The 72,089-nt window shown below is 36.5% G+C and overlaps 1 protein-coding gene across 1 annotated transcript; it reads left to right on the forward strand.

Annotated features, from left to right (window-relative positions):
* The first annotated feature begins 2,771 nt into the window (after window positions 1–2,771).
* On the forward strand, window positions 2,772–59,000 carry LOC140157425 (sialidase-4-like). Its single transcript, XM_072180619.1, has 9 exons — window positions 2,772–2,812; window positions 20,085–20,124; window positions 28,192–28,356; window positions 33,648–33,741; window positions 38,430–38,523; window positions 39,227–39,310; window positions 42,888–43,003; window positions 43,775–43,948; window positions 58,575–59,000. Exons 3-9 carry the CDS (start codon window positions 28,271–28,273, stop codon window positions 58,917–58,919), a joined length of 993 nt encoding a protein of 330 aa, XP_072036720.1. The 5' UTR covers window positions 2,772–2,812; window positions 20,085–20,124; window positions 28,192–28,270; the 3' UTR covers window positions 58,920–59,000.
* The last annotated feature ends 13,089 nt before the right edge of the window (window positions 59,001–72,089 follow it).

Consider the following 72,089-nt stretch of genomic DNA (forward strand, 5'->3'; position numbering starts at 1 on the left):
AAATGCATGTAACTATAATTATTGTTTAGAGCGTGATGAAATAAAACATCACGATTTTCATCACAAAACAAATATAATGCATAAGAAATCGTTTGTTTTAGAGCGTGATGATGAAATAAAACATCACGATTTTCATCCCGAAACAAAGTAATACATAAGAAATCAATTTTTCGAAATAAAACATCAACATTGTCATCACGAAACAAAGTAATACATGAGAAATCGTTTGTTTTAAAGCGTGATGAAATAAAACATCACGATTTTCATCACAAAACAAAGTAATAGGCCTACAAAAGAAATATATTTTTCAAGAGTGATTGAATAAAACATCACGATTTTCATCACGGAACAAAGTAATACCAGAGCCCTGACACTGAATAATTTGCATGGCAAAATGACCCGTCTCCTCCGCAGCCAATTTGGTTTCGCTCCATCGAAATCAAGCTGGCCATGGAGGAGACTACCCTCCTTTGTGTTTGTGCATTTGTGTATGGAGAGCCTTTCTTGGAGTTCATAATGACTTAGGCTACGCTCTCAGCTAGAGTACGACGCTGCATTGTACTAGAAATACCTTTTCTATGAAATCGCTATAGAGCCAATCGGGAACACGTATTCAATTTATAAATATAGCATTAAATTAGTATCACCCTTGTGGCCCCCGTGCAGTGGAAAACCTTAATTCTTTCATTAAAAAGAAATTAAAAAAGGATCTACCTGTGCACGTATAAAATGGGCACAGCAAGTTGTCTCAAATATGAATGAATTTTAAGAAACATACGGGATATGATGAACCATTGACCTGACGCCATGATAGTAGGATCTATTAGTCGTTTTATATACAATGTATATACCGTATTGTCATAATACCAATATTTGTCATAATATATAATGAGTAATATTTAGCATCGTATATGTGCAGTCCATATGCACAAACGAATACTGATCTTTATGATATTCAGGTTTTTGTACATATCATATAACATGTCACGCAGGAGGTCATACGTGCTGACCTTCATCTATTGTATTTGTTCATCTGTGTATGGAGAGGATTAGCGCCATTAAACGCCATTAAAACTCCATCAGTATTAGGGCGTAGTTCAGTGAACTCACCGGATTGCTATTCCAAGTACTTTAACAATACAGATAATATGTATTAATGGGTCGAGGCGATTGCATTGAAAAACCTAATAAATTATTCATAACAGTTACGTAATCAATCGATAGTGCGGACACTTTTCACTTGCAAACCACCAAAATTCGTGATCTTTTAGCGTTGGAAAAGAAACTACGTGAATTGAGTGCCCTCTCAAGAATAGGTTCTCTGTGGTAATACATAAGACATCGTTTGTTTGATTGCAATCAACCGCGACAGTTCGTCTCACACACATAACAATGCCCTGCGATCAAATAGGTTGATGACAACATTTGATTGAATGGACTGCACTGCGCCATGATTACGTGCACCGGTTCAAATCCTTTGTTTGGAGCCAATCAATAATTTCACGTACAGCCTCTATGCAAATTAGAGTTTACACACGCTGCAGCTGGGGTAATCGACCGAAGCTTGTTGCCGTTAGTGATCGAATGCATGAGCTTATTTGCTTTACTGAATCGATTTACTGGATTAATTTCCTGTTAACTGGGTTTAATGCCACAAAGGTCGAATCGCCTTTGCCATGGGCCATGACTGCATCATGCATTTTATATCAAAATGCATGGAACTACTATTGTTCCCTACAATCTGTTAACAAATACTCTACAACGCGTCATCCTGGAGCTCCATATACAACCGTGCTAATTTTTGGTATTCTTCAAACTATAACGGAGTCTCAAAACTTTACTTATCAGTGCATCATGTTTTTCAATTCTTCGAACCGTACGCTACATCAACTTATATTTTCACCCTTTTAACTTGAAGGATTACATATTTCTGCCTCTCTAAATATTCTTAGTCAAATATATCTCTTTAGCGCTTCTGAATGGAGGGAACAGATCCTTCTATTTATGTTTCTGTCTCTCCTTTCATTAATCTTCCCCGTAGAGAAACAAACATTCCAGATCTTCTTTTCTCATACAATGGCCTAGGAAATCAAGTTGCAGTTTCCGGACCTTCAATTTATGTTTCTGTCTCTCCATTCATTAATCTTCCCCGTAGAGAAACAAACACTCCAGATCTTCTTTTCTCATACAATGGCCTAGGAAATCAAGTTGCAGTTTCCGGATCTTCTTCAGGAGTATCCGTTGACTGCCAACTCTATACCGATTCATTTGTGGTGTGACTTGTCCAAGGGATCCTCAACATTCGTCTGAGGAACAATATTTCAGTTGCTTGCAATCGATCTTCCATTGCCTTTGAGATTAAACAGCTCTCGCAACCATATTTAAGACTTGGCAGTACATATGATTTTCTTTATAAAGATAGAGAGTATCCACTTCACTCATGCGTGACTTCTAACAAAAGGCGCTGGTTCCCGTAGTATTCCTCATTCAAACCAATTCAATGCACGACCTCGGAGTTACCTGCATGACTTTGGCGGGTTATTTTGAAACATTCATGGTTGCACAGGCATGTACTTCTTTTGAAAGTCCTAAACAAGGTATAGCAGTCGTTGATAGGATATGCAGCTTATATAACATGGATAACCTCTATAAGTTTAGATAAAATGAATCCTTCGGCCCTCTATAACTGTACGTAAAAATGATAGTTACCCTATTAAAATACGAATGTTTTTGTTCCATCTCGTTTCAGTAAGATAGCGGGAATTCAACGCTGAGTTCAAACTTGTTGTGGGTGTAACCGAGAAGTTATGGGGTAAGTATTTTAGAGAACATATTGAGGGTTGAGAACCAGAAAGCTCAATTTGATTCAAACACAGAGATAAGGGTTTCAAGTTTGGCCTGTACAAAAGAGTTGATACAGTTTAGCATGCATGGCACCTGAGGTTAACAATTATGCTGAAGTACTGGACACTTGACACTTATCCATCTTAAAGTACTTTTTTGATATTGAAGTATACAGAACTAAAGTTGTTTTTTTAAAACTTCCGTGGTCGTGCCTGCGCGTATCGCGTACACGAGCGTAAATGCAAAAGCAATAAACAATCACGCTGATTGGCTGATCAACGCACTTGACAACAAGCCGGCTGACCCATTGGTCTTCGGCGCGGCGCGTAGTAGGCGACCTACGCCATCGCAATTCACCAGCGCGTACCCGGACCACGGAAGTTAAAAAAAAACCACTTTATCATAAATAACTGAATGGCTTGTTTGGTGATTATAAAGATAAACATCTCAAAAAAAAAAAAATAAAATAACCCCCCTTAAATAATGGCCATTATTCAAAAGGGGCAAATATGTAAAATGCGTTGGAAGCGGTCAATTTAATGTAGTAAGGTCCAGATTTGAAAGTTGCACTTACATACAAATTTTTACAATACAAACACACTCAGATATCATTACACAGATTTCCTTCCATTACACTGAATACAAAATCAATACAATTTACTGCAACTTTCAAATCTTGGGTTACATTGATTTAAATGTACGCGGTGACGTCAATATTTAGTCAATTGCTGCAAATGAGGTGTCAAAATGTGCAGAAATGAATTCTGCTTCCAACGCATTTTACAGATTTGTAATACAATTACCGTTTTTGAATATTGGTCATTATTTAAGGGGGGTTAGTTACTTTTTTTGAGATGTTTATAATAATGACACATTCCACCCACCATTGACAACATTGAAAGTTAGAAGCCGTAACTCGGAGAATATATATTTCAGCTAGCGCCAGAAAGACGTGACTCAGTATTTAAGGAGTACTAAACACTCTGAACGCTGGTCAACCGATTCTTTTGTTGTGCAAGGCTCACTCAGTCATTTAATGAGGCAATACAAACGATCGAATTTGGTGTTGAAATTAGCAACATTTTGAGTTACACCTTTTCAATGTAAAATTAATTTTCTCGGCCAAATGAAAAGCAATAATTCTCATTTTTTTCAGTAAATGTCAGGAAAAACTGTAATGCTTGATACTGTATTTTTTTTTCAAATCCTAGTGTTAAACTTAGGCGTGAAATTCAGTCATTTAGTGTAAGATTTTTGATTTTGATAGGCTTCAACTCTGCCCGCGAGCCTTTTTTTTTGATCAACCTTTTAGCATTTCAAAGTAATATAGTTCGCTAATGAAGGATTTTTCCCAACTTTCTAACGCACACCCAGCAAACACAAAACGTTTTCGACATCATTCGCAAAAGGTTATAAAAGGTTGTCAGAAAACGTTTAAATGTCGGGTTATATAAAGGGTACATTAATGGTATAAAACATTTTCATAACATTAAATAACATTTGTTGGTAATTTACTGCACAGCAAACACAAATGTTTTACAGAAAACATTTAAATGTCAGGTTATATAAAGGGTATAAAAACGTTTTAATGACATTCCAAAAACATTTTTGAAAACTTGGTACAAATCATTCTAAACAGAATATTATTTTGGGGTTGAAAAAATATTTTGCAGAAAATGTTTGCCCAAAATATTTACAATAATGTTTTTAAAATGTTTTCACGATATAACCCAACATTTAAATGTTATTAAAACGTTTTGTAAAAAACATCTTAAGAACATTTCTGTGTTTGCTGGGTGCAAATATTTAACATAATGTTATTTAAAGGAAGTCTCCGGCAATCACAACATTATTCCTTATATGTTAAAAAAATAATTATCAAGCACGAATCACATGGTTTTATTTAAAACAAACTCATAGTGAACATAAAAACATCCGTTACTCAACACGCGATATTCAAAATTCCCAGGCGCCGAGTGCAATGACGTCCCAGTAATACAACGAAGGATGACGACAATTGAACACAAATAACCATTACGTCATTGCACTTAGACAATTTCGGCGCGGGAATTTTGAATATCGCGTGTTGAGAGCCGACTGTTTTTATTCGTTTTTATGGTCAATATGAGTTTGTTTTAAATAAAACAATGTGATTCGTGCTTGATAATTATTTTTCTAACATATAAGGCATAATGTTATGATTGCCGGAGATTTCCTTTAAGTGTTGTTTAAAAATAGTTTACAATGACATTTCGAAAACATTTTAAAAATATTGTTGTAGTGTGTTTTCATACAAAACGTTTAAAACGATTTCATGACCTTTATATAACCCGACATTTTAATGTTATTAAAACGTTTTTACCTAAACCAAAACCCAATATATTATATATTTAAAACGTTTTAAAAACGTTTTTGTGTTTGCTGGGGCACATCACTGTGAGCGATATATCATAGTTTTGTCAGAATTTTCGTTTTGATTCCACCATTTTTTACTGCCGGCTGCAATTTTTTCAAAATCAACGCGTGAAAACTAGCATTGTGGATCGATATCCCTGGGAGCCGTAGGGAGACCGGCCTGGCTACAGTGTTGCCAGAACTTCAATATAGCAAAGAAATTCCCAGGCCTATAGCGCTCCTATGACACTGATCATGTTAAGCAATACGAGGATCTTTCATCACGTGAGGGATTAATTATTTGAGTTCATCATCACCGTGATCATCGGACCAATGTGTTGAAATTTGCTTCTCCTCAAAACAATTTTGCCCAACATGTGGTAAAAAAATATCAACAATCTTACATGCAATTGGGCAATATTTTAAACAAAACTTTCATTTATAAAACATAAATATTACGCTGTATGTTTTATCTAACCTTTGTAACATCCCCAGACTTTCGTTATTTAAACGCCAGCTTAAACCAATCTTTGTAAATTGATTGTTTTTATGTTTGTTTGTCAATTTCTTTCTTTACGCGCTTTGAGTTCCTCATCGGAAGAGATTGTGCCTTATAAGAACCATTCATTATCATTGTTAACTTAAACAGGTTTTTGTTTTTAAACAAAAACCTGTTCAAGCAATTAATTAAAAGTATATGTCTAAAAACAGAATAACTTGGATGTTAATACTTGACCTACTGTTTCAATTGTCATGAAGGTGACTGGGTATGGTGCCTTTTGTTTGTGTTTGTTTGAAACTGCTTTTGGAAACCCACCGAAAGTCATAATGAAGCAGCCAAAACAATACAAGGTTAAACATGGAAGATTATAAAAACCTATTAAATAACCTAAAGGAAAAAAACATTTGTGGCAAGAATGAGCCTTGCATTGAAAGTATTGGTTAAAATGTGTTTAGTACCACGACAAAGTTTCCCTATATACACCCCACTACCCACCTCACACACATCTGCACCCACCCCACCCCATAGGCCTACATAATATTACATACCGGTACATAATAATATAGCACGACTATAGCTATACATTTAGAAAGTATATAGCGCTAAATTATGACAAATAGGCCTACATGTCAAATTAAAAACAAACCCGAACACAAGTCTGAAGGGTGTAATGAAAATGCAAACCCGCGATGGGGGGGTCATACAAAATTCACCTGGGACAGAAAATTAAAATCCCTATAATAACACGCTCATTTTTCTAGGTTTGGACCGTGGATTTTCCCATGGACCTCAAGCGTGCGTCTCTTAATACGGACTAACCTAGGTAAACAAACAAACAAACAGACAAATGGTCGACATAATCATGGAAGCCATATAATTTGCCATTGCAGGCTATCACCATGATCACGGAAGCATATATCCAAAATTCACGTTAATTTACCAAAGCAATCAAATGGGAGATTTGGGCTACAAAATCGCTGGTCGAGTAATCCTTGCTTTCAATTCAGAAGGAACCTGGATTAGAACAATGTAATTATCGACTATTTCTGCTGCTTGCTTTCGAGATAAAATACTGAGTTTGACATTTTTTTAATAGCCCAGATAACAGTAAAACACCGGTCAATTTAATGTAGTGAGGTCCAGATTCGAAAGTTGCACATACAGCAATACAAAAACACCCGGATATAATTACACAGATTTTCTTCCATTATAACTGAATACAAATCAATAAATTTTACTGCAACTTTCAAATCTTTGGTTACATTGATTTAAATGTACGCCGCGGCGTCAATATTTAGACAATTAAAAAAAAACAAGAAAAAAACCCGCAGTGATTTATAGTGCGCTACGCACAGGCACAACGCCTAGACGTTGAAGCCTCAGCACACTTTACAGGTTGTCGCTGACCACTACGGCTCCACATCATTCCACAAACCATTAAACAACAAATCAGGGACTTTGCTGCTTCAAGAGCGCACACCCTAGACATTCCACAAATAACCATCGCAACCAGGATCAGCTCCCCGAGTTTCGTACGGGTTACAACGAGACAAATTAGCAGTGAGTTCCTTGTCCAGGGAATTTCAAGCTAACTCAATTTTTCCACGTGAGCGTATAGGCACTGCCAGGGTTCGAACCCGCAACCTCTCGTACCACAGTCGAACGCCTTATCGATTGAGCTAACTTAACTGCTCAATCAAAACTTGAATTGCTACAAGCAAATACTTTGCTACAAGTGAGGTGTCAAAATGTGCAGATATAAATTCTGCTTCCAACGCATTTTACATATTGTAATACAATACAAGCCTCCAGAAACACCTCTTCTTTCCCTTCAAAGAGTGTAACCATGGTAACACTAGCCCTAAAAATACCAGGGGTTACAACAGGCTGCATCACAAAGCGACTGCAAGAGCACATATCCCACGCGTGTGATCCGATTATCGGAACACAAAAATATGCACGAACGCTTGCTATCCCCGGTCATGCACATGACAGGTCTGTGATTCTGAAAACCGGACTGGAGAAAACAGTAAACCTTTCACTCCAGCGTATTTCTTCCTTCCTGCCTTTCATCTTTTCAACAAAAATCCTCTAGTAAGTCATGGTTAATTGACTTAAGAATGTCAGTTAAAATGCAAAGCTTTAAAATGCAAATAAAACGCAAAATATTCCACCTTGTATTTTGCGTTATATGCACTTCATACACTCTTAGATAGCGAGAACCAATCAGAGCAAGCGTTAGAAAAATCCAAACCATGCATTGATTGTGTCTAATTGCACTCCGCGTACTACGCGCAGTGTTTCGCGCGCGCTCGCGTCGCGTAAGATTGATTCATTTTTCGGGTGGGTTGATGCATTTATATTTGGTTCTGTTTTCCAACATTTTTAGTGATAATTTGTTATATAAAAAAAGTAAAAATCACGTGTTTTTTTCTTCTCGTGTATGAAATAGATTAATAAACTTGTAATTACTTATTGCTCGAGAAATTAGACAAAATAATGCACTTGCCCTGATGTTGATGCGTCTAATGCACTCCCCTTTCGGGGCTCGTGCATTAGACGCATTAACATCAGCGTAAGTGCATTATTTTGTCTAATTTCTCGAGCAATAAGTAATACGCGTTCATTAAGCTATAAATAATTGTATACTACTACTACTACTACTACTACTACTACTACTACTACTACTACTACTACTACTACTACTACTACTACTACTACTGCTGCTACTGCTACTGCTACTACTACTACTACTACACTAATAGTGATAATAATAATACTAATCAATGATACTAATAATAATTATAATAATAACACTATTACTACAATAATGCTTATTGTTGTTTTTGTTGTTGTTGTTGTTGATGTAGTCGTCGCCGTTGTTGTTATTAATTGAACCTCCATATTACTTACCTTTCAGATCTCAGATGAAAGTAAAAGAAGGATCATCAGTCTGTGTAATTTCTCGTCGGAAATTGTCATTGATTTGTGGTATCATCCTCTCTGTATCAATATATTTGTATCTGGATGTGTTCAGAGCGGAAACAATTAATATATTTCATAAGCCCCCGCGTAAACCAGTAAAACCATCTCCATATAAAAAGTGCACCAATGTCCATCAATTACCGATGGTTGACGGACTTACAAGTTTAAATGAGTCGTGGACAAGTTGGTTTGTAAACGGTCATGCCATTGAACTCGATGAGTCCAAACATCCACACTCTCAATATATTGAAAAGAACAAGAACTTAGTGCCAGCATGTCCAAAGTATTTCGATGCATACGTCAAAGATCCCAAACCAGTTTATTTACTATGCGATACAATAGAGTTGATAATTACGGCAAGAGATTGCGAGAAAAAGAGATTAAACTCTGGTGGTGATTACTTGTGGACGTGGATAAAATCAGATTCTATGAAAGCAAGTCAAACTCAAGAAGGTAACATTACCGATGTGGGTAATGGGACCTACATTGCTCGGTTTACCCTCAGATGGATTGGGGAGGTGACCCCCGTTGTAGCTGTTGTAAGAGCTCGACAAGCAGTGAACTATTTGAGGCAATGGAGACAGAAAGTTCCTGCTAGATTTTGCTATGATGGAATATTTAAACTAAAAAATGTCACTGCAACAGTACCATGTCACATGACGCCTTGGATGAATCTTAATAAAACAAATATCAAAATTAATAAAACGCGCCATTTGTGCAACTTCACAGACCCGTTCACCGGTATACCATGGTATTGCATTAAACCACCAAATATGCCTTGTTCTGCGTATAACTTCAGTCGAGGAAACTTAAAGAGAGAAATACTTTATGATAATTCAAAGTTGTATTTCAAGGCAACAAAAGGGCTTGACTATGTAAAAAACATCCAACCTCGTATTATAACTGTTGTTAACAACATCGACAAAAACCGCTCTCTTTCCGGTTCATTTACAACTTGTGAGTTCACCAAGACACTGCCAATGTGTAACTCTACTGAGCGTGGGGTTATACTCTCGCCAAACAGCGCATCGGGATTTTATTACAAAAATGTATGGGTATCTTTGCAGTGTAAAAAATCAAAATTTGAAAAGAACAACATGATTCAAATTTTGCAAAACAAAACTCTGATCTTCTTCGGTGACTCAACAGTTCGACAATGGCTTGAGTATATAACGGACACTTTCAAGAATGACTTCTGTATCACGAAACTCGGTGCTACTAAGTTTAGATACTCCGCACGATACAACATGACATTAACCCACACATTCCATGGTTTTCCAATTCGAACCGGGCATGCTACAGCAACCATTTGCGAATACGTAGCAAACAGAATTGACGCTCTGAAAACTGGAGGACCTGATGTGGTTATTGTACTAACCATTTGGGCGCATTTTACCGCAACCTCATTAGAATTTTATCAAGATCGTTTGTTAAGCATCAAAAATGCAATCATTCGTTTCCAAAAAAGATATCCTGGGACGAGGATATTCATAAAATCGGCTAATACTAGAGAGAAAGGAACACCCACAATGAGCAATTGGTATGCTTGGGAATGCGACCAGGTAATGAGAATGATGCTAGGACATATTCCAGGGATTACCATAATAGATGTTTGGGGTATGACTACAGGTCACTACACGGGTTTTCGCGTTCATCCTGACCAAAGTGTTGTAAGAAATGAAGTTGATATGCTACTATCACTTATTTAGTTCAAAACCGTGAATAGATCCTAATAATAGGCGAGGAGACTGCTGCTCACTTTCGAAGTTATCCACGGCGTTTCACAGTGGTGGTGTAGCCAGGATTTTGGTGTGAGGGGACAAAGCCAACTTTTTGTCCCCATTGAGGGGCAATGCCAGATTTTCGTCCCTATTTAGGAGGCAAAGCCAGATTTTCGCTCTCTGCCCCTGGCTACGCCACTGGCCTCTCACCACATTATTTTTTAAACATACAACCGAAAGTGGTCTTTTGCTGACACCTGAATGAAGTGAATACATCTAGTGGCGAAGATTTCTTTTTGACATAAAGGGGATGGGGGTTGGAAACAATTTTTCGAAGTATATAGAATCCATCATATTTTGGACACAAAAGAAGTTTATGTTACAAATACGCCGCTTAAAATTGTTTGCCATGTTGAAGCTCAATGTTGAAATATGGTGCAAAAGTGGGAAAAGAATTACTTCAGCGGGGCAAAAAACGGCGATCAAAAATGTGTGAATTTATTTCATATATTGTCTCAATGTACCCAGATAGATATTTTTCAATGTGGTAAAATAGGTATACATATGCCAAGGAGCATTTGAAATTTATATCAAATCACTGTACAATTCATCGGTCGCAACACAATGGCGTACGTGAAAGGACAAACGTGTCACTAATAACGGAGTCGATACTCCTCCATGTTATCTCTCATTGGCTCGATTCTATTTTGAAATTGATGTTTAATGTTCAAACTATTAAACCACATATCTTTAATAGTTTAATAGAAATAACTATAGGATGTAGCTAGCTCTAAACCTGTACGCCACTATGTGAAACGGAAAATGTGGAAAAATCACACTACTCCAGTATGTGTTGCGACCGACGAATTGTTGAGAAACAATTAGGTGGTAAGATACTTTGTGATAAGCAAACGTTATCTGACTACATGTAGGCTACATGATAGTGATGATACTACTTGGATTGGAAGCTGATAAAGTGGTAAACATGACCATTTTGCTAGCTTCATTTTTTACTCGTCATTTCAGTCGAATGTGCAATTATATTCTCTGCAGGGGTAAAGCGCCAAAAACTGTCGTTTTGATACATTATTGGCCTTAACTCAAGAACTGCAAAGACCTATAAAATGTAAATGCAATTATTGGCTTTCTCTACTCATTTCCTGGCCTAGGCAATTTTCCCATAATGCTATAGTTTAATTTATTGTGCACTGGAAGGTGGTACTACACCCACTGATAAATTTTGTGACAAATTTGCATACACACTGCCACTGGTAACAAAAGCTATGTATATTATAGGGACAAGGAATCCAATTACTTCAATGAAATTTCAGTGATTCAAGTGGTTCATTATATATGTTAAGAAATGACCCAGCAAACACAAAAACGTTTTAAAAACGTTTGAAAGAAGTTATATTTAGGCTTTTGGTTTAGGTACAAACGTCTTAATAACATTAAAATGTCGGGTTATATAAAGGTCATGATAACGTTTTAAAACGTTTTGTATGAAAACACACTACAACAATATTTTTAAATGTTATTGTAAACTATTTTTGCAAACATTTTTGCCATATATTGTGTCAATACTTAAATAACATTACATGTATGTTAAAATATTTGAACCCAGCAAACACAGAAATGTTCTTAAAATGTTTTTTTTTCAAAACCTTTTAATAATATTTAAATGTCGGGTTATATAAAGGTCATGAAAACGTTTTTAAAACGTTATTGAAAATATTTTGGGCAAACAATTTTTCGCAAAATATCTTTTCAACCCCAAAATAACATTCTGTTTAGAATGTTTTGTATCAGGGTTTCAAGAATGTTTTGGGAATGTTATTAAAACGTTTTTATACCCTTTATATAACCCGACATTTAAACTTTTTCTGTAAAACATTTTTGTTTGCTGAGCAGTAGATGATTAAAAAATGTTTTTTAAGTTTATGAAAACGTTTTATACTCTTAATATACCCTTTATATAACCCGACATTTAAACGTTTTCTGACAACATTTTATAACCTTTTGCGAATGATGTCGAAAACGTTTTGTGTTTGCTGGGGAGGTACATTCTAGCGGTACCTCTTTTCTTATTAATAAGGTACCGCTTGTCTTGAGTCACTGAAATTCCAGTGGATTCCTTGCCCCTATAATATACATAACTTTTGATACCAGTGTGTTATTAATTTTTTGAAAAAAATGCAAAAATTGTCACAAATTTATCAAGGGTGTAGTACCACCTTAATTAAATTGTATATCTTTAATATTTTAATAGGAATTACTATTAGCTAGCTCTAAACCTTTACGTCATTATGTGAAACGGAAAATGTGGAAAGATCACTCTACGCCAGTATGCGTTGCGACCGACGAATTATTGAGAAACAATAAGGTGGTAAGATACTTTGTGATAAGCACACGTTATCTGACTACACGTAGTCTACATGATGCTACTTGGATTGGAAGGTGATAAAGTGGTAAACATGACCATTTTGCTAGCTTCATTTTTTACTCGTCATTTCAGTCGAATGTGCAATTATATTCTCTGCAGGCTGGGGTAAAGCGCCAAAAACAAACTGTCGTTTTGATACATTATTGGCCTTAAATCAAGAACGGCAAAGACCTATAAAATGTAAATGCAATTATTGGCTTTCTCTACTCATTTCCTGGCCTTGGCAATTTTCCCATAATGATATAGTTTAATTTATTGTGCACTGGAAGGTGGTACTACACCCACTGATAAATTTTGTGACAAATTTGCATTTTTCTCAAAAAATAACTACACACTGCCACTGGTAACAAAAGCTATGTATATTATAGGGACAAGGAATCCAATTACTTCTGAAATGAAATTTCAGTGATTCAAGTGGTTCATTATATATGTTAAGAAATGACCCAGCAAACACAAAAACGTTTTAAAAACGTTTGAAAGAAGTTATATTTTGGCTTTTGGTTTAGGTACAAACGTTTTAATAACATTAAAATGTCGGGTTATATAAAGGTCATGATAACGTTTTAAAACGTTTTGTATGAAAACACACTACAACAATATTTTTAAATACCCGTCAATTTAGATGTTTATTGAAAAGCCTGCCTCTACCAAATACAGCATTGGATACTCATGAAATGTCCAGAATGTATAGTTTATGACCATGTTTTACAATTTATCTACAAATTATTTGGATCTTATGTTGAATTTTGATATGTCAGGCTCATCCATTATCAATGAAAACTGATGGGTACCAATCATTTTGATACAGCTTGTATGTTAAAATATTTGAACCCAGCAAACACAGAAATGTTCTAAAAATGTTTTTTCAAAACCTTTTAATAACATTTAAATGTCGGGTTATATAAAGGTCATGAAAACGTTTTTAAAACGTTATTGAAAATATTTGGGCAAACATTTTTCGCAAAATATCTTTTCAACCCCAAAATAACATTCTGTTTAGAATGTTTTGTATCATGTTTTCAAGAATGTTTTGGGAATGTTATTAAAACGTTTTTATACCCTTTATATAACCCGACATTTAAACGTTTTCTGACAACATTTTATAACCTTTTGCGAATGATGTCGAAAACGTTTTGTGTTTGCTGGGGAGGTACATTCTAGCGATACCTCTTTTATTATTAGTAAGGTACCGCTTGTCTTGAGTCACTAAAATTCAAGTGGATTCCTTGCCCCTATAATATACATAACTTTTGTTACCAGTGTGTTATTATTTTTTTGAAAAAAATGCAAAAATTGTCACAAATTTATCAAGGGTGTAGTACCACCTTAAATTGTATATCTTTAATATTTTAATAGGAATTACTATTAGCTAGCTCTAAACCTTTACGTCATTATGTGAAACGGAAAATGTGGAAAAATCACCCTACGCCAGTATGCGTTGCGACCGACGAATTGTTGAGAAACAATAAGGTGGTAAGATACTTTGCGATAAGCAAACGTTATCTGCCGACATGTAGGCTACATGTTACTACTTGGATTGGAAGGTGTTAAAGTGGTAAACATGAACATTTTGCTAGCTACATTTTTTTACTAAGATATATATAGTAAGAGAGCAGGGAGCTAAATAAGGATAATTTACTGGGTGGGCAATTTAATTTATTTTTGCCCTCAAATTAGGGAAAATAAAATTACTGAGTGGGCAGCGATAATTAATGGCATCCAGGCGTTTGGATTTTCGGAAATGTACTCACAGATTAAAGAAATATATTTAATTATACCTGTTTTGGACGAGTGGCATTTTCTAAAATGTATTGAAATTATTTGGTATGAAAATTTGTATTGTGTGTATTGTGGCAGATGTTAAGAACAGATACATTCAAGATGACTTTCAAAATGCAAGTTGATTTCAAGAGATGCACGTTGGTAGGCCTACTACTTTTATGATAATTATTATATGGTACCCAATTTTTTTTGTGGGCAAAATAATTTACAGGGTGGGCACTTTTGGGCAATGGGCAAGTTGAATTTACTGGGTGGGCAAAATAATTTACTGGGTGGACATTTGCCCACCCAGTTAACATGTTATTTACCTCCCTGTAAGAGAGTACAAAATGATAAACCACACTATGTAACCGTCATTTTAGAATTAAGGAGCTATTTATATACATTAAATTATACGGATGTATGAAAATGGGGAAGTTTGACAAGACACGGGGATGTGTGTACTTTGAGTTTATTCATCAATTTGATTCTAAACTGAAATATTTTTCGGGAAATCTTGTAATTTGCTTTTGTGAGTAGTGTTGTCAATACAATATCCTGTAATTGAGTATGACAATGTAATATTAATAAAGCCTTGCCGGGGAGAAAAAAAAATTGCATTGAGAACATTGAGAAAATCTTATGTTTCATTTTGCTATCCCCCTTTTTTGGATTTCGCACCTCCGAAAGACCCCCTATATTTGACCAAAATATAACCCTAAAATTGCCCATTCCTCATATCTCTTGTTTTTTTCAGGCGATTTCAACCAAAATGCCAAGAAAGACCTTTGAGTTCGACTGTTCGCAGCTTCAAAAGTCCCTATTTTACTCCACCTCAAAATTCCGGGGGAACATACCCACCAAAATGTTTTGATGTACCCCGGGCCCAAATATTAGTGACCAGAGGCAATCTTTTAATGACCTCCTCCCCCTGTTCCAGTTTGATCATTGCTATGATCCCTTTTGCAACCAAAGACCAAAATTTAAATTATTCAAAGAGGTCGGTAAATGTGTTATTATGAGGTCCCTGTTTGGAAATAATGCATGTGTAACGCGCGAAATTTTGATCGGAATTGCAATTTTTGCCAATATTTTAAATGCCATTTAGTCACAAACTCTTTGATAAAATAATGTATGCTATTTTTTGTTAATAAGAGCCATTTTACATACTTGGGACCTCCTCTTCCGACGAAAATTACACCCGTCGTATATAAATAATAAATGAGGGATAACAATGATGTCTCAATATTTGAGTGTAAACACCTTAGCTAGAAATTGAGGGTTGCCCGTCATTTGAATAAAATTGCCTGTCCTAATTTGACCTTTAAAACATTTACCAGACATCTATAGCCCATTGGGGGTTCAAAGAGTTCAAATAATGTGCTGATATATGGCCTTGTTCTTGGCCCTACTATAAAGGTCAATTGGCTTCTCAAAACATACAATTTATAATATAGCATCTGTCAAAGGCATTATTTTGCCAGTCCCAGGAGCAAACTCCCCGTCTAAAATGACGGCCAGACGGGTGGCTAGCTAAGACCTGCGCTGGGGCGTGTTCCCCTCCTACACGCCTTAAAGTGAAATAAGTAAATGCGCCACCCACTATTCATAATATAAATGATGCATTTAAGGGCTGGGGTATGAACGTTTGGACAGTATTTATTGTGGGACATTAGAGCACATCAGACATATCGATTGCATTCTGAATACGAAGAATGTCATTCTGATATCAAATAATTTTGATTTTTGAAATTCGCAATTTAATACATTTTTATGGCAAATCATTAAAAATTGATATTTTTGATATTTAACAGTACTTGAAGTTAACTTTATAAATCTGATGATTTATGCTTAAAGTGTATGTAGGTGGGATGAAAAGCCGACGATCAATTGAAAATTTTGACCTTTCGTATTGAAGATATGGATTTTTTTTCCCAAAACACCAAAAAAAAATTAGGCCTTTTTGGGAAAAAATCCATATCTTCAATATGAAAGGTCAAAATGTTCAATTGACCGTCGGCTTTTCCTCCCTGCTACACACACTTTAAGAATATGTCATTAGATTTATATAATTTACTTCGAGGACTGTTATATATCAAAAATGTGAAAAATATCACATTTTTATAATTTGTCATAAAATTTGTATTATATTGTGATTTTCAAAAATGAAAATTATTTGATATCAGAAAGACATGCTTCGTATTCAGAATGCAATTCGATAGGTCTGAGGTGCTCTCATGTCCCACAAAAATACTGTCGAAACGCAATAAACGCTCATTTTAGATCCCTTAAATGGTAGAAATATTACTAGTATTTAAGCTTCGCCAAGAGGGCGCCATTGCATTTCTATTTTTGTGTGTGTGTGTATGTGTGTCAGCGGGGTGGAGTATGCCAGCCTTGATTACTTCTTAAGAGCTCTTAAGAGGAGTCGAAAAGGACCAAGGAATGGGTGAATTATAATCTCTGGAACAAAATTGAGTGGACTTCCATTTTGAAATATGCACAAAGCAAGATGGAGGAAATTAAGGCACGCAGCTCGATAGTGTAACCCTTCAAATGCGGGAATATAAGTAATCAAGGCCTACAATGCCCAGAAAATCTATGATGAAATGAAGGCACTGTTGCTTTTTGAAAAAGGAATTTCCAGACTGGCCACATGTCCCTCACAGTCACAGATGATCCAAGAAGTGGACGTCCATCACTTGGGGATGACGCGGCCACAGTGAAGAAAGTGGGGGATCTTATCATGAAAAGGTTATGCGCTTACCGCCCATCTAACACCACCTGTTAAGAAAGTAGACATACTTATGAGACCATTTTTGGACCTGTACATAAGGATACCACCTCGTGTACATTTTCTTATTTTTACCCAAATTTGGTCATTTTGTACCCATTTTGCCCCAGCAAAATTGCACCACTTAGAATTCCACATCCACCCGGTTGATGATATACATGTACCTAATTGTAAAATTCGATAGCAATTATAATTGGTAACGGATTTTAGGTACACCCCTATTATAAAGCTTGCAACATTGATAGAAATTAAAACTGGGCGTATATACACAGGTTGTGCTCAAAATTCAACACTACCTTCGATATACCATGGTAACATAATTCAAGTACATGCTTAATTAAACTTACGCGTCATGCACAGTCACTCATATAATAATAGTTGATTTAGCGCATGAAGGATTATGAGTTAGTTTTACCATGCGTTTTATGTAGCAGTGTGCCGAGTACTATCTATGCAACTAACTTGTTTTATTTGTTCCATAAACGGCTCTTTAAGTGTGCATTTGGAGGACATCACCTTGATTGGGAAAGCGTTTTAAGATGCCAAAACAAGGTAAAACGGTTTCAATTTTTAAAATATTTTTATATACAATATACAATGAAAACTATATTTATTAAAAATGAATGTTACTGAGCAGCTGAGATGTGAGATGATAGACGAGACCACTGGTAAACGCAAAGCGCGAGGTTACAAGAACAAAGATAAAATAAAATAAAACAAATAAAATAGATAAAAATCAAATCAAATCAAATAGAATGAAATGAAATGAAATTAATTTAAATGAAATGAAATGAAATGAAATGAATTAAATTAAATTAAATTAAATTAAATTAAATTAAATTAAATTAATTTAAATGAAATGAAATTAAATCAAATCAAAGTAAAATAAAATAAACAAAATTGCATCATGTGTTTTTATCTGTTAATTTGGCAAAACAACTGTATAATTGTGTGTATTTCACAGACATGACAGGTGCAATTGATTTGCATACACTGTTAGAAATGTTTCGCAAATTTTACGGGAAAATACCTGGCAGTTCTATTACCAACCTTTTCTCGTAAAAACGATGATTTAACAAGTATTTTACCGTAAAATTAGCATTATATTCACGATATCTTGCCGTAAAATATACGGTATGCGGTATAATGTACGGCAGAAACCCGTATTTTTTACGGTAAAATACTTGGCAGTTCTATTGCCGACGTTTTTCTGTTAACATTACAGTAAAAAACAGTAAAATTACAATATGAAGTATTCTTTAAACACAATCTGTCAAGACAAATACGACTATTTCCTATTTAAAAAATGTGCACGATGCAACACATTACAAAATAATCAAATTTAACGGTACTAATATGCCTATTTGTAGAGACAGTTTACGGAAATTACCGTAAAATTTCACGGTTTGTGCCGTAAAAAACGGTGATTTCTAAGATGTATGGCTAATTCGCTGTCGTACGTAGACGTGACGCCACATTGGTGCACCCGGGCGTTACCAACGCGACTGGATCACGCTTTCATGAGAACCACAATAGCGGTATCAATGTATGGAATTTATAGGTCAAAATTTTTAAATTACCAGCCATATTTAAGACCGGCAACTTCATGATTTCAGATGAAAAACATCTTGCAATAACTTACTAGACAGTGAAACACATATTAAGAAATGGCTAAAACTTGATTTTCAAACAGCAGAACATGGACGAGTACAGTGTATAGCGTTGTGCAAACCGCTTGATCCATCACTACGGAAGTAGTTGTGACCTCCGCAGGAAGTGACGTCGGTCTACTACAGCGAATACCGCTGGTATTTTACTCTATGAATGTGCGTGGCCTTGGAGACAGGACCAATCGCACACATTGCAGGTGTTCGTTCTCCTGGCTGCAAAATAAACCTGCTTATATTTTTCTTGCAATTCATCTATTGATCGTGAATATTTCCGAGTTCCGACTGATTTTGCTTGATCGCATCACATATGAATGAAATAATAATATTTGTTTTTGTCTCATGGTGCCTCTAATGCTAGAGGAGTTTGTATCTTTATTGAAAATAATTTTTAAAATAATTGTGATATTGAAAAAAGTATTGTGATAATGATGGTCGATTATTATGGATGATTATTTTGGATGTCAATCTTAATGGTCAGAGATTAATAAACCCTTATTAACGTGTATGGGCCGAATGTTTATGATCCAGATTTTTTAAAACATAGCTTGTAATTTGAATGATTTTGATTGTGAATTTTTAGTTTGGGGCGGGGACCTTAATTGTGTAATTGATGTGTCAATGGATAAACATCTGGAGAAAAATGTATCCCAACATTAGAAGGCATACTTGGCATTCCAATGATAATCCGGCTATACAAGTCGCCTTGAATTTGCCTCTTTTAACCTTTTTACCCAAATTGAATATTGTAGTATTACTCCAGGTTTCAAAAATGACCATCTATTAGTCTTAATATTGTTTCATCAAAAGAAGCAAGGGGAATTTAATGTTTCCTTTTTCCTGAAGTGGATTATGTCAACTTGGTCAAGAAATGTATTCAATTAGAAATATGACTGTTTACTAAGTGCTGTGTGAAAATGAAAGATGTCCATGAAAGATGTCCATGACTTCATTTCATTTCTGTTAATTGCAGATATCTTCAAAAGGAATCAAAAGGGCTATACCGTATTTCGGTGAGTTGGATAATACGAGGGTTGGTCAATAATATCCCGCCACCATTATTTATCTCCGCTCATGCATGACTTAGATGACTGTTACTTACGATCAATAAAGTTTGTACCTTTGTCTTTCAAAACACACAACAATTTATTAGTATCAGAGTACCTTTAATTACGTAATCTCATTTGCATAAAGTCATTGCCATAATTTATGTACACTGACAATTGTCAACATTGGCGGGAAATTTGAATTGTTGTTGAGGAACGTGCAATAAAAAGAAGCAGAAGTAAGGAACAAAGCAATTTACAAGCCTTATTTTTTGGTATGAGGACATTTGAGTCAACAGATCATGAAAGGGACTGTCTGTGAATTTCACCAAAAATAGGCCTTAACGACAAACAAAAATGGTGTGAAAATCTGGAGAAAAGAGCCCACACGGTAGAAGAAAGAATCCAAATTACCTACAAAATAAAACAAAAACAAACATGATTATTGGTATGGTATGAGAGATCATAGTCAGGACAATAGAATTTGTTGCAATAAAAATAGAAATGTGCGCATGCGTAGATGGTACGCATGATTAAAAGTACCAAAAATGTATGAATAAAGTAAAATTTCATCAAAAAAAGGCTAAAAATACGACTAATACAATGTTTGCGGAACAGTAGCTGTGTGAGTGAATTGCTTTACCAAGTCTTATGCTAGCATTAGACACACCTTTCGAAATTCAAATTTCTTATTCAATCCAGAACCTCTCTATGGTGTGCTACTTTGATTACAAAAACAAGACCTTTTGAAAACAAAGGTTTATTAAGAAAGAAATGTTTGTGATTTCACCACTGGGATCTCCCTTTTTAATAATCAGTAGATACCCAATCAAACCAGGTACCATTTGTTAAATTTTGTCATCGATTAATATTTCTATCTCTTATTATGTAAAGATCGATATGTGATAAAGCCTACTCAAAATTGGAGATATTCAACACGATCCCTTTTCTTTAATAAAAATGGTAAACAGCATCATTTCTATGTTATCGGTCTACAAAGTTGCAAAAACCGCGCCAGATTCCATACTTTTATTCTCGAGTTATTTGGAATTATGTAACAATACCTCAATTTGGCGCAAGATTTTCTTGACTATTTTTCACCATAAATCAGGCAGTGCCCATACACTACTGTGTTTATGCTAATGTCATTACGTAATCAAGTATTCAGCATCGCTAATACATATTTATTTTGAAAGACAAAAGTACAAACTTGTATTTAGTGTAAGTAACAGTCATCCAAGTCATGCATGAGCGGAGATACACCATAGTTGCGGGAACTTATTGACCAGCCCTCGTAGGATATAATTAAGGAATAAACATGATCAACTGAGAATCCTTTGACATTTTGCTTCAATTTCCACGGCAACTTCACATATCGATTGAATTTATTGCTCAAATTTACTTCAACACAAACATCTGATTGGTTACTGCACCAACAGCGTCTTGTCAATTAACTCGGGACAAGTGCAGAGGATGATTTAAGGAAGCCCCATCATGCACTGTAAAAGTGTTATCACTAGAGTTTCAACTGCCACTTTACTTTTCAAATCCCATTGAACTCTGTGCAAAAGATGTTGTTTTAGAATTGCCCGTGTGTCATTATTACTTGGTCGATTTCAGATCTAAAGTGATGTATGCATGAAGGATAATTCACACCTTCTGTAGATAACATAAAATGTGAAATCGACTGGCATTTTGAATGTGTATTTATTGTAAATATATCAGTCCAAATTCAAATTTAACCATGCACGTGTGTATGCAGTGGGCGGGCAGTGGTGTCATGTTCACTCACACAGCTGTGCTAACCGCAAGACTTGCTGGGAAGTGCTTAAATCATCCTCTGGGACAAGTGTAGCAATGGACGACTTCATCAAACTGTCACTCTTTTGTCAAGTGGGCTATTGGTCACACTTCCAGACATAAGACGCTAGCTTAGGCGCTTCATTTGAATAAGTATGAATGAACTCGCAAGGAGATCATCTTCTTAACAGGGATTATGTTCGGACCCAGCGCTTATCTCCTTATCATATTATTTTTATACTAGCTCTCTCTCCTCTTCCCCTTTCCATCCATCCTCGCTCTCTCAAACTGAATCCTCCTATAATATCCCCGGAATATCCCATTCCCACCCTGATCACTTTTGTTTCGCCCTCCGCAGTGGCATTATCAAGATTGATTTTTCTTTTATGAGGGTGGGGTTACTTTCAAGGGGAAACATTAATGACAAACAAATCGCAAAAATGGCCTAAAATGTAAATCCAACAGGGGGAGGGTAACGTAGGAGACGCAACCTATATGACTTTCAAAAATCATGTGTATGCACCTGCTATTCTCTTCCAAAAGTAGGCTACACTGGTCGCTCTAGTAAAAACAGACCATTTATACGGGAACTTAATCCCCTTGTCGTTGAAGTTATTACAGAAATCCATTTTGGAAACTGAGTTTGTGTACGTCATGAGCACACACACAAAACCTAATTCAATCAGTAATTTTCAATAACATGTGGCGTGTTAGTTACCCAAACCAAATTAGATTTCCAATAATTGGTCTTTTAACTAGATAATACCTAGGAGGATATTTTGTAGTCTTGAGGCCTCGAGGAAATGTTGAAACTCTTGTTCTGAAATTGACGTAGGCCTATTTTAGTTCATAATGTTACGGCTCACTATTGATTTTTGCGTTCACTTCGACTTCTAGAGACTTTAATGGCAGTGTGGTTTTCAATAGATAATCCTCGAGACGTTGAAGTTTGTACTTTTGAACTGCTTCCGCAATTAATATATGTAAATCGCTACCCCTTCCCCCCCCAATTCAGTGTTGATTATAGACATTTTGACTTTGGGCTCTCCAGTCTCCCCAGCATTGATAAATAGCACGAGCAGTGTTTTATGACTACTCTCTAAATAAACAAGAACATTTTTGCAAAACTTAAATTGATCATAAAGCACACATTGCACTCTATTATTGTGTAAATAAAATACCCAGATGACTTTTTAAAATTTGAACCTTATCTTCGGAAAGGTTTGATTTAATAATAATAAGTAATCGGTTCTGTGTTTGTGATTCACGGTTGTTTGATGGGATCATTTATTAGTTTTTCAAACAAAACATCATGTACAACCAAATTTTAGGCTTAAACAGCTAAATGTGATATCATGCCAATGTATACAGATGCTTTTGAGTCATTCTCAACTTTGATTTCCCCTCTTTTACAAAATTATTCACTTTTATAGCATTTTTATAGCTTTTTCGGAGATAAAATGTATCTATTAATGCCAAAATTGGTGGCGCTATTTAGTTACTGGAAATTACTCTTTCAAGCTTTTAATACAGATACAGATCCTTTTATTATTTGATGAAATATGTTTATAAAATTTCCTTGTTGCTTGTTTCACCTGTTCCAGCTGTTTTAATGGCAGTATTAATCACCTACCCCGTGCAAATAAAGAAATATGATTTAGGATAAATAGCGCCATCTATAGTTTGCATTTAGTTAACAATTCTATATGCATCAAACAACCGTGGATTAGTAACTTACCATGATTACGCGCTTTCATTTTTTGATTTAAGATTATTGCAATTACAAAATGTACTTAATTCCGACAGATACTCTCGATCTCATGCACCGAAGTTTATATGTCTATTTTAAATGTCATTTTAATATGTTAAGGGGTCGGTCACCCACTTTTGCACAGTATCTTATTAGCACATCAGGCACAGCAAATTGCATTCTGAATAATAATTCTGATAATATTATATAATATACCTAATTCTTTTCTCTAAACCAAGATATAACGGCCTATTTGAAATAGAACATTGCATTTTGGATACATTTTTGTCTGCGCAGACAACATGCTGCAGGCCCGTGCAATGTTTCATGGGCAGGCAGTCGGACCGGATCATTAGGTTTTTTTTTAATTTCCGAAATATTGAAAAAAAACCCACAAAACCAAACCAAACCATGAGAAACCGCACAAGTTATCACTAGGCCCAGTTTTCTATACCAAATTGCATGTGTAGAAAAGTGTGTACAGTCACGATCTGGGCGTTCTGAGGTAAATGCCCACCCCTTTAAACATTCTGCAAAATTACACATGATCGTGAATAAATATTATCCAACCTGACCAACACACATCCATCTGTCTGCAACTGCAACACATTAACCTACCATGTAATATATCGATTTTAGCGTATACCATAATCGATTTTAACGTTTCATAGAAGTACCGAGTTGTTTGCAACAGCAACCATAGCAACAAAATATTTTCACTCGGTCGAGCCAGCAACAGATATTGATTGGGCGAAAAAATGGAACACGTTTGTTTATAATTAATTATTCAATATTTGTGTTCAACAAACTTCCAATCTTAAACAAAAGGAAAGAAAAGAAAAGACAGAAGGAAAAAAAGAAAGAAACAAAGCAGAAATAATTTACGATATACTGAATGGACTTGAGCATTGAATTGTTACATAATATATGAGCCTCATAATAGCATATTATCTTCCCCAGAACCCCAAACGCCAAAACAAAAGTAACTGTCAGTAAATAAAGCAGCTGCAGTGCTCTTAGTTGATATACTGGTAGTACTTGAGCCTTGTACCTTAGCGTGTGGACATGAGCTCCATATAGGTCAAATATTATAGGCCCAGTGCCCCAAATCAAATCTATGCCCAAATGTAAAAACACAGGACGACCGTTTTACAGCAAATAAGGAATATAGGCTATAGTGTGTACACCAATAACATACGGGTATAGCCGTATTTGTACACGTATAGCAATTTATAATAATGTGACATAATGGGGCGCATATACATATAACACTATAATGTGCTATTCCAGAAAATAAACAACCACCCCTATAGAGGGCATTGGAATTCAAGACTTTTCTACAGTTTAATTTGTCTGGAATTCCATACTTTTTTGTTCTTTTGCTCATGGTGTCTGAAAATTATAATAAAAAACATAACAGAAACCGCTGGATTTCCAGACTAATTTTGTAAATGTGCTCTGGAATTCCAGTTTTGTTCTTTCTAAACACAGATTTGCCCTCTATAGGGGTGGTCGTTTATTTTCTGGAATAGCCCAATGCTCAAGTGCTCTTAGTGTAAGTCTGAGCTCCGAAACGTCCGGCCCTTTGTTTTAACATTTAGGCCCCTGTGGCCCATTATATTTGACATGTGGGGGTCATGTACACACGGTAATGTACAATGCTCAAATGCTATCAGCTCCCAGAGTGCTGTAGCTGCTTTATTTACTGAGAAAATGACAGCCCTTTATTTTGACATTTGGGCCTAGCCTCGAACATCTGGGCCAAAATGGACAAAAGGCACATACAAGTTAGCGTCCATACGTGTACAATATATGAGCCCTTGTAGTGTTAGAGCCATCCTTATCAATCTGTCGTTCCTTATTTTAACACTTTGGGCCCTGGGCCCATAACATATGACATATGGGGCTCATGTATAGGCCCTACTTGTCTATAGAGTAAACCTGGGGCTACCAGTGCACCAACTCGGAGCCCTGAGGCTTCTTTATTTGATGAGAAACGACATGCTTTGTATTTTTACATTTGGGCCACTGGAGCCCGTGGCCTTTGACCTCTGGGGCCAAGATGGGCAAAAGGCACATCTACGGGGTAGGACCCATAAGTGTGCAACATATGGGTCCTGCGGCCTTTGTTGTTTTATCGCTTTGTTGTTTTATTGACCAAAGGATGTATTTGATAGAAGGAGGAAACTTGAGGGACTTCACAATTTTCACAATTTTTATTTAATTTTTGAGTTCATTTGTTTCAGTTTTGTTTAGGTCCTTTTGCTCAAGTTCTTTTGATCCTATCAATATTTTGTGTGGCTACCGTTATTGTCTCAAACGGCTGTGCATGCTCCCGATCAGGCGTGAATAGGCCAGTTTGTCACTTTTAAAACCGGACCTTCGTCTAGTGCATCTATGCGAACTATACTTCGTCTAGTGCATCTGTTAAAAATAAATTTACTCAAATATGGTTTAGTTTTAAAAATAAGATTTTTTTCAACTCAACGATACTTTTTTGTCGCAATTTATTTGTACACAAATACGGCTATTCCCGCATTTTATCGGTGTACACAAATTTACAGGCCCTAGCTGAGAAACAGTCATCCCTTTGTGTTAACATTCGGGGCCCTGGGCTTATAACATTTGACTTTATATGGAGCTAAATGTTCAAGTACTACTAGTATATCAACTTAGAGCACTGTAGCTGCTTTATTTACTGAGAAACGACCGGCCTTTATTTGTTCTGGCGATTGATTTTGGTAAAAAGAAAGGCTGAAGGGAGTGTTCAAGATGCAAGGTGTTTTGTGGCAAGATTGTGTTTTATAGTAAAGAGAATCACATTTTGTATGTTTATAACAAATTTTAAGACTAGTTTCAGAGCAAAAATATAGTTAGTCCTGTGTTACAGATACTGTGTTTTGTGTCCAAATACGTTAAGTCCATGCCAAAAATTGCGTTTTGTGTTAAAATTTTGTGTTAAAAGTTCACGCTATTTTTAAAACAAATTAATTCATTAAAGAATCAAAAATCTCCAGATTTTAACTTAACATGTTTTTATGGTCTTATATACAGGGTGAGTCAAAAAAAGTGCAATAGAGAAAAGAATCCATTTTTATTTAAGAACCGATTTGAACCTTATAGGTTTTAAAACATTTTATAAATGATATATCCATTAGTGACCTTGTGTGAAAAAACCAAAGAATTAGCATTTACTGTTTTGTTTTTATGACACATTTTATAGCGATACCCAATTTTAATGTTTGTCCAAGAAACATCTAAAATTTGAAAGTCAGCCCACTTTGTGTAAGGTAGATTTGGAACAACTGCTATTTTCTTAACCTCATTGGCATTGAAATAAAATGGAGCACCCAAATTGTTATTGTCCTTGGTCTTGTTTAAGGAAAAGAAACATTATTTTTTGTTATTTTCATTTTACCTTTACTTTAAAGATGTTTATTCTCTATCAAAAACATACACATTTGCAGGCGGATTTCTTCAAATGTCGAAATGAAATGCGCGCAAATTGAAGTGGATTGAATTATAAAATATTCAGTAAGTTGGACATACCGGGATTAAAAAAACTGGAGTTGGAGTCGAGTGAGGTATGAAGGACTTAAAGTAATGTTAAAAAGTTAGTTTGAAAAGAAAAAAGAAATTAAAATAACGCAAAAATCAACCTTATTTAAGTTAAAGTCAGTTTCAGAGCTGGTGCCTTTATCGTGCATTGTGTGCTCTCATTCAAAATACATGGTACCTCGTGGACAAATAATGAAATTGGGTATCGTAGCAAAAGGACTCATAAAAATTAAACGGTAGATGTGATTGACTTCAGTTTTTCACAACAGGTGACTATTGAGTGTGGCATTTATAGAAACTTTCAATAATTGGAAAGTTCAAAGTGGTTCTTACATAAATATCGATTCTTTACTCTATTGCACTTTTTTTTTACTCACCCTGTATGTCACCTTCACTTCACGATTATTTGATAGAAATCTAACTATTTTTCATTGTCATGATTTTCTTCAAAGTGAATCTCGTGCACTTAACACGGTTTGGAAATAAGCTCTTCCTATGTATTTGCGTGTACCAATATAATGCTCACGGTTCAAAACCCGATAAATCGGAAGCACTTGGAATTGAAATTTCGGCAAAAATAAAGTATCCACAAACTATTCTTTATTATCCATAAATCAAAGGCAGCCCTTCTAGCTTTCATTCTGGAAAATAATGAAGATTGCATCTTGTGAACTTTTATTTTTACATCAATTTCAATTATGCAAATGGATTATATACTTAAGTTATTAAGGGTTATTAAACATGTTAAACAGTAAAACCACTGAATGCTGTCACATTTTCAAAACCAATCTTTTGTAAATTCTAAGTAGGAAGGGTCCATGTTCTCTCCGGGCCCTCTCCCCTTAGCTTGTGATGAAAAAAAACCGGTTTCTATGATTTTTTTTAAAATTCAAAACTGACTTGATCGTATATCCGTACCTTTTCAGGCTTCCTATTGTTATTTACCACCAAGGAACGTTCCTTGTATTTTGTGAGGGTCGGTATGCTCATGCAGATGAGAGTCTGATGGATGTAGTGTTACGTAGAGGGACTCTGGATGGGTCAAAGGTTACTTGGGGTGAGATCCAAGTCATTGCCAGCGAGAATGCAAGGTGAGTCACGTCTGTTAATGCTATTCAATGATCCTTGACCTCTACATCCGGGGTCAGCGTATAGTTAGAGAATAAAAGATAGGATTTTGTCCTTTGCTTATCCAATATCAATCATGTCATAATGGATGGACTGGCCAACTACGATCAAAATATTGGTCAGCCCATCCAATATGACACGATATTGGATAGGCAAAAGACAAAATCCTATCTTTTATTCTCATTCTTATTCAGTTTAGTATAATAGTAAAAATCTTTTTTTCTGAAACAATACAGTTATTTTTGACAGGACATCCCCGTTGTTTTAAATGAACGAAACCGTCACGCACATCTAAAGTCGCCGAACCCCGTTTTTAATTCGAGAGAAAGTTCACAGGATCTTGCGAATGGTAGTGCTTTGGCAAAATTGCATTGATTATTTCATAGCGACCCGGGTCATAGCGAGTGTGAAGAAGAATTCAAATATCACAGACATACTTTTGTAGGTCATGTGGTGTGATGTTGTAAAGAGCGCCGAAACAACAAAAATGTTGTAAAACGTAAATAACTCATTAACAACAATAAATCAAGCAAGTTTTAAAACTATATGATTTGTAAAATGAACTTGTGGAAAACATCAAAGTGTTATTTTTCAATAAGATATCGTGGTTGTTGGAAGTGTCTTTCTTTGCTTCTTTCTGTTTCCTTCTTAAATGCCAGCATGCGGTTTGATGGCCTTCTTGGCTGAGACTGACTGATATTAGTATAAGTTTATTGGACTGATTTGTGCATCTTTTATGTATGGTCTCTGTGTTTGTACACACATGAAATTACAAGCTGTTAGAGTGTGTCCTTATGGACTAACGGTATTCAACAAACAAACAAACAAATAATCAAACAAACACACACACACACACAAACAAACAAACAAACAAACAAACAGGTACGCAGCGCAGAAAGAAGAAAGAGCTAGACATCGGTTGTGGTCGCTACAGTGAAATGCATGTGTACGTCTGCTATGTTATTGGCAGTATAAGAAGATATTTGGTATCATACCGGAAGTGACCACTAAATGACCGCTGACCCCAACTCTTTGTAGAACATAATAGACACTGGCTATAGCACATACAACGGTAACAGCTTTTAGCTAAAGCATTGCCAAAAAAACCTGCAATTGTAGGCAGAAAGTAAATTGCCCTAAAGCCACAGTTTCCACTAATCAGGGAAATGCATTAATTTTGGTTATAATGGTTGAATGTCGGTCTTAAATTGATCTTTCAAAAGATTTTGTGCTGAAATTCGCGCGGAAAAACGTTGACTTTCATCGCTAGGAGGGGGCACAGAATCGATGCTGAATTGAATTGGTCAATTCGGCGCCCCCCGTCGCTACGCCACTGAATGCAATTTGTGCATAGACGAGAATTTTGACACTCGAATAATATCGTCAGCCTCATAACAAAATTGCCAATTGCAATTTTGACCCTATAAATAGTTCACATTGGATGTGTTTCTTAAGTATAACATCATGTTAATGAAAAATGCGGCTGGAAATTTGATTAATTATGGGTTTATTACTCAGAAAATCAAAATTGCAAATGAGAAACGTGTAAGAATGACTTCTGTTATGAATAATGAATTTTGTTATGAGGGTTACGATTATTATGATCAATAAGAGAAGTGACCACTTTCCAAGTATCGTCACGGCAACAATACACGCAAACCAACCAGCCGTGTGATGATCGCCATTGCTTACGCATGGCGTGACACCCAGGGTAGCTGTAATGATATCCCAGCACAGGCGGCATAGGACACGCAACACGGACGTACGAGGCTGGCGAAGATACAGGGCTGACAGCCCCATTCACAATACACGGTTAGCGATTATAAATGGACAATTAACATACTTGCAGTGGGGTACTTTGCAGAACCCCAACGGTTTTAGAGTAAGATAATTTTGCTTTGACACCACATAACAAATTTAGAATTGTTTGTGAAGATTTCATGATTATGTGTTAATCCAATGGCGACGTCAAAAATAGCGATATCGCATCCACCATCATCTGTCCCAGCAAACACAAAAATGTTTTTAAAACGTTTTAAACAAGTTATATTTCGGGTTTTGGTTTAGGTAAAAACGTTTTAATAACATTAAAATGTCGGATTATATAAAGGTCATGAAAACGTTTACGGTTTTTTTTTATGAAAACACACTACAACAATATTTTAACATGTTTTCAAAATATTATTGTAAACAATTTTTTGCAAACATTTTTTGCCAAATATTTTGTCAACACTTTTAATAATAACATTATGTTGAAATATTTGCAGTAGGTTATCAAAGAATGTTTTGAATGTTATGAAAACGTTTTATACCCTTTATATATCCTTTATATAACCCGACATTTAAACGTTTTCCGACAACCTTTTGCGAATGATGTCGAAAACGTTTCGTGTTAGCTGGGTTGCTTAATTAACTCTCTTCACGCGGGTGTCGACTGCAGACGACATGTTTCAATTTTTTTTTTAATTCAAAAATTTCAGAAATATAAATTGTCATGACCATATTTGGAATCAGCATGAAAAATGCATTAAAATGAGTACAAACAAGCCTAGTATTGGCTCAGTAGGTCTTAAGATAGCTCTTGATATTTTGAAAAAATATTTCAAAACTTCAACTTTTTCCGTTGAAGCGCATGGCTAGCACGCAGAGCATTGATTAATTAAACGTGTTAAACGTTAGTTATATTTCATGCTCTACCTTGGTATCGAGCACTCTTACTGTTGTTACTGGGCTATAAATAATCTCAACCCAGAAAGTATCGAAACGATTATAGATGGTCAGATTATCAGGAACTGAAATATATGACAAAAACTTATTTAATGTATATAAAGCGCATTTTAATACCATACTGCAGTTACTGTCCGTTTTCCTATACACAATACACAGTGCTCTTACCATTGACGCGTGACCTCTACAAATAGCGTACGTTAGAAGTATGGGGATTTGCCTAGTTAACGTCGCTGTGTGAAAAATAACCGGCCAATATTAAAAGTATTCTTCTAAAATTCTAGAAAATATAGTTTTGTAACATGTCCTAAATGTTTAGCTAATTTAGATGTTTGGAAATATTCGTACTTTGGTGTTTTAGTGTCTGTTATAGGTAATAGTACATTGCCTAGTTAACGTCGCTGTGTGAAAAATAACCGGCCAATATTAAAAGTATTCTTCTAAAATTCTAGAAAATATAGTTTTGTAACATGTCCTAAAGTTTTAGCTAATTTAGATGTTTGGAAATATTCGTACTTTGGTGTTTTAGGAAGGATATGTAAACGACAGATAACACCAACAAATATGAAGAAATTATTTCCAAACCGTGTTAAGTCAACAATCATTATGTTGCTCATTTTCAAGAATGCTGGTTAACAAAAAGCAGACCATTGTCTCATTTCGTGAACAACCAGAGAAGATCTGATTTAATCAGTTGAGCTGTTTTCAATGAGTGTTATCTTGGTTTAATAGCTTTTAATGGGGTTTAAGTCATGCAAAGTTCGTGGTGAATTCTACTGTAGACATGACTGCATCATGCCTCTTTTGATGCTCTACGATATCATTTGGTCGAGTTATGGGCGCTTGAGTGGCTTTCAGCCTTATCAATAATATTTTGGTTCATATTGTGATGAACAACCATGTTGAGAACCTTTTGTTAGGGCCGCTATCAATGTTTATACAAGGGAATTTTCCCACAACTCTTGACTTACAGTATAGTGAATTTGTTTCAAATCAAGATTTTAACTTGAATTTTATGGGCTCCATAAATGCGCGATATGCGTTCAGATTTTATGTGGAAATTACTCTTTGATATTTATTCCTGGTCTAAGTTGTATTAACGGATCTTAAATCAATTTTGTATGGTATGGTGCCCAATATATTTAAGCACAATTATTTACATAATAATTGGTGGCCAATTTTGGGCAATGGGCAGGTTAAATTAATACTGCATGGGCAAAATAATTTACTGGTGGGCATTTTTTTAAAGTAATGTTAGTGAAAAATGGTCCATTTTAAAAATAATTCAAACATTTTCCAACAAAATTGTACACACTAATAGTGTAAAAAAGTACACCAAGTGGCTTCAATTGGGCCATCATATTTAAAATTGCCTAATTTTTAGGGGCATAAGCCTCTCAGATACCACTTTCATCTTTATTTAACAGGTTGGTGATCCGACCAATCAAGAATTCATGGCTACGCGTCTGGAATCTACCATTGTGCGTGTACAATGGTAGATTTTGAATCCACTCTTGTATCAAGGGTTTTTGATATTGATTAAAAAACATTCAACGTGTTTGGGCCGCACAAGGCTGTGCTAACATTTTTCTCAAATATCTTAAAAATACAAGAATCTGAGCTATTTGAACAGACAGTAAAGTATAATGACACGTGAATAACATCATGTAGGAAACAAAATGGCTCTAATGGCCGACTATTGTCTAGCAGAATAGTCGACTGCAGATCCGTCGGATAACGCTTTTTCAATGGGAAATGAACTTTACTGCTTGGATGATGTCACGATGAAGTTAGCATTTATTCCGTATTGAAAAGCGAGTTCCGACGGATCTGCACTCGACCGGCCTCCTAGACCTAAGCTGCATCATCATCCGAATTCTCGACTCGTGAGATTTCAGTCACCCATCCCGATATTCATTATTCCTGATTCAACGAACAGTTTTCGAAATACGCGGATTTAGGGTTTCTCTACAGGAAGTCAATTTGTGCCGAAATTTTCGGCAAAACACTTTCAAACCTTTGTTACTCTACTAAATACATGATGTATGACGTATTGATATTAAAATTAAAATATTAATGAAACCATTTATTCATATGAGGAGTTGGTCTTACGAGATCGGGCTACAGCGTCCTTAATCTTGATGACTCCACGTTTGGAGGTTGGGAGTCCTCCGTATGCAAGTATGTATAGATGAGGTAACCTCAATGTTTATCAACAAATGCAAGGGACTTGTATATCGATATGCTTGAGTGAACCCCATGCAACCACTACACTGTTCAATAGCCTTATTGTGATGGGCGGGAGTTTTAAAAACACGAGCCCTGAACAAAATATGATGCGCGCATACTGCCAGGCAAAAGACAATGGAAATTGTGATGATGCGTGCGCATACTGCCAGACATTGACGTCAGAAGTCAACTAATCTATAGAGCTCCTAAAGTTACAAACTCAACGGAAATAATTGTTTAAAGCTTTAAAGTTCATTTTTCAGTTTATAACTGTATAAATCTTGTGTTTGTTTTTTAGATTATGTAATCCTGTGCCAATTATTGACCATCAGACAAACACAATATTACTCTTTTACAAACATTTCGCAGATGCTACAATACATTTGACTAAGGTAAGGTCAAATACGCACCTCCTCGGTGGCTTTTCTAAAATTAACTTAACAATTATAAATCTAATATCGTTTTCCATTACCTTCTGAAAATGATGGATGACTCTTAATTACCTTTTACCCCCAATCAGTAAACCCAAAGTCAATGAATGTGTATAAGTGGCGCACTCTGCTGTGTTATTTGTGGCAGAAGAGGCATTTTGAAGGTATTTGGTCTCGGACCGGAAGTAACCCCTTAATAACCTGTGACTCCAAATCTGTGTACACCCAATATACACAGACCCAGCAAACACAAAACGTTTTTAAAACGCTTTAAACACGTTACATTTTTGGGTTTTGGTTTTGGTAAAAACGTTTTGATAACATTTAATGTCGGGTTATAATATAAAGGTCATTAAAAACGTTTTAAAACGTTTTGTATGAAAACTCACTACAAAAATATTTTTTAAATGCTTTCAAAATGTTATTGAAAAATATTTTCTGCAAACATTTTTTCCCAAATATTTTGTCAACAATTAAATAACGTTATGTTAGAATGTTTGCAGTAAGTTATCAAAAAAGTTTTTGAAAATTGTTGAAACGTTTACGTTTATATGACAAGGTTCAAAAACTCACCCCGATTTGACTGACACGGGTGTGAAAAAAATATTTAAGGGTGAAAATAACAGTAAAACCTATGCTTATAGGTCACTTCTGGGGTAAAATCGACTGTAGTTTCTAATTATATCACTTAAAACCTTGTATCTTGTATAGATTTTGAGAAATTCAAATTTGATGTGCCAAACACACTTGGCTTTAACAAGTTTGAGTTATTTGTGCTCACTGCCCATATTAAACAAATTTGGATTTTTTAAACAATCTGTTCGACCCATTTTAGAGCATCGGACACACTTTTTCATATAAGAAATTGCCATAGTAATTGCACTGTAGGCATTTTTGACTTCAGATTAAGATTCTGTAGAAAAAGTGTATTTAATTGTTTTAGCAATTACTTCATTTTTTTTGGCAAATGTGTCAGTCAAATCGGGGCGACATCTCGCACCTTGTACCTTTATATAACCCGACATTTAAACGTTTTTCTGGCAACCGTGTCTAACCTTTTGCGAATGATGCCGAAAAGGTTTTGTGTTTGCTGGGGAGTAATAATAATGCACGCGTGAAAATGAAGTTACTGTCCTACGTAATTTGTGAGAAAAGTACCATTTTCGTTTTCGTTGCAATGAGAATTCTTTCAAAACGATGAGAGAATTGGACAAAAGTATGAGAATTTAAAATTGTCTCATTTATATAAAACTTTCTCATCCAAATGAATGAGAAATACCAATTAACGTGTCAACCACCTGTTACATTGTTTCAAATGAGAAAATTAACCACTTGTGACAGGTGGTTGACACGGTAATTAATATTTCTCATTCATTTGGATGAGAAAATTTTATATCAATGAGAAAATTTTACATTCTCATACTTTTGTCCAATTCTCATCGTTTTGAAAGAATTCTCATTTTAAATTTTCCACTAGTGGTAGTGACCCCTTAATAACCCCAAATATGTGTATACTATAGACTGGCAAATGCCAATGCATGTATGCAAATGGTGTCCCTCTACTACGTTATTTGGGGCAGAAGAAGCGTTTTGAAGGTTCTGTTTGGTTTTGTTTGCTACTATGTACACAGTGATTTTCATCACTCCAGTGTACTTTTGTACTGTTTTCCTGACACCTCCGTGGGTTCTGGAATTGGCAATTTTTGGCCATTAAACTTTGGCACTCAGCATCGAACTTTGCCTGTTTTTAGGCCTACATTGGTTGTTTGGTTTTTGTCTACTTATGTGCTCAGTGATTTTCATCACTTGTTCTAGTACACTTTTTTTCTTCTAATGCCTATTTTGTTCCCCCACTACGTACTGCCTAGTCTGTATTTTACTTGTTCCCCCACGTCAAGTTGGTGTACCTTGCTTTTTTTCTTTCCCGTTTTGAAGGTATTTAATTTTATTTAGTTTTATACCAGAGTGACCCCTTAATGAACTTTGACCTAAAATCTGTATACGCCTCAAAGACACCAGGTAATAGAAACGCATGTGTCATGCAAATCACAACCGTCTTTTTCGCATTGGACCTGTGCGAAGAATCTTTCTGGTTTTTAAATATCGCCATCTACGGCATACTTTGGTAACATCTAGAGGTTTTCAATTCATATATACTTAAAATTCGCTTATGACGACTGGGATGGGATGAGATTTCAACCCTGGGCTAAACCCTTTTGTTACCGTGGGGGAGTGCAATACGTGATTGATTACAAATCAATAACTCGCAGCTTGCCGATTGATTGTAGATCACTATGAATCGGATGAGTCTTTTGTGAGCTGTTTGACCCCGATCTTACTGTTAAAAACCTATAGCTACCTTCTACTATGTTCCATATCAGGCCAAAAGGATGTATGCTATGTGTCAGATGTACGTACTGTACTTCTTTTGTTGTGGTACGAAATTAGAGAAAAAAGTCCCGAAGCTTTTTTTAATTTTTTTATAAAAGTACAGATAAAACGTATTCTTCTTTTTTGATTTTTGAGATAAGAACTAATGTCTGTGCATAATAACCTGAAAACCGTTTCATTTCGAGTGTTGAAATTCCTTGTAAATCGTCCGTTTTATCGCGGTTTGTTGTAATTTTTCCTTTCCATGAAAGTGTTACCAGAAAAGGGTAAAAAATATCACATTTTTGGCCGGCAAATTTAAATGTAAGTCAGCCTATCTTGCAGCTTCGACTTTAAAGTAAAGATATATATGGGACATTTCATATTTCTTTGAGGTGTTCTCTGAATGTTTATTTCGGAAAGATCATGGTTCAATACAACAAATTCACCAAACAATAGTAACTTATGTATGCAGGCAGCTAGTCTCTGTCCGAGATGACAAGTGTATGCTGAAGTTGCTTTATTCACATCTATTTTGTCTCGTAATAAACTTTTTAGCAGGGGGGGCCGGCCAAGATTGGCTCAATTTTGACGTTGTCATTGGTTTTACACGTAAACACAAAAATGTCTCAAATTATTCCAAAACTGTACGTATGTTATTAAGCACTATTTTATCAGTCTAAATCCGTTGAGGGTCGCCAGTGAACCTCATTGTAAGTACTGTTTTTTTAATTTTTTTTGTATGAATAACGCACGATATGTTACGATATATACTGAAAATTTCCCCTACGTGTATCAATGAGTTTACGTGGTGTAGTGGTTACGGATCTCGCCGCCCACGCAAAGGTTCCCGAGATCGATTCCCATCCCCGGCGATGATTAAAAATTTTTCTACTTCTTTTTTCTTTGAATTTAAAATTATTTATTTTCATGTGAAAATGTATATATTGCACTGGGAAATATATTTTGTGCATTTTTTTCTGTAATGGGGCCACCCGGCCAATAGAGCTAAAACGGATCTTGGCTCCGGGAAAAAATAATTGCGTCCATCGTGCAGGCAGTGTTGCCGTCATATTGTCTGTTTTGTTTACGCTTTTGGCTGTTGCCACATTGAATAATGTAGTCCACCGTCGTCTGCTTTTTAGGTTGCGTCTTAAATGCAGCGCCTCTAGCGGTGACCTGTTTCAATCTAATATCGTAGCGGCTCTGTCATTGGTTACTTGTAAACAAAGCTATAGCCTCCATGCTATACAAACCACGATTAGGGGCACACTTAGAAACTTACTTGACAAAATGTCGAACTTCTTCTGTATGTAAGTCCAAGCTCTGTGCTGTGAAATTTGTGGAAGAAGTAGCGGATTCCCTTTCAAACCTTATTAACATCTAAAATCCGTTCAGAATCATTTAAAAATCGGGTCATTATGGTGACAGCAAACTAACAAGGCAGTCCTTTGGTGAGAGGGAGTTGAAAAATAGGGGGCAATGTGGTCGCGCATTTTCGTTAATTTTCAGCAATAGTTTCCTCTGTTATGCAAACGTTTTTACCCACCAATCTACATGTATATAATTCTTGCACATAGACTACCTAGAGTAGCTATATCAGTTCAGGGGCACTCATAATTCACAGACGTCTCTGATATCAAATAATGTTGAAGCGTCATGTCACATAACAGTATCATATTTCGGAGACGTCTCATAAATCACATACTCCCTAGTTTCAAACCCCAGTCGCAAACGATATTAGTAATTTTGGTGAACGTGCCAGCGCAGTGGGAATAATTTTGTGAGTAGGCCTTATCAGGGTTGTAGCTAGCCCAAGTTGAGGCTCGGGTACTCTTGGGATTTTTTTTACTTCAAAACATTTGATTTTGGCCATTTTAATCTAAGTGTGTTCTGGGACCATTTGTCAGAATTTGCACAGATATAATGTTTGCACAGGTAGATATTTGCTAAACATAGGAAAGCTTATTCTTACTCAGCTTTGTTCCGATGTGCTGCATCGAGTGCCCAGCTGTCAACAAAGCTCGACGTATGTGATATCACAGACCCCCGTATGTGAAATCACTGACCCGTCTTTGAAATCAAAGACGTCCGTAAATTACCCCCAACTGATATACTAGTTTACTTTGGGATATCAGTGTATTATTAATAGATATGTATTTAGTTTAATATTGATAAATACACTTTATTATATTCAAATTATATAACAGACGTTGGCATAAAAAGGTCATCACGCAAAATTTCTAATAATATTTAGTGTAACTTTGGATTACTTTTAGAGTACCGATATCGGGGAAACGTGGAGTAGTCATGTAAACGTAACACAACAAATCTCTGAAGACACGGATAACAATATTGGAGCTTTCATACCAGGTACATTAAGTTTTGACCTTTGGTTTTTTTATGTCAAGCATATCTTGGTATTAAAAGCTGAAATATAGGAGATAACGCTGTTGAAACTTACGGTACAAAAACAACTGCTCGGATTCCTGGTTGTCCAATGAACTCACACTGTTTCTTTGTGTACAGTAAGTTTATAACATTTGGCCCCAGGAGGCCATCCAAACTTTTTGAGTGCGTACCAATTTTAAGACCCATATTTTAAGCTCCTCCCATGTTCAAAAAATTGGTACACTGCAAGGTTATTTCAACTGTGATAAATGCCAATAGGTGACGAAGTTTGGGAAATTTCACCTCAACCCACTATAAATTTGATAATAATAGAACAATAATTGCATAAAGTTAGAAATTGTGTCCTCCACAAAGATCAAATTCAGCCTCCCTAAATCCGCAATTTTAGGCAAATTCACTACATTATTCCTATATTTGATTGAATTTGAGAGAAGTTTGAATGGCCCCCTGGGGTCAAATATTATAAACTTACGGTACAAAAACAACTGCTCGGATTCGTGGTTGTCCAATGAACTCACACTGTTTCTTTGTGTACAGTAAGTTTATAACATTTGGCCCCAGGAGGTCATCCAAACTTTTTGAGTGCGTACCCCGGGTGCGTACCACTTTTGATAGCAATATTCTTTGTTCTAATACTGTTTATTCTTTAATTCTACCTGTTAAGGCACAGGAAATGGAATCCAATTGAAATCAGGAAGACTCGTACTGCCTGGCTACACGGTGGAGAGAGATCAATCCGGTTCTATAAGTAAGTCTCAAGTTTGGTACACTACATAGTGCAGTTATACTGTACAGCAAACATGATTCGACCTTTGCAGTACCTAAACCTGGTTAACAGGAAATTACTCCTGCAAAATCAATCGATAAAGTCTAGCACAGCACGCGCCCATCCTCCACATTGGTGGACTGCACTTATGCCCAAATATGGCACTTGCCAATCAATAATCACCAACTTGAAATCCCCTGGCTTGCTCCACTGACCAAATATGGACAGATATGGGAGTTGTTTTTGCTGTTATTTGTCACTTACATATCAGGGAGGTACGAACATTTGCAGATGCCTCACCTACTCAGTTTTTAGCCTACATGTAATATACAAAAAAAATACATTATTCTTGATTGACAGCAAGTACAAAAATATCCGTCAAGTGGTTTAGCTTTAATGCCCTTCAGAAGAGAGCGGTCCACAAGTGAGTGATAGTCATTAAAAGTTGCATTCGATTCACACAGGGAATTTTGCAGGTCATGCGTGCCCTTCCTTACTAAAACACCAAAGTGCGAATATTTCCAAACATCTAAATTAGCTAATGCATTTAGGACATGTAACAAAACTGTTTTTTCCAGAATTTCAGAGAGTACAAACAATATTGGCCGGTTATCTTTCACACAGTGACGTTAAATAGGCAATGCCCTATGCCTATAACATACACTGTTTGTAGAGGTCACGCGTCAATGGTGAGAGCACTGTGTATTGTGTATAGGAAAATGAACCATGATGCAGTCATGTCTACAGTAGAATTCATCTCGACCTTTGCAGGACTTAACCCCATTAAAAGCTATTAAACCAAGATAACACTCATTGAAACAGCTCAACTGATTAAATCGGATCTTCTCTGGCTGTGCACATGTGACTGTTTTCATGTGCGATATCGCAATAAAGTTTGCGTATTATAGCTTCAGTTGGGTAACCGATTATAAAGGAAACGAAAGGAAACAATGGTATGTGTACTTTTGTTCACGAAATGAGACAATGGCGTGCTTTTTGTAAACCAGCATTCTTGAAAATGAGCAACATAATGATTGTTGACTTAACACGGTTTGGAAATAATTTCTTCATATTTTTGGTGCTATCTGTCGTTTACATATCCTTCCTAAAACACAAAAGTACGACCCTCTCCAAACACCTAAATTAGCTAAAAATTTAGGACATGTTACAAAACTATATTGTCTAGAATTTTAGAAGAGTACTTTTAATATTGGCCGGTTATTTTTCACACAGCGACGTTAACTAGGCAATGTACTATTACCTATAACATTAACTAAAACTCCAAAGTACGAATATTTCCAAACATCTAAATTAGCTAAAAATTTAGGATATGTTAAAAAACAATATTTTCTAGAACTTTAGAAGAGTACTTTTAATATTGGCCGGTTATTTTTCACACAGCGACGTTAACTAGTCATATCCCCATACTTTTAACGTAGGGCTATTTGTAGAGGTCACGCGTCAATGGGAAAGAGCACTGTGTATTGTGTATAGGAAAACGGACAGTAACTGCAGTATGCAGTAAACTGCAGTATGATGTGCCACTGTACACACTGAAATCGCAACTTCGTTTCCTACATAGTTAGTGCAAATTTCTTTCGATTTAATGAATATTAAACGCATGTCACAATGCAGTTAACTCCAAGTTTGATCATAGACCTTCTCATTTAAATAAGACTGTTCGATTCCAAAGCGTTTCCCTTTTCCCATACAACTCTAAATCGTTTCTTGTGACCATCGATCGTGACATTCTGCCATTTAGGTTTTTTAAAAGTATTATCAAGGATTCTCGAGTACTAATATACTATAGGATAAGCCACTCGTTTGCGCAAATAAAGTCAGTCACACACTCAATGCGCGATCATGTGATGGCTTGAGCTGTGTAGGAGTGTATCACATGTTGAAGAGATGATGCATGTTTACGTCATCGTTTCCAAAAAAATTAAATGGCGAAAAACGGCGAACATTTGGTCGAATCTTTCCATTACTATCATATCGTGAAAAACCAAATAGCTGAGGAGTTAACTCAATATGCTAGGAAAATATTCTCTTCGATGACCCCATGACAAGACTGGCTAAATAAGCTGTATTTTTGCTGGAAAGGATCTGAATAATTGGCAGTCGATGTGCGCCATCTTGGAAAACCAAACTACCCAAAACTGTCAATCAACATACTGCCGATGTGTCAATCAAACTGCCGTTAAGTGACTTCACTTTTTATACAGGGTTTGAATACGAGTGTCACGGCCCTGGTATTATTCTGTTGTCCCTTTGTCCCAGGTCTCTTACATAATATTGGTAAACAATTCAATGAACTGTCTCTCCTCATGGGATCATATTAACTAATTACTAGTACTAGTTCCCCACCAAATGCTCATTTGGCCAACTTCTTGATCCTTTTGTCATAAATTTTCTCACTTCTCATCTTTCGAACCCACTCCTTCATAACATGACGATGGGTATAATTAGGAGAGATGACATACAGTCGCATACAGTACACATGTATTGTTCATTTGAAACTTCATTCCAATACATATGATAATGATGATATGTTAAAATTGCTGACATCAGACCTCTTCTCTTGAAGTTTGGTCTAGATAAAGGGACCTTTTAAACATTACGTTTCACTACTTGGAGAGAATTGATCAAAAATTGAATTCCCTTCTGAGGTTCGAATCTGACGATGAGTTGACCAGATCACAAGGATGTCATTATAGCTAGAGGCAGTATATAACGCAAATGGGTCAATGAGTTACATAAAAATGACCTTGTGTGGTATTTAGTTGCCAGGAAGTGAGTTTTGCCTGAGGCAATTTGTGGTTAAATATTGATCCCTCACTACAAAAGTTATTACCGTCGATTTGGTTGAAAAAGGATCAAATCTCTCCAGGTAACAAAACATAATGAGAATTTCAGCCTATTGAAAATGTTTCTAGGACAAATGATATTGACTGATATCTGATGATAAGGCATTGGATTGGATATTTTTAAGAAATTTTAAAGATCAGCTTATCATAACAACGACATGGTAATTTTTGACGGGGTTTTATGTCGATTTTACTTAATTTATTACCGTCTTTTCAGTGTTCATTTTCACTAAAAAATGGTGTATACAAAAGTCTATACTAAATCAATTGTGAAGCAAGTGGGTACCAAAAATCGTTATAAAAGATGCACAGTTAATATTAATTTATTCCTTTACCTATCTGACATTACAGTTTTTACACAAAAATGTTTATTTGAAAACCTAACACTCGGCTTTTTTCCGGAGAGGTCACAGGACTACCGTGACCAGCGCAATAATTTTGTTGTTTTGTCATGAAACTTGGTGGATGTGATCGCCATAGGAACAGCAAAACAGTTTTTACAGATTGAGCGTTTTCGAAAATGTTCAAGGTCAGGTCAAAGTCGAGGTGAACTGAGCATAGAATGTCAAATTGTTGTGAAACCGTAATTATGTTACAATGGAAATTGAAAATGTTTTTATTTTTATTACCCAATAACTAATAGATGATAAATTATTAAACTCAACAATCCTATAAATGTTATGACGTTTCAGCTTCCTTTACTGCTGGTGTATTGCTGAGTGATGACCATGGCAACAAATGGTATTTGGGTGGAGAGGTGCCCGGAACGACTGCAGGGGGAACTAAAGTCAGTACCAATGAGACTGCGGTATGTTTTTACAATATTTGTTTGTTTGTTTACAGTGTGTAAAATTGAGTGAAAAAGTAACTAGTCTGTAGGCCAGACTGCTTCTAAAAGTAACCTGTTTGTGTTGAAAGTACATTACATTCCAAGAATCAACAATCCTGATACAATGTCCGCACCCGGTTCGCACGTTATAGTCGTACTATAGCCAAAGGCTTTTCCTGTCACATCATTTTAGTTACTACGTTGCTGACTGTTCATTTTCACTCAATCTGTAGAGTCGAAGGCCACCTAATTTCATAAACAGTAAGAATCAGTGAGTTCACCGAAGCAAATCGTAACCGTTAAAGGGCATATCTATTGCAAAACAAGTTTATCTCCATTCGAAGATTATTATTACATTACAAGTTGACACTCGTTGCAATTTTTTTATGCGTATTTTTCCTGAAAAAAGAGAAATTAAGTTGGTAAAGTTCGGGCTCGTACGTGTCCTTCCCCCGTTCGAAGCGAAATTAATTTTCAAGGCAGCGGGCTGATGACGCAAGTAAATGAAGCGGACACTATAGAGGATCATGCCTATGTTCACGATAACACAATGAGCCTAGAGCTCTTTTCATGTTCATCCATGCATAGATCATGGAGAAGTTATTTGGTGGTCTAAGCCCTTAATGAACCCACAGTTGTCACGTCATAGATCTGTGATGACGTCACTCCACATCCCCTTCCCATTGTTGTTCAGATTTCCTGGATCAACTCACCTGGCACCAGTTAATTGCCTTAATTTTTTCTTTCCAGGCGGCTCTTCTCGAAGACGACTCCATATGCCTCAACTCTCGTACATCATTAGGGAAATCTCAACCAAGAGCACAATCTTTCAGCCAGGATGGTGGGAAAACGTTTGGTCCTCCTCAGTTGGTGTCGAATTTAATTGAACCAAAAAACCTTTGTGGAGCGCCGGCTGGGTGTTCAGTAAGGCATAGTTTGTAAAATATCGGGGGAAATTTCACTTGTGCACACATGAGCTAAATTTATTTTGACAATTTGTCACCTGGCGAACAACAATTCCCTGGAGGAAAATAATTTAAATAACAAAACAATTGTGAATTTTTTTTTGACAATTTGATTTAAATAATATGATACAAATTACCTTTATTTTAATTAAAATTGATGAAAAAATACCACTGATTGTATTTCCATTGATAATAATACTTAACTTCTTTACTGTAAACCAAGAAATAATGGTCCGTTAAGGTTACACGAAGAAACGTATAAAAAACGTATAAAAGACGTATAAAGTTGTTCTCTAAAACCGCGTTTTCTCAGCAATCAAATATCGCAGTGAGTCAAATGTTGGAGCATGGATGTATCTTAACATTATATTTGTGTGTTTATACAAATTTTTAGAATCCGTTTGAAAATCCTTCGTTTAAATCATTTTTACGCACCATGTTCACAAGATCAAAAACACGTTCCATGCAGTTTTTTTCAAATATTCGCTCCGTATAAAACCACGCCGAGTGATTGTTTTCTCCTTTTTGTATTGTACTACAAATCGACCAAAGAAATAATGTTGCCATGGGGAAGAACCAAATACAGTACCGATTAAATTTTATTAGCCCGTTTTTGGGAACAATTTTCGAGAATCTTGTACCACAAAACACTGTTATGTTACATTATCGATATCTGGATTGTGGAACGTTAATTTTGATTTCTAACTGCCTATATTATTTCTCAAAAGTATGTCGATTCCTTTACCATTTGAATTTCACTCCAAATTTAAGCTACTTTTGCAAAAATCGAGGTTTTTCGCCATCGATACCTCCGACCATACTGCAGTTACTGTCCGTTTTCCTATACACAATACACAGTGCTCTCACCATTGACGTGTGACCTCAACAAATGATGTATGTTGGGAGAATGGACACTTGCCTAGTTAACATCACTGTGTGAAAAATAACCAGCCAATATTTTATTTATTCTCCAAAACTTCTAGCAAATATATTTCTCTAACATGACCTAAAATTACAGCTAGGTTAGATGTTCAGAAATGGTCGCACTTTTGTAAAATATGAGTGAGGGCAAGGCATAGCTAGCCAACTCCCCGTGTTAATTGAATGGAGATTTGACCGAAAATATTGGTATCGGACCGCTCACTTCTGAAGGATGCCACAAAAAAACGGTAAAAGCTACATTTAAATTATTCTAAATAGGTTCTAGAAAATAAAGTTTTGTAACATGTCCTAAATTTTTAGCTAATTTAGATGTTTGGAGAGGGTCGCACTTTTGTGTTTTAGGAAGGATATGTAAACGACAGATAACACCAAAAATATGAAGAAATTATTTCCAAAGCGTGTTAAGTCAACAATCATTATGTTGCTCATTTTGAAGAATGCTGGTTAACAAAAAGCAGGTCTTTGTGTCATTTCGTGAACAATGGTACACATAATAATTGTTTCCTTTCGTTTCCTTTATAATCGGTTACCCAACTGAAGCTGTAATACCAGCTTTATTGCGATGTCGCACATTGAAAACAAGACACTTGTACACAACCAGAGAAGATCTGATTTAATCAGTTGAGCTGCTTCAATGAGTGTTATCTTGGTTTAATAGCTTTTAATGGGGTTTAAGTCCTGCAAAGGTCGAGATGAATTCTACTGTAGACATGACTGCATCATGCATTTACAGCGGTGATGAGATTGTTTATCATAAGAGCCTGGTATGCACTATTCCATAATAGTCAGTTGGAGATCAATCGATTTCACAGGTCACTCAGTAGCTCAATCGGTTAGCGCGTCTGACTCACGTTCGACTATATAATACTATAGTTTTGAGCCTGAAAACTTGGCGGTACGTGTTCGAGTCCCTATGTGGTCCATTCCATCTATTTTATTTTATTTTTCACTCACTTTTTTCTTGTTCGTTTCTTTCTTTCTGACTGCAGCGATTGATTGTTTTTGCCTGGTTTTTTTTCATTATATATTTCAGGAATTTTTAGGCTATACTAGTCTAATAGGCGCGGCCTATGAATATATTTTTACAAATTAGATTAACAAAATATTGGTTGTTGGTTTTGTTACTGTTGTTGTAGTTATTGTTGTAGGCCTATATATTGCATAATCAGGATATAAATAGGCATACTAGGCCTATTATAGCCTATTAGAAGCATTGATTTATTTCACGACACTATATCATCCAGGATAATTTTAAAAATGGAAAATTTAGAAAATCCAAAGGAAAATTGCCGAAAACGGCTGCCCACAATCACCCCCGGCCCCCCATCAGCCCATTATGGTCCTATCATGGTCGCCCCTTCCCTATCCCTGCAACATATAGGATGACTCACGAGCAGCGGTTTGTCCGTGGCCCTAGTTCAGATTGACACACTACTGTACGCGTGAGTTCATTCTTTTCTGCATGGCTGTTTCCATTATTAACTTACGCCCCTCTGGAATCAAGCCTTGAAAATCAATTGTATTTAACCTTAAAGGATATTCTATTTAAACAGAGTATTGCATTGTGGGATAATATGTGATGATACCATGTTGCCTGTTCAGGATATATGCTGTCTGGTCATGAAGTATTTCAAGTTAGCTCAATCGTGAAGGTGTTCGACTATGGTGCGAGAGGTTGCGGGTTGGAACCCTGGCGGTACCTAGTATGCTCTCGTGGAAAATTGAGTTAGCTTGAAATTCCCTGACAAGGAACTTCCTGCTAATTGTCTCGTTGTAACCCGTACGAAACTCGGGGACCCGGGTTGCGATGGTTATTTGTGAAATGTCTAGGTGTGCGCTCTTGTAGCAGCTGTCATAACCCACATCATAAACATGTCTCTTTCAACAGATATAGCAGAAGAGCATGGGTTACAACAAAATGTTCACGAACCAACACGTTTGGACAACATTCTTGATCTTCTCCTTACAACCTACCCAGACCTTATAGAAAACGTGCAGGTGTCCTCAGGAATGAGTGACCATTCTGTTGTTACGGCAGAGGTTAATGTTAATCCTAAACCAAAAAAAAAACCTCCCCGTAAGGTCTTCTTGTTTAGAAAGATGAATGTTACCCAAATGAAATTGGACGCAGTGGCTTTCAAAGATCAATATCTTAGTCAGAATGTAGACGTAAATCACATCGACGTGAATTGGGAAACCTTTAAAACAAATGTCACAGAAATGATAACCGACAACGTCCCAGCAAAAACGATCAAAGACAAATGGGACGTTCCATGGATGACTCCGGGTATAAAGAAGCTAATTCGAAAGAAACACCGTGTTTATAATATAACTAAGAAATACAACACCAATGAAAACCAAACCAAATTCAAAAATCTTCGCAAACTTGTGCAAAGAAAATGCAGAGCGCCAAAATGACTACTTAATGAGTCTCCTATCAAGACCAGACCAATCTGGTAAATCTGACGGCCAAACAACGCCCGTCAATGATGGCAATGTTTGCGTCACAAAGAAGTTCTGGAGTTACATCAAATCAATGAAAACAAATGGTTCTGGTGTAAGTTCACTTATGGTGAATAACAAAGAAATATCAAATGCTAAGGGTAAAGCTGGAGCATTAAGCGATCAGTACTGTAGTGTTTTTACGATTGAAGATTGAAGGACACAGCGTGTTGTTGTTGATGGGGAAATATCCAAACCTGTCCATGTAAAATCGGGCGTTCCTCAAGGGACAGTCTTAGGACCCCTTATGTTCCTCATTTATATCAATGATATCTCCGATAATGTTAGCACCCAAACAAACATCAGACTTTTCGCAGATGACTGTGTACTCTATCGAGTCATAAAATCAAACATCGACACAGAACATCTGCAAAAAGATCTTAAGTCTCTCACTGACTGGGCTGCCGCTTGGCAAATGTCTTTCAACACGACTAAATGCAACATTCTCCGCGTCACCACAAAAAGAACCCAATCATTCATGACTACAAAATGGAAAATGACTTTCTGGACAGCGTCAGACATCATCCATACCTTGGTATTGAATTAACCCACAACCTCAAATGGTCTGAACATATTAACAACATAACTCTGAAAGCTAACAAAGCCCTCTGGTTTATTCGTCGCAACTTATTTCGATGCCCACCATCAATTAAACAGCAGATGTACTTTGCACTAGTAAGACCAATTCTCGAGTACGCGAGTGTAGTTTGGGATCCTCACACTGCAGCGGATATTAATAAAATAGAGATGGTGCAAAGAAGGGCAGCGCGATTTGTTAATAATAACTACAATAGAACAGAGGGCACAGTTACCAACTTGTTAGAGCAGTTAAACTGGACATCACTCCAACAACGAAGGAAACATCACGTTTAATCACCATGTTCAAAATTCAAACTCAAAACATTGCCGTCCCCATACCGGATTATATACAAACACCAAGGGCATCACATACTCGCCAATATCATCCTCTTAAATTCCGTGTCATGGCTCCCAAAACAAACGTATATAAGTTCAGCTTCTTCCCGCGCACCATACTGGACTGGAATTCATTACCCTCATCATTACTCGATTGTAACAAACTGGAATCATTTACATCTGGTCTTAAAAACAAAAGTGTTAATTAAGTAGTGCAGTTCATTTTGTAAGTTTAAGTAGCTTTAAGTGTAATTTTATTATATGTCAATTTTTGATCCGTGTCTGATGACCGGCGTCAGTATTGTTTTCTCAGTCAGATATTGCCTTGGCAACTTTACTGAGTATCCTAATAGATGTAGATGTAGAGGAGTTTTTCCGGACACTTTTAAACATGCTATTATCAATCCTCTCATCAAAAAACAGTCGCTCAATCCCGAAGAGCTAAAGAATTACCGCCCTGTCGCTAATATCAAGTTTATGTCCAAACTGATTGAAAAACATGTCATCAATATTGTAACTGATCATATGATTGAATATAATTTAGGCGAGGAGTTTCAATCTGCCTACTGTTCTGCACGGAGCACCGAAACCGCATTACTGAAAGTCAAAGATGACATCATGGGCATGATTCATGACCAGAAAGGCGTGTTCCTTGTGCTTTTAGATCTAAGTGCCGCCTTTGATACCGTGAACTACAATATCCTCTTCAACAGATTAGAGTGTGAGATTGGCATAACAGGAACTGCGCTTGACTGGTTTAAATCGTATTTCAGCAACAGAACAACTTGTGTTTTGGTTGACAATGTTCACTCTGTTCCTCATGATATGCGCTATGGACTTCCACAGGGGTCGATCGTTGGACCAAAATGTTTCACAATTTATACCATACCTATTGGAAGGATCATCAATAAGAACAATTTGTGCTATCATGTCTACGCAGACGATATTCAAATATATAGTTCTTTCATACCTTCAGATTTAGCATCTATTCAGTTGACTCTTTCTGCACTTCAAAACTGCATTGATGAAATACAACTCTGGATGACTGAAAATATGCTGAAGCTGAACAGTGATAAGACTGAATTTTTGTTGCCACCTCGCCTCATTTTAAACGTTCTTTACCGGACATTCAGTTGCAAGTTGGAAATGACATCATCAAACCATCAGGAACTGTGCGAAATCTGGGCATCATCTTTGATGATGTAATGTCTATGGCTCCGCAAATAGCATCTCTTTCCAGCTCTGTTTCATACCATTTGCGTAACATCACTCGCATCAGACGTTTCTTGGATTTTGACACCTGCAGTAGTATTGTAAGATCACTTATTCTATCCAGACTGGATTACGGAAATGCTCTTTTGCTGGGAGCAAACACAACCCATATCGACAGACTTCAGCGCCTTCAAAATTGGGGTGCAAAACTAATTTTTCTGCATCAAAATTCGATCACGCAACTCCGTTTTAAAACAACTCCACTGGCTCCCTGTGAAAGAGCGCATTAATTTCAAAGTACTTCTGTATGTGTTTAAATGCTTGAATGGACATGCTCCAGGTTATTTAGCTTCTTGTTTCACACCCTACCATCAATCGCGTACTGGACTTCGCTCTGCTTCAGATACAACACGGCTTACTATACATAAGTTCAATGCCAAATCTCTTCATTCTGCCGCAAATAAAGCTTTTTCTCTGGCTGCTCCTGGACTGTGGAACAATTTACCCATCACCATTCGTACTGCAAACTCATTACCAGTCTTTAAGAAATTATTGAAATCACATCTCTTCCCAAAAAGTTGACTGTTTTTATTGCTCACTTTGTTTTGTTATATTGTATTTATGCTTTGAATTTGTTTATGCGCTGTGGTCTAGATGTAACGGCGCTTTATAAAAGAATTGTGTATGTATGTATGTATGTATGTATTTGTTGTTAAATGGTTTATGGAATGATGTGGGCCCGTAGTGGTCAGCGACAACCTGTAAAGTGTGCTGAGGCTAGTGGATCAACGTCTAGGTGTTGTACCTGTGCGTAGCGCACTATAAATCACTGCGCTTTTTTTTCCTCGCCAGGCGGTCGGATCGGACTGTTTTTTGCCCATTTGTTGGATGAATTAAATGTACTGTTCAAAGAAGATAATCATCATCATATCAACTTTGCTATAGAGGTTGTGCATATGACGTATCATGCCGTATCGTGCCCATTATGGTCCTATCATGGTCGCCCCTTCCCTATCCCTGCAACATATAGGATGACTCACGAGCAGCGGTTTGTCCGTGGCCCTAGTTCAGATTGACACACTACTGTACGCGTGAGTTCATTCTTTTCTGCATGGCTGTTTCCATTATTAACTTACGCCCCTCTGGAATCAAGCCTTGAAAATCAATTGTATTTAACCTTAAAGGATATTCTATTTAAACAGAGTATTGCATTGTGGGATAATATGTGATGATACCATGTTGCCTGTTCAGGATATATGCTGTCTGGTCATGAAGTATTTCAAGTTAGCTCAATCGTGAAGGTGTTCGACTATGGTGCGAGAGGTTGCGGGTTGGAACCCTGGCGGTACCTAGTATGCTCTCGTGGAAAATTGAGTTAGCTTGAAATTCCCCTGGACAAGGAACTTCCTGCTAATTGTCTCGTTGTAACCCGTACGAAACTCGGGGACCCGGGTTGCGATGGTTATTTGTGAAATGTCTAGGGTGTGCGCTCTTGTAGCAGCTGTCATAACCCACATCATAAACATGTCTCTTTCAACAGATATAGCAGAAGAGCATGGGTTACAACAAAATGTTCACGAACCAACACGTTTGGACAACATTCTTGATCTTCTCCTTACAACCTACCCAGACCTTATAGAAAACGTGCAGGTGTCCTCAGGAATGAGTGACCATTCTGTTGTTACGGCAGAGGTTAATGTTAATCCTAGACCGAACAAAAAACCTCCCCGTAAGGTCTTCTTGTTTAGAAAGATGAATGTTACCCAAATGAAATTGGACGCAGTGGCTTTCAAAGATCAATATCTTAGTCAGAATGTAGACGTAAATCACATCGACGTGAATTGAGAAACCTTTAAAACAAATGTCACAGAAATGATAACCGACAACGTCCCAGCAAAAACGATCAAAGACAAATGGGACGTTCCATGGATGACTCCGGGTATAAAGAAGCTAATTCGAAAGAAACACCGTGTTTATAATATAACTAAGAAATACAACACCAATGAAAACCAAACCAAATTCAAAAATCTTCGCAAACTTGTGCAAAGAAAAATGCAGAGCGCCAAAAATGACTACTTAATGAGTCTCCTATCAAGACCAGACCAATCTGGTAAATCTGACGGCCAAACAACGCCCGTCAATGATGGCAATGTTTGCGTCACAAAGAAGTTCTGGAGTTACATCAAATCAATGAAAACAAATGGTTCTGGTGTAAGTTCACTTATGGTGAATAACAAAGAAATATCAAATGCTAAGGGTAAAGCTGGAGCATTAAGCGATCAGTACTGTAGTGTTTTTACGATTGAAGATTGAAGGACACAGCGTGTTGTTGTTGATGGGGAAATATCCAAACCTGTCCATGTAAAATCGGGCGTTCCTCAAGGGACAGTCTTAGGACCCCTTATGTTCCTCATTTATATCAATGATATCTCCGATAATGTTAGCACCCAAACAAACATCAGACTTTTCGCAGATGACTGTGTACTCTATCGAGTCATAAAATCAAACATCGACACAGAACATCTGCAAAAAGATCTTAAGTCTCTCACTGACTGGGCTGCCGCTTGGCAAATGTCTTTCAACACGACTAAATGCAACATTCTCCGCGTCACCACAAAAAGGAACCCAATCATTCATGACTACAAAATGGAAAATGACTTTCTGGACAGCGTCAGACATCATCCATACCTTGGTATTGAATTAACCCACAACCTCAAATGGTCTGAACATATTAACAACATAACTCTGAAAGCTAACAAAGCCCTCTGGTTTATTCGTCGCAACTTATTTCGATGCCCACCATCAATTAAACAGCAGATGTACTTTGCACTAGTAAGACCAATTCTCGAGTACGCGAGTGTAGTTTGGGATCCTCACACTGCAGCGGATATTAATAAAATAGAGATGGTGCAAAGAAGGGCAGCGCGATTTGTTAATAATAACTACAATAGAACAGAGGGCACAGTTACCAACTTGTTAGAGCAGTTAAACTGGACATCACTCCAACAACGAAGGGAAACATCACGTTTAATCACCATGTTCAAAATTCAAACTCAAAACATTGCCGTCCCCATACCGGATTATATACAAACACCAAGGGCATCACATACTCGCCAATATCATCCTCTTAAATTCCGTGTCATGGCTCCCAAAACAAACGTATATAAGTTCAGCTTCTTCCCGCGCACCATACTGGACTGGAATTCATTACCCTCATCATTACTCGATTGTAACAAACTGGAATCATTTACATCTGGTCTTAAAAACAAAAGTGTTAATTAAGTAGTGCAGTTCATTTTGTAAGTTTAAGTAGCTTTAAGTGTAATTTTATTATATGTCAATTTTGATCCGTGTCTGATGACCGGCGTCAGTATTGTTTTCTCAGTCAGATATTGCCTTGGCAACTTTACTGAGTATCCTAATAGATGTAGATGTAGAGGAGTTTTTCCGGACACTTTTAAACATGCTATTATCAATCCTCTCATCAAAAAACAGTCGCTCAATCCCGAAGAGCTAAAGAATTACCGCCCTGTCGCTAATATCAAGTTTATGTCCAAACTGATTGAAAAACATGTCATCAATATTGTAACTGATCATATGATTGAATATAATTTAGGCGAGGAGTTTCAATCTGCCTACTGTTCTGCACGGAGCACCGAAACCGCATTACTGAAAGTCAAAGATGACATCATGGGCATGATTCATGACCAGAAAGGCGTGTTCCTTGTGCTTTTAGATCTAAGTGCCGCCTTTGATACCGTGAACTACAATATCCTCTTCAACAGATTAGAGTGTGAGATTGGCATAACAGGAACTGCGCTTGACTGGTTTAAATCGTATTTCAGCAACAGAACAACTTGTGTTTTGGTTGACAATGTTCACTCTGTTCCTCATGATATGCGCTATGGACTTCCACAGGGTCGATCGTTGGACCAAAATGTTTCACAATTTATACCATACCTATTGGAAGGATCATCAATAAGAACAATTTGTGCTATCATGTCTACGCAGACGATATTCAAATATATAGTTCTTTCATACCTTCAGATTTAGCATCTATTCAGTTGACTCTTTCTGCACTTCAAAACTGCATTGATGAAATACAACTCTGGATGACTGAAAATATGCTGAAGCTGAACAGTGATAAGACTGAATTTTTGTTGCCACCTCGCCTCATTTTAAACGTTCTTTACCGGACATTCAGTTGCAAGTTGGAAATGACATCATCAAACCATCAGGAACTGTGCGAAATCTGGGCATCATCTTTGATGATGTAATGTCTATGGCTCCGCAAATAGCATCTCTTTCCAGCTCTGTTTCATACCATTTGCGTAACATCACTCGCATCAGACGTTTCTTGGATTTTGACACCTGCAGTAGTATTGTAAGATCACTTATTCTATCCAGACTGGATTACGGAAATGCTCTTTTGCTGGGAGCAAACACAACCCATATCGACAGACTTCAGCGCCTTCAAAATTGGGGTGCAAAACTAATTTTTTCTGCATCAAAATTCGATCACGCAACTCCGTTTTTAAAACAACTCCACTGGCTCCCTGTGAAAGAGCGCATTAATTTCAAAGTACTTCTGTATGTGTTTAAATGCTTGAATGGACATGCTCCAGGTTATTTAGCTTCTTGTTTCACACCCTACCATCAATCGCGTACTGGACTTCGCTCTGCTTCAGATACAACACGGCTTACTATACATAAGTTCAATGCCAAATCTCTTCATTCTGCCGCAAATAAAGCTTTTTCTCTGGCTGCTCCTGGACTGTGGAACAATTTACCCATCACCATTCGTACTGCAAACTCATTACCAGTCTTTAAGAAATTATTGAAATCACATCTCTTCCCAAAAAGTTGACTGTTTTATTGCTCACTTTGTTTTGTTATATTGTATTTATGCTTTGAATTTGTTTATGCGCTGTGGTCTAGATGTAACGGCGCTTTATAAAAGAATTGTGTATGTATGTATGTATGTATGTATTTGTTGTTAAATGGTTTATGGAATGATGTGGGCCCGTAGTGGTCAGCGACAACCTGTAAAGTGTGCTGAGGCTAGTGGATCAACGTCTAGGTGTTGTACCTGTGCGTAGCGCACTATAAATCACTGCGCTTTTTTTTCCTCGCCAGGCGGTCGGATCGGACTGTTTTTTGCCCATTTGTTGGATGAATTAAATGTACTGTTCAAAGAAGATAATCATCATCATATCAACTTTGCTATAGAGGTTGTGCATATGACGTATCATGCCGTAAATATGGCGGAGTTCTCAAATGCATTCAACAAAAGCATGATTGCAACTACCGCGACAGTTCGTTTCACACACATATCAAATGCACTACGATCAAATAGGTTGATGACAACATTTTATTGAATGGCCTGCACTGCGCCATGATTACGGTGAAGGACACCGGTTCAAACCCCTTGTTTGGAGCCAATCGATAAAAACATGCAGAGCCTATATATTTTGTCATTCTTATTTGACAAAAGAAACGAGGCAAACCCCACAATCCATTTTAACAATGACAAACCCTCATTTCAAATATATAGTTTTGGTTTCTCTATTGTTCAGAAACCAAAAATCAAGGGATTAAAATGTGGAGATGAACTGGTATGCAATCATAACACTATTGTGCTGGGAGGACACAAGAGGGTATATATAATCAAAAGTATAATGGCCTATAACCATACGTATATAATAGCCTATTGTGCTAACATTTTCATTATCGATATCTATCAACGCGGACGACTTTTGATGTTCTCTGCCGTAGCTGGCACACTTCCATGACACCATAAAATTACACCCGAGTTTGATAAGTTATGCATAGACATCATGTGCATATATTGAGGGTGGGGGTGGGGTGTTTTGTTTATTTGTCTGAAATATAAACGATGCATGATGATGTAGATGATTTGATTATGAATTAGATTATTCCCGGAAAGCACAACCCATACCTCTTACCTATGTTCCCTCCGCCACCTATATATAACCTCCTCCCTCCCCCCTCCCACACTCGATATCGACTCTTCCCTATTATTCCACTCCACTCTTGAGCCCCCCTCCCCCCTCCTTCCCTTCCCACTTCCAATGCTCTCTCCCCTCTGTTTCTCTTTCTCCCTTACCCTTACCCCCTCCCCCTCACACACACATACCCTCTTTCCCTGGCGATCTCTTCTATCTCTCTCTCTCTCTCTCTATTCTCTAATAAATAAATTGAATAAAAGTTAGTTTAAACCAGCTTTCTATGATATTGATCTTCCGTCATGCGACATGCACATAAATAGAATTGTGTATAAAAGTGTTTATATCACTGAAGTCATAATCTGTCAAGTGCCTATTGTAATGTCTGTGGAAATATTTCGATGGTCTATATATTTTCACAGTGAAATCAGCTTAGGCTAATTCGTAGTCTCAAGTCAATGCTTTCAAACTAAATCAATGCTTTCAAATGTAGACTGCTTTGTTCGACTTCTCTGCTCGTGAATATTGCACTGCGAAATTTAAACATTTCTTTTGTATACTTAGAGTAGGTAACTTCAAATCAAATAATTTTACGATCCACACCACTTATAAGAAACTGAAACCAAAACCGAAACTGACTGACACAAATGTTCGGTTTTAAACAAAAGGTAGAAACAATGAGTTCGATATCTTATGATTCAAGTGGTTAGGCAGGACAATAGGAAACCACGTGACCAAAACCAAAACCAAAACTAAAACTATATATTTGAAATGAGGCAAAGTAGAGTAGGAACTAGAGGCCCTGCATGCTTTTATCGTAAAGGATCAAACAAAGGATTCGAACTAGCTTACTTGGCTGTAATACAATATACAGCCTGTCTCAAAAATGTGCAAGTGAAAAGTGCCCTCTTTGGCAATTAGAAAATACGGTTGTGACATGATGCTTACATCAAGGTCAAGGGCGCAGTCTTAGCTTTCAAATACTGTTTGTTCTGTTCAATTTGCTTGTTTTAATCTCGAGATATGTTTAATTAACATCAACGAAAGGGTAAAATCACAATTGTGCCACTTTTATGGAAGAGGGCTGTACATGTGATAGCATCACGTTTATCAAGAGTTCCTTCATGATATCAAAAGAATGCACCGATTACGCAAAAATACAAAATTATTTTTCTGTTTTAGCATGATACTGTTATAATGATTCTCTTATTCCACTTGAAATATTTCACATTCTGCTGTAAAATTGAATACATGTCAATTATTATCATGGTAAATACTGTTCTCTTTGTCACTTTTAACATGTCTTAAAAGACACGTTAAAAGACAAACAAATATTGCGCACTGTGTAAAATCGAATTCATTTCAACGAAATATTGCACATCGTATACGTTTGAAATGCAATTTTTACATAATCATTTCTAATCCTACAAATAAATGTTCTTTTTATTAACTATACTGTACAGGTATTTGCATATGACATTCTATTTTAGATTTTCTAAAAAGTGGCATAAAAGGGTTTTCATACATTTGTATTTAGTGAAGCAGATTTGTGGATTGCCAAAACCAAAATGAATGAAACAAACAGTATTTGAAAGCTAGGACTGTTACCTTGACGTTGATGTAAGCATCATGTCACAACAGTATTTTCTAATTGCCAAAGATGGCACTTTACACGTGCGCATTTTTTTTAATGATATAGGCTGTATTCAATAAACTGTTGAGAGCAACCTATGGTGCACGTTTTGTAAACACTATACGGAAAGTAACGCCGCAGCCGGTACAAATTTCCATATAACTTCAGAACTATTAATCGTATTCTCATCATTAACAACAAAACAGTATTAGAAAAAAAATCCGGAATTTAAAAGTTGCAGTAAATAGTATGGATTTGACTTGAGTTTGCTCTTTTTCGAATTCTTGCCAGTTTCTTGTTCAATCATCCTAAGGTTCGCCAGTCCTAAGGTTCGCTAGTAATAAGTTTCGCCAGTCCTAAGGTGCGCTAGTCCTAAGGTTCGCCAGTCCTAAGGTTCGATAGTCCTATAGGGTTCGCCAGTCCTAAGGTTCGCCAGTCATAAGGTACGCTAGTCTTAAAGAACCATTCAGTGATCCCAGCAAAAGTGTAAGAAATTAAAGTTGTTTATAGATTGCTTAAAAGTGAAGGCTATAAAGTCATTCAAATTGTCATTTGGTATTTTTGAAATGAAAAAAAAAAAAACTGGCAAAAAAACCCAAAACAACAACAACAAAAAACCAAAAAAAAAAAACCGAAGTATTGACGAAGTTGAAGCCCCATTCAAATACATGCAGCTAATTTATATACTGTCAGGACCTAAATTACAGATTCATGTAAATTCCTTATTTTTGTCTTTCGCGGCTTTCGGCTGAACCACTAGCAGACTATGTTAATATATTTCTGACAATGACAAAGGTACCAAAATTTGAATGTTGATGATTTTTACGATCGTCCGGATGAATAAATCACTGAATGGGTCTTTAAGGTTCGCCAGTCCTAAGGTTCGATAGTCCAAAGGTTCGCTAGTCCTAGTCATTAATCCGAGAATATTGCTAGTAACTCTGATCCTAAACCTTACCCTAATTAACCCTTACCATTAGAATAACCCTAACCCGTACCTTAACTTTAGGACTAACAAACACGCAAAACACTTTAATGTTTCGGACTAGTTAGCCGGTTTTATTTGACTGACGAGCCTTATTTTCGAACTAATGAACCCTATCTTGTAGCCCTTGCACATCATTGGTATACTTCTATTGAACAAGGACTGCAGAGTTGATGTTGAACGCAGTTGCCAAGCACGTGAGTTCACCATGGTAATTGTTCACGTACCCCATATTAAATAACCACATCTACATCTCACAAGGATCATCACACGCTTTGTACGCACCCATATCCTACAAACTATTAGTTTGTAGGATATGGCTGCGTACAAACCGACATAAGACAATATTATTCTTTTAACATTTTGTAGTGAACAAAAAGTTATTTTGTGTGATATGCCTAATTTCTTTGTTGCATTCATCTCTTTGCAGGCAAGTGTTTTAGGGTTCCAACCTCCGGATCAAAGCCCTGAAACATGGGCGTTATTTTCAAATCCAGCCAAAAAAGTCATACGATGTAGAATGTCTATTCGACTCAGTAGAGATGGCTGCAAAACCTGGAGTAACCCATGGAAAATAAGATGTTGTGCCAGCGGATACCCAAGCCTAACTCAGTATCCAGCTATGGAAGTATCGAACCCTAATTTTGCCATCGCCTATGAAAGTATCGCTTTCACTCGTGTCAAAAACATAACATTTCAAACGTTTGATTTGAACAGTGTCATCCAAGGCACATCAGGTTGCAACTGTTGCTGTTGTTGTTGCTGCTGTTGCTAAAAGGTGAGCCATCCCAGCAAACACAAAACTTTTAAATAAGTTATATTTCGGGTTTTGGTTTAGGTAAAAACGTTTAAATAACATTAAAATGTCGCGTTATATAAAGGTCATGAAATCTTTTAAAACGTTTTGTAAACACACTACAACAATATTTTTTAAATGTTTTTAAAATGTCATTGTAAACTATTTTTGCAAACATTTTTGCCAAATATTTTGTCAACACTTAAATAATATTATGTTAAAATATTTGCACCCAGCAAACACAGAAATGTTCTTAAAATGTTTTTTACAAAACGTTTTAATAACATTTAAATCTCGGGTTATATAAAGGTCGTGAAAACATTTTTAAAACGTTATTGTAAATATTTTGGGCAAACATTTTTTGCAAAATATTTTTTCAACCCCAAAATAACATTCTGTTTTGAATGATTTGTACCAAGATTTCAAAAATGTTTTTGGAATATTTTTATTTTTGTTTATTTTTATACCCTTTAAATAACCCGACATTTAAATGTTTTCTGTAAAACATTTGTGTTTGCTGTGCAGTAAATTACCAACAAATGTGTGTTAATGTTATGAAAACGTTTTATACCATTAATGTACCCTTTATATAACACGACATTTAAACGTTTTCTGACAATCTTTTATAACCTTTTGCGAATGATGTCGAAAACGTTTTGTGTTTGCTGGGATAGAGGTTGTGGATTTGAACCGGTGTCCTTCTCCGTAATCATGGCGCAGTGCAGTCCATTCAAAAATATTGTTTTTATATGATCTTTATATAACCCTACATTTAATGTTATTTAAACGTTTCTACCTCAACCAAATCCAAAATATAACTCGTTTGAAACGTTTTTAAAACGTATTTGCTGGGTTTCTGCCTTCAAGATTTTCATTGGGAAAATAAATGGGAGAAAATCATATACGTGCTGAGTGGGAATATGAATGTTATTTTGCGGATTACACCATCTACGAATTCGAAAAGAGTCACTATTTTTCAATTTAAATGTCCTACCAATTTTGATTGATGATGATTGAGCCGGTTTTGTTCCGGGCAGATATATCGGGAAATATAACATTTATTATGCATTAATAAATTTAGACTTCATGTTACATGCGGTTTTACAGTGCTCTTTCGTAAGGGTCTGTATATATCAGAATGAAATTAATACTAGTAGTCGGATTTGAGAAGGCCTTCGAGAAGGTCTCTTATAATTTTATTTTAATTTAATTTTTATATGGTGATATCACTATTTTATATGGTAATATTTCTGAAATTTTGAGATCAAGCTCAGGTTGCAGGCAAGGTGACACACTATCCCCATATGTATGTGTGCTATGTGCTAAAATTTTTAACAATGATGATTAGAATAACAATGAAATAATAGGTATTACAACTCGATGTAGAAATTAAATAACACAATGTACTGACGACACGATACTTATTCTTAACATGCGTAATGGTTCTTACACAGTCTTTGGAGAAAGTAATGAAAACACTTATCAGATGTAATTTATAAAATGTACTGTTTGGATATGCGTTTATATAAACAACACCAAACATCTATGCTCTCATATGCCCAAAGAATGGAGTCAATGGACACTGAGTAAGAATTGTTCCTCAAACCTTCACACAATATTATCAAAATTCCTGAAATTTAAACATCGTCGTCTAAACGTTATTTTACATTCTTTGGCAGAGTTACTGTATAGTAAGATCCATATTATTTGCAATATCAAATTATTATGGTCAAAAACTTTCTAACCGTTCCAATGAATAAAAAATAAACACTCAATGATATCTTAAAATCTATTTGTAATGAGAAGCTACACAAAGTAACTTGTTCTCAAGTGATTCAGAATACTAGTAATGGGTTTGGTGGTGTTAAATTACCTCATATCCAAACACATCTTAATGCTCTTATGGTATCTTGGCTAAGAAGGGTAAATAACGGTGACCCAAAATGTGTAAATTTATTTCATATTGTAACACAGATAGATCTTTTTCAATGTGGTATAAATAGGTATACATATGCCAAGGAGCAGTTTAAATTGATATCAAATATTGTACAATTATTTGTCGGTCGCAACACATAGTGGCATACGTGAAAGGAATTTCCGAGACAAACGTGTTTGACGGATACTTTACTAATAACGGAGTCGATACTCCTCCGCCGTTATCTCTCAGTGGCCCGATTCTATTTGAAATTGAAGTTTAAAGTTCAAACTATTACACTACATATCTTTAATAGTTTAATAGGAATAACTATATGATATAGCTAGCTCTAAACCTGTACGTCACTATGTGAAACGTAAAATGTGGAAACGTCACTCTACGCTGCTATGTGTTGCGACCGACGAATTGTTGAGAAACAGTAAGGTGGTATACTTTGTGATAAGCAAACGTTATCTGTCTACATGTAGGCTACATGATACTACTTGGATTCGAAGGTGTTTTAAGTGGTAAACATGAACATTTTGCTAGCTTCATTTTTACTAAGATATTTATAGTGAGAGAGTACAAAATAGTAGACCACATTGGGCTATTCCAGAAAATAAGTGCACACCCCCTATAGAGGAGTGAATTTGAAATGAGTGAAAAACTCGGATTTCCAAGCTCATCACTCTACAAAAGTCTGGATTTCCGGTCACAAATAATCAAAGAAAAAACCCGGATTTCCATGTTCTTCATGAAAAAGTGAAAATAACCCGGAAATTTCAACCAATTTCATGTTGAAGTTTCGGAATTCCAACTTCATATCGTACAGAAGGGTATAGAGGAGTGGCATAAAATACAAGGAAAAAATCCGGATTTTTTAGTGACAAGTGGGTAAAAGTCCGGATTTCCAAGGGGTATAGAGGAGTGACATCAAATATGTTGAAAAAATCCGGATTTTTTAGTGCAAGTACAAAAAAAGTCCGGATTTCCAAGGGGTATAGAGGAGTGACATTAAATATGTTGAAAAAGTCCGGATTTTTTAATGACAAATGTCAAAAAGTCCGGATTTCCAAGGAGTATAATGGGACAAATGGGTGGCCTTAGATACGATGAAATGTCTTGATTTTTTAGCGACAATACGATGAAATGTCCTGATTTTTTAGGGACGAGTAGGAAATGTTCAGATTTCCAAGGGTTGTAGAGGAGTGGCATTCAATATGATCAATAGTCTATTAGAAAAAACCTATTTTGAGGTGATAGACATTAATTATGATAAAAGCAACAAAAATTTAAAAATTAAAAATTTTTGACTGTGAGTGTATGGGGGAACAATTTGAATACAGTATTTGTATTTTTTAGCCACAGCCTACATGGTTGATTTTTTACTGGTTTAAAAGTTTAGGACTTATAATTTCTCTTTCACATGTATATCTTTACATATAAAATGTCATTTTTATTTTTAACATGATTGTGAATTTAATATAAGCTGTACAAATGTGTATGTTGTTTATTATTGAAGTTAATGGGCTACTAAAGTACTATTGAAAACTTCTGAAATTCCTTTCTTTTCAAGACATATAAACCAACCAAAGTACTGCATGATGTTTTGAATCACACTTCTGATAGTAATCTGATATGCGTGTATTAGACTATGCTTTATCACAGACACCCTTGTATCTGATCTGGTGTTTGTTTGCAATGTTTAACCTTGCGCCAACCACTATTTAACCTCTAGCTCTTTGACTGTATGTAGCCAGCGGGGAAATTTGATTTTTTTTAAGGTAGGGCCAACTGGAGTATTTGCACTGACGGGAATGGTTAGTTGGCGAGTTATGCGACGGTGAGTTAAGGGCGAGTTACTGTTAGACCATTGGGCGAGTTACTGTTAGACCAATGGGCGAGTTACTGTTAGACCAATGGGCGAGTTACTGTACTGTTAGACCAATGGGCGAGTTACTGTTAGACCAATGGGCGAGTTACTTTTAGACCAATGGGCGAGTTACTGTTAGACCATTGGGCGAGTTACTTTTAGACCAATGGGCGAGTTACTGTTAGACCATTGGGCGAGTTATGGTTAGACCATTTGGCGAATTTAATTTGTAATTTAAATTTACAAATTTAAATTTACAAATGGGAACATTTTTTGAAGTTGAATTTTTACTTTTGCATGATTGTAAATTTGTAATACTCAATGGTGTACAGCATGTGAACTTCAGACTAACCTGGAAGAGCTTTAATTACAGTAAAAGTTAAGTTTTTGTATAATAAAACCGGAGATCTCCGGTTTTATTCAGAGTTCACTGATCGAGTGGTGGCTAAACACATTGCGTGCATTAATGAATCATTCAATCAGTGGCGTATAAACTGTGTGCATATCGCTATTAGTCTTACGTCTTGTTTGTTCATCCTAGCTGTGTGAAACTACGCCAATATTCATGATAATAAGATGATCGGCGAGCTAACACACACATTGTATAGGCGCTGGAATGAAATAGCAATTTTCCTCGTTTTGCCTCACTTGTTTGGCTTAAAATTAAAAGAGGACAATGTGATCAGTGAAAACTAACGTTTTAAAAATAGGAATCTATTCTTTATGCAAATCACACATTATGGCTTTAAAGGAACTGACCAAGATCCAAATTTCCAACCTTTACTTTTTTTCACACTTGCAAACTCAACAACATCTTTGACCAACTCATCATGCCCTCTATGGCGACTGCTGATATAATTGAAGACCGAATTAAAAGACTAGTTTGCATCGGACGTCATGGTATTAGGCGCGACTTGATCGGTTGCTGATCTGCGCAGTACAGCATTTTGGTCCAGTTGAGAGGACGTCATATGAAAACTAGTCTTTTTTTTTTTGGTCTTCAATAATAAAAACAAGCAGAAAACAAGGATGGGCTGCCAATCTGAAGAAGCTACCAGTACGGTAGTGAAATAGCACTAAAATTTGAGTAAATATCATCTTTTACTTCCTTTTCCTTAGAACTAGATACTAAGAAAACCAATATACAGTCTTTATTGAATATTCCAAAGATCTGATGTTATTGATTCCCATGATCTGTGCCATGAAAACACAAGAAACTATTTGGGTTTAGTGAATCTCACCATCCCCCATGCACACACACCCCACCCCATACACAAAACAACTTAATTTTTGTTTTTTTGATAGAGTTCTGATGCTTAGTTTAGTCATATAATCAGAATGACCCCAAAATGATCATGCCATTTCTTGTCTTCGTTCAGTAATCATTCCCACCAAATTTCATGAACATACAACGATCTATGGCGATTTGACCTTGGATGGTCCCAAAATGACCTTCACATTTTTGTCTTGCTTCAGTGTTCGTTCCCACCAAATTTCATAAACCTGCGACAATCTATAGTGATTTGACTGCACATGACCCTGAATGACCCCAAAATTACCTTAACCCAACTCCCACCACACCTTAACCCACCCCAAGCTACAGTATAACTGCTTTCCACCCTGTTCCTACCACTACACCACCACCATCTTAGCATATAATTATCCACCCAATGGTCTAACCATAACTCGCCAATTGGCCTAACAGTAACTCGCCCAATGGTCTAACAGTAACTCGCCCATTGGTCTAACAGTAACTCACCCATTGGTCTAACAGTAACTCGCCCAATGGTCTAACAGTAACTCGCCCAATGGTCTAACAGTACGTTAACTCGCCTAACGGTCTAACAGTAACTCGCCCAATGGTCTAACAGTAACTCGCCCAATGGTCTAACAGTAACTCGCCCATAACTTACCGTCACTTAACTCGCCATTTATCCATCCCCTGCACTGACATACAAATTGCATGTATATAACTATAAGTAATACTAGTACATGTACTTTCTATGGCATTGGCATTATGCTTTTGGCATTTTGCATATATTTTTTTTATTTACACCTATTGAATATGTCATATAATTAAATACATGAATTTGTTTGTAACAATTTCCATGAGGAGGTTCTTTTTGCAAAAATGGGTTTATGGAAGTTCTATCCGGAGGGAGGTTCATTGCTTGAAGGATAGGAGTCATAGGACTACTTCCAATTCCAGAATTTGGGATCATATTATCCTGTTTTGCCAATTTGCTAGTAACACAAACTATTACTAAAAAGTCATATTTATTTTGGTTATAGGTCTATATACCAAAAACATGTTTTATAGGGTGTTTTTGTATGCTGTGAAAATCAACCCTATAGTAAATTGTACATATTCAGTAAATACCAGTCTATCATGAATCATGATATCAATATGTGACCCGCACTGACAAAACCAGGAACAAGTCGCATTTTTGACATTTCATGATTTGAATAAAAATGTAAACACAAGACAATAAGCTTTAAAATGATACCAAAATTATATAAATAGCATCAATACTTTTCAAGATGAATAATTTTGTAAATAATTCCTTGATATTTTTGTCAAATTGCTATTCTGAGTAATGGGCCAATTAGTTTCATAGCATCAATACTTTTCAAGATATGGATAATTTTGTAAATGATACCTTGATATTTTTGCCAAATTGCGATTCTGAGTAATGGTCTAATTAGTTTCCTGCCTATTGAATAGGGATTATCATATTTCAACTGTTATTTATTGATTAAATAAACCTCTAAGAATTCCGCAATTTAATTTCGTTATGGGAATGTAATCTTTAAAGGCCTATAACTCAAAAAACATGTCTGGTGACTTGTTCCGGGTTTTGTTGGAGCTGGTCACATATGCAAAGGAGTGTTCAGAAATGGGGGTTTGAAAATAATATTTTGTAATGAGTCGAAATGGAACGTAATGGAAATGGGTCCAACTATTTACCAATAATAGAAATAGGTCCAAAATGACCCAAAATAATATTAATAATAATTATGATGATGATGATGATAAAGTTTTGTAACCTTACCTTAGGCCAAGTAAAAATTGTTCATTCTGGTAGGTAGGCCCCCTGACCCCTCTAATGATCACAAAACCTTCCAAAAGTGTTTCTTATATAAAGCATTTCAAATTCCTAGACATCTTTCAAAAAATGTTATAACTCAATTTCAAAAAACAAAAATGAAATTGAAGTTACCTCAAAAAAGGAAGCGGTGGGGGATGAGAAACATGTTTTTTACTTGGCCTTATACTGACTGGTATAAAATGAACATTTTATTTTAAAAGTTGATTAGTTGAATATGAACCGACCACAGAGAAAAGGTCCATTGTCTACCCTGAGTGTTCCGGGGAGAGGGGGTACTCCCACTTTTGAGGTGACTTTTTGCATGCTTTGCACGCATTTTGGACTATTTTCACATTTTTAGCTTAAAAGTTATTTTTCAGGGTCACTGACAGCCAATTTTTTGCACATGTGCATAATGAACCCAATTTTCTTGGTGCCCTCTTTTTTCGACAAAAACTGCCATAGATCCCCTAGTGTCGTAAGGCACAGGTCACTTTCATATTCGAATTCCTCCCCCCCCAGTGGCGTAGCTGCCGGGGGGCAAAGATTGCCTGTTTGGGCCCCCGCCCCTAGTGCTATTTGGCCCCCTAGCGCAAGGAAAAAATAGGAAACAGGAGGGAGAGAGAGAGAGAGAGAGAGAGAAGAAAGGGAGAGGAGGGGGAACAAAATGTGTTGCTCGCCCCGGGGCTAGCGCCTATAATCCTTTTTTTTTTGCTCTTCACTTTTTCAAACCACTGGAAAAAAAATTGGGTCAACCTTTTGATGAAGGGGCAGCAAATTTTGTTTGTTTGGTGGATTTGGGCCCCGCCCCATACAGGCTTGCCCTCCTGGAAAAAATCCCAGCTACGCCACTGAGTTCCCCCCCGGCTAAATCCTAATCCTTTAGTTAGTTTTAACTGGCAATAAAAGTCCAATTTCAATAGTTTTGCAATTTGAGGGGAAATTGGCTAAAAACATGCAATTTTGCATGATTTCTTACAATTGCAGTCACAATATTCAAAGCTCAATCTATGTATTAAAAATTTTGAGTATAGGCTATGAGTTTGTTCATAAATTTAATATTTTATGTTAATTTTGATAATTGAGAATAAAAGATATTTAGAAATTGTGTTTTCTGAAAATTAGAATCCATAACCTGAAATTGGTTTTAGTACAAGGCTGGTCTTGATTGTCACGGCCAGGATTGGGATTTAGCTAAGCCTATATTTCATTTGCCAAAACAAGATAATATTTATTTTACAAAAAAATTTGTGTTGTATTTTTCTGGAGCCGGAGTAGTGTGAGCATCGGTATTATTGGGATTTTAGATGCAAAAATTTAACATGGACTGCGAAAAAGGTCTAGTGTAGATTCGACCACAAAACGTTCTGAGAATTACTTGGGCAAAAAATGCAAATGGGACTCGCCATAAGTACAGGTACGGGTCTCGGACCATGAGTACGGGTACGGGTCCCAGGCCATGGGTACAGATATGGGTCCCAGTCCATGAGTATGGATACGGGTCCAAAGTCAAAATAGGGCATGAGTACGGGTCCGAAGCCGTGGGTACGAGTACGGGTACGGGCACAGAAATTGGGACTCGAGTATGGGTACGGCTCCCAATATGGGTACGGGCCATGGATACAGGTATGGAAATTGGGACTTGTATGGGTCCTATTATAGGTATGGGTATAAACAAATTAATTAAACAAGTACAAAAAGAGTGGTTATAGTGAATCTAGCCTAAAGGTGGCATATTTTGAGATGCAAGTGAAAAAAAACTATGTCTATGTATGGACACCTAGACTGTGCAATACTTATTTCAACATATATTTAGCAGTGATAGTAGTGATGTAGCTTTCGAGTGTGGACTCGGACTCAAGTCCACTTTTTGCTGGACTCGGTCGGATTCGGCAAAGAAGTACTTGGGTTCCAAGTTGACCCGCGAGTCCGATTCCAGTCCAATCAATCCATGTACAATGTGGAAAAATTATTTATCTCAAAACATCAATTGGAATTACATTAATTGTCCACAATTTTCCAAGTAAGTGGAATCATTCATGCACATCTACATCCTCCAGAATAGTCCAGATTATCCATTAGGTTAATCATATAATTATTATCATTAATTATGCACATCCAGTTAATTATATCCATGTTTAATTAATACCGGTATTTAAAAAACCCTATAAATCTCCTATAAATCCCAAATTTCTGTATGGTAAGGACCTCTGTATTCATTTACTCAGATGCACTAGTCCAAGCATGGGCACAAGAAATACATGTGATGTGGCTGGCGGAAAATCTCACACCAGTCACATTATCATGTAGTTCCACATGTGTGCAGCATAGTAGTGGAGTGTATTTGGATGGGGAATATCCCGGGGGAATATCAAAATGATTAATAAACATAAAAGCTATATAATAATGATATTTTAACATGATAACTTGAAATTCCCCACAAAAGAACAAATCTTGAAATGTTTTCCCAGTTTGCTGGGTTTTTTTTGTATTAATTGATCAGTCATTGTGTGAATGAGACATGTAGCATATGATACATGGATATGGGTGGCAATGTGCACAGGCTGTTACAGTGTAGCAGCATTCATGATCATTTTGTCAGTGTAGCCAGGGCTGGGTTTATCTTTTCAGGGCCCTGGACCAAGCTTAAATAAAATTAAGGGCACTTGCTATAGCTTTCTATCTGGATCCATGTGTTACTCCCCACCCAACACTGCACTCCTAGTCAGGACTTATATCTGGCCTTGGAGGAATCTGCTTGTTTTTCACCTGCCGTGGTATGAATTCACATACATTTGCACCAAAACTACATGATTTGGATGCATTTCTGTGTTATTAAGTTCACAATTACACTCACTTGGCACCACCAAGGGACTAAATTCTATAATTGTAACTAATTATTATAAGGCCAAAAAAAAAAAAGGTTGTCTCAAAGCTTGCGCGCACGTTTGTAAAATCGCATGATTTGACAAAATAGAAATGCAGTAATTTTTATATATTTTTTTTAATAGTTTTTTTTTAATAGTTTTTTCCAGAAAAAATCGGCGAAAAACAGACTTTTTTCTCAGAATACCATGAAAAAGTCGGAATAAAAATTTAAAAAAAAAAAATCGCATTTCGTATTGGTTTTAAATTGCTCGTGAGCTTTGAGACAAACCTTTTTTTTTTTGCCTAATGTAAATTTTACCAATACATATAGGTCCTATTGAAATTCAATTACAAAATTTTACCAAGCTGTACATTTCAATACTAGGCCTACATGCAGTAAGTTACACGGCAAATGAAATAAAGTGTCCAGCTTGTCCGAGTCCTTTTGTGTCCGAGTCTAGACTCGAGTCCAACTCGATCCGGGGGTGCCGAGTCCGAGCCAAGTCCGAGTCCTTTTTCATTTTGTTATACCCTGTGACCCCTTTTTAGAGCATCATTTAATATACAAATAGGCCCCTACTAAGCAATGCCAGTAGACAGATACCTGTCACATAAAGTTAAATGACTCCCAACACCAAACCCCGGCATGGACTCTGACTGAGTCCACCGGACTCGGGTCTTATTTTTGTTAGACTCGGACTTGGGTCATTTGGTAGAACATTTCCAAAAAAATGGAGAAAAATTTTAGATTTTGCTGAAATAAGAGAATTTGAAAGTTTCCTCTTTATATTTTATGGCATTTTGAAAATTATAGAAAGATAGCCGACCTAAAAGTAAAGGGGTCATCCAGGGTATGACTGTGAAAAAAGGGGTCATCAAGTGTATTTGTTTGTTTTTTCAAATGGAGCCTATAGTGACAGACTCATAGTACCTGTCACTTGCAAAGTTGAGTGCCCCCTGTCAAATCCATGTCGAATATTAAGTTATAATGTTATAATTTTATAGCAAATATTCCAATAGAGAATTTTGAACCAATTCTATTTTAACATGTACACTGTCACTGTAAACAATAGAAAATTAAGATTAATCAAGCTGCTGCACAGTAATGCTGTGGTCAGACTCTTCTCTGTTCTTTTTCAATGAGACAACTATACCACCCCACACCACTTCCTCTATACACACCCACTGTCAAACCCCACCCCACACAAGTGTCGCAGTCATTTCCATACCCTAGGTAACTCCAAAGGTTAAAATTACATGTATCACATGTCAACAGTCCGCTGCAGGGGTATTTGTGTGTGTGTGTGTGTGTGACACACTACATGTAAGTGGCCAGGTACTAGAGAAGTGTCAGTAGGTTGCATCATCAGCATACATTGTCATCATCATCATCGTCTTCATAATAATATTAATGCTTATAAATTCACCGTTTCAGAAATATGTTTTGTGTGATATTAATCAATTATTCTAAACATCTTTTTTAAAATTATTAAATTGGATAAATGTCCCAGACAAATGTCCAGTGACTGCCCGTAAGTAGTGAACACAAACACTAGCCCTATGGATGGGGTGTACATGTCTGTGTGCATGTTTTCTCTCTTTCAAGAGTTTAGCTCCATTAAAGAAGTTTTAGATATTTTTATACAGTCAAAATGTTTATTAAATTATGTATAATTATCAATTATTTCATTAAAGATTTAACAGTATTGATTCTGGGAAGTGACAGATAAATTTAAATAATTTGGTGGATATGTAGGATATTATGACAGATCACAGACTTGACAGCCCCCAATTAATTAGGAAAATGGGCAAAAGTGAAGTCAACAATTTTTAATCAAATTTGAGATCTATTTTGACATTTTTAGTAATCATTTCACATTTAACATGGATTTAATTGGACATTTTGTGTCCAAGTTTGAGCCGAGCCGAGTCTGTGTGTGTCCGAGTCCAACAAAATGTGGACTCGAGTCCGGACTTAAAAGTAGATTTCGATACTCATTCATTTTACACTATATTCAACATGCAAGCTACATAATATGTTGAGAAAGGACAGGCATAACTTCACTGTGTACCCGGGCTGTGCTTCACCCAGTATCAACAGGTATATGATGCATATTTACAATTTAAGAGACTGAAAATTAATAAATCAGCCGCTTGATAGCTTGATAAATGAAGAAATTTAACTTATTTGATTTTTAGCCTAATTATAGCAAAAATTGAATTACCGGTAATAATTTTGACCCCAAGTTTCCAAACCTGCCATCTTGATGCAAAAAATTGTAACTTTAATCAATATCACGTGTGGTTTGTTCAGGAACCTGTGGTATTGAAGTACACATACTATATAGCTGGAGCATCAGAGCTGCTGGAGCACAGGGTGGCAGTTTGAACCAAAATCTGTGTACACTGCATGTGAAACAAATAATATTGTATTAAAACAAGTAAAATACCCAGTGTGGGGTTCTACCTGGTTGAAGGTGGGGATATGCCATGATTTTGGGGTCCTTTTCAACGATTTTGGTATGATGGATGGCTATTCAGTGGAGACCAATATTTGGGGGAAGTGCCAAATTAGGGTAAATTTGGGTGCTTTTTTGTGAACAATTGGAATACTGATGGCCGAGTGGAGCAGCAAGAAGTAGGCATAATTTTTCAGCCCGTACGCAGTGGGGTGCGGGTGCGACCGCACCTCCCCAAATTTGCAAAAGTATACAAAAAGTCCCAAAATTTCTGAATCTGCAAGCAAAAAATCAGGTTTTTACGCTTTTTTGGTCAAAAAAAGACCAAATTTGGGAAGAAAGTCCACTTTTCACAAAATTGCCCCCCTTGTAAAAAAAGTCCACTTTTTCAAAATCAGCACCCCCAAAAAAAATCCTGCGTACGGGCCTGTGTGTCAGTGACGTAATGCGTTGAGGCAGCTGATCCATGCGCGCATCTATTGCACGTCTTTAATCACATGTGTGCGTATGCCAGCACTTTAAGCGTCCACCAGCTACATGAAGCTGTGTAATGAAATGCACACTGACATCACTGCTACATCAGGGTGAAAAATGGTTTAGAGAAATAGCTTTTAAAGGTCTGGGTGGCACATCCCTGTAATCAAAATTACACCCCCTCCTCTGTGGGAATGCCTTTTCTTGTTTGGTTGGCGTTAGTGTGTGTGTGGCCGTGGGGGGGGGGGGCATATGATTTTCATGTAGCTCGGAGAGGGGGGTCATATGGTTTTATTATCGGAGAAGGGGGTCATATAGTTTTCGGCAGTGACTTTCTGTCTGCTCCCGCCCCCCTCCGGTAGAAATAATGAACGGTCCCTAAACTTTGTGAGAAGTTGAAGTAGGATATATCTAGGCAAAATATGTATTATAATTATAAATAAATATTCTGTTATTAATTGATAATATTAT

This window comes from Amphiura filiformis, chromosome 7, assembly GCF_039555335.1.
Source record: "Amphiura filiformis chromosome 7, Afil_fr2py, whole genome shotgun sequence".
Taxonomy (NCBI): domain Eukaryota; kingdom Metazoa; phylum Echinodermata; class Ophiuroidea; order Amphilepidida; family Amphiuridae; genus Amphiura; species Amphiura filiformis.

Excerpts from the sequence above, each read along its gene's own strand:
- LOC140157425 (XM_072180619.1), top strand. The coding sequence starts at position 28,271 with ATGGATGTAGTGTTACGTAGAGGGACTCTGGATGGGTCAAAGGTTACT. Across the intron at positions 28,357-33,647 it reads ATTGCCAGCGAGAATGCAAG|ATTATGTAATCCTGTGCCAA; the intron begins GTGAGTCACGTC and ends TTTGTTTTTTAG. Across the intron at positions 43,004-43,774 it reads TCAGTACCAATGAGACTGCG|GCGGCTCTTCTCGAAGACGA; the intron begins GTATGTTTTTAC and ends TTTTCTTTCCAG.